Raw genomic sequence first — 62,692 nt, forward strand, 5'->3', positions numbered from 1 at the left:
TAACGGTTATGGCTTAGAAAGAAATATTACCTTTTGCATCTTCAATCTACCTCAAAGTGATTAAAGTCAGAAAATTACTACTAGATTCTGGAAAGAATAATAATTCTGTTCAGAATGTGGCCAGCTCAATCTAGTGCTGTAACTACCACAAATCAAGTCCAAATGTTACGCTGGCCTACTCAGAGGCATGAAAGCAGAGGACACAAAAAAGATGAAAAATATTAAATGCTTAAGAGAAAGCAGTCACTAATGGATGCCTAATATGATATAAAATAAGCTCTTTGACTAAATATGGATGTAGAGATAAATATACCTTTAGAATAGATGTTATCTATTTATAGCAAGAGCAGTATTATTTGCAGTTAATGCCCTGCTTCCCCAGAAGTGCGACTGACTGCATGAAGGCCACGTCCTTTCCTCCACACAACAGTACAAACGGATCAGCGACTCTTGCCCCCGACGTGCGAGGCGAACCCCGCGGCACTGTCCGCGGCCCCGGGCTGGCCCCGAAGAAAGGGGGCGACCATGGGCCCCCACGAGGCCCCGCGGACGCGGGTGGGAGGCGAGGGCGCGGCTCCCCGCGGGCTGCGGAGCGCGGTCCGCCTCCGCAGCGCGGAGTGGGCGCGGCGCTGTCCGCGGTGCTGAAGGGGGGCGAGGCGCTGTCCGCGGTGCTGAAGGGGGGCGAGGCGCCTTGAGGGTGCCGCTCGCCGCCGCCCCGGGGCGCGACCTGCGCGGCCGCGCTGGCAGCACCGCTGCGCGGGTGGGCGGGCGGGCGGGGGCAGCGCGGACACGCCAAGGCTCCTCGCCGTCCGAGGGATTTAGCCAGCGGCTGCGGGGCGCGGGGTGCTCCTCAGCCGTCTGCTCACGGCGGCGAATCGCACCCCTCCCCCGCCGGCCCTACAGCCGGGGACACCGCCAGCGACAAACCGAGATTGCTTTGAAACGCTTCCGCAAAAGGGATCTCCATCCCCTCCCAGGCGGGCATGGCACTGCCTCCACCCGCCACCACGGAACCCTGCAAGGCTGAGAAGAATTTCTGACCGTGCCTGGCAACTCCGCGCTGCCGGGAAACCCGGGGGCTGCCTGCAGCGCTCTCAGACTCCCCGCTCGCTGCCGCACACAGGCGCGCTCCCTCGCCCTCGCCCCTCTCCCCCCCCCCCGGCTCCGCACGCCGGCGCTCCCTCTCTCTCACACACACACGCACACACGCTTTCTCTCACTCTCCCTTTACCCGAAGGTGCACTGATAGCCATTTAATGAGGGGGAAAAGTTAGGAGATTAAAGCAATATGAACCATCGTTGCTCGTAGCAGTGCCCTTTCCAGAGCAGAGCAGAATCCACCGAGCATCCCTGCAGGAATGGAGTCGGTAAAACAAAGGATTTTGACCCCTGGCAAGGAGGGATTGAAGAATTTTGCTGGAAAATCGCTTGGTCAGCTCTACAGGTAAGACTGAGATCTCTTCCAGGACTCCACTTCCTAGAAATATTTGGAAGCTTTTCTTAACCGCCAGCTGCTGAAGGAGGTCGAATTGCTTTGGGGAGGTTAGCGGTGGAGGGGGTCGGAAATGTTGAGATACTGCTGATACAATCTGGATCCTGGAAACTAGTGCTGAAGCTTCTCAATATGGCACCCTCGTAACTTCTCTATCTGATTCGTAGATAGTGTGAGTAAATACGTAGTGAAAGATTGCCCCATCTTTCTCCCACAAAACCAGGATCCCATCTTGAAATCATAATTAGGAGAGAGCAGATCCTTGTATTTTTTTGCTGTGTTAATTTTGCAATGCAGTTACAGGATCTTTCCCCCTGCCCTTACCAATCATTAAATAATAATAATAATAATCTTTCCTGGTTTCGATTAGTCTTGTCCCTTGTGTAATTCGTCGTCAGAGGAAGATAAACATGGAGATGTATAAATAATTGATATCCGAACGATTTTTTTTTTTCTCTTGAAGCTGAAACATATAGAGGGATGTGTTTAATTATTTATCCTTCTGCCTTGAGAAGCATCCACTTGTCTTATAGGTAATGCAGAACTGCAATTTCTAAACTCAAAAGCATCACTCAACAGTATATTTCTGTGTGTACAGAACATTTCTACCGTCTTCGAGCCCTGTACACACAGATAAATAAGCCCAAAATTCTCGCATACCTAAAAAGTGTATGCGCTGAAGTTGACACATCGTGCTCTACCCAATCTGGCGACTTTAGTGACCTCTAGGACGTCTGAGAATAGGCTGTGAAATTCCAATGTATTTTCGATTGTCCCCTCTGCTAGAAATTACCCCGAAGTGGATTTTTTTCGAATTTCAGATTAAAGGTAACTGCGGATTTATCTGCCTAGGGTAGGTCACGTAAAAGTCTTTTTTCCATACCTATGCGGCAGTGTTGGGCACAGGCACAAGGCTGTTCCACAGCATGAGTCACAACTTCTGCTGCCATTTTCAGGAAAGGGGACATATCAGTGAAGTGATAAAGACAAAATTAGGATTTCATTTTTAGTAGGAAGGGTACAATTTTGAAAAGCCAAAAGCCAAACCAAAGCCATCAACAACGCAGTGAATATCCTACAGTTTTTGGTCATATTTAAGTAATTTTCAATGGTCAGAAAAAGAAATATTGATGATCCCGAATAACTGCTTAAAATATAATTAAGGAAATAAACCTCTTTTTTTGCACTAAAAAATTCTACAATATAAAACGAATACTATCATATCTCCATTATTGACATGGTGAATAGTGGAGAAACGGTGTTTGTATTTTCCAGCAAAACTCCGTGTGAACTCCCCCCTTGAATAACAAATGCGCGAATTCCTAACCTTTTATCAACGCACGGGACGGAAGTATTTTGTTTCCGATTTTTAGAATTAAAATAGCTTTCCTGTCCCTTACACATTGATTTCTAGTGTCTTCACGAAGACAAGAAGTCCATTCAGGGAGAAAACACTTCTACACCGTCCTTTATTCGCACGAACGAATTTTGAACATAAACCCGCGGTGTTTTATTTTTTTCACAACTTTAAGACATTCCTTAACGCGGCGGTCCTTAAGCATGGAAATAATTCTCCCAACAAAGGAAAATCGGGAGAATTTCAACGGAGTAATTATTGGAGAAAATCCCTGTATTTTCTCCAAAACACGGAGAACCTTTTGAGCCTGATTCCGCTAATTGTTACTGCCCCATTAGCCGGATGAGTTAACCTCAAAGAGATGCTCCGAGGAGAATTTCTGACGTGAGAAAACACTCCTAGAGCAGGGGTGAGGGCAGCGGTAGGACAGTCCAGAGTGTGGGGTAATGGCCAGATATTCTCTCCTCAAAAGGATGGAGCTTGGATGGAAGCGGTTAGTTTTTCCTGTCTTTTAAATATCTCAGGGACTGCAAAAGAAGATTAAGAGATTCAGCATGGGACACTTGTTCGATAAACCCCGTCTTTCCTACTACCGACATGGCATTTTTAAAGCTTTACCAGCAAAGAAGAAATAAACCGAAATGTTCTAAGTCACTTTTCGTGGATTGCAGGGTATTTTTTTTTTCCGGTATTTTTCTGTTGATTAGAAATAGCTGCAAACAACCGTTCCCCTTCGGATTCCTGCACATTGTTTTCTAGGAGATAGGATTCTCATGTAAAAAGAAGGGAGTGGGGGCAATGAGATCGAGTTTAAAGCCGATCTGGGGAGGTTAAACCTGCTAAAAGATCCCACGACCGCACCGTGTAGCTGAGCAGATGCGATTTTTTGGAAAGACTTCTCCGGAGCTGCTGGTTCTCTAAAGACGCTCATGTTTTCTTTCACTGCATGTGACAGCCATTTTGCAAATCTAAAATAAGTATCAATATCGCCCCCCCTCCTTTCTGTTAACATTTCTTTTGTTCCCAGACCTGAAGCGAGATGCACACCAAGATCAGCCCCCTCGGTGTTTCTAATACAGCAAAGAGGGAATAAAACCTTCTCCAAAAGACTGTTTCGGTGTCCATACTATGCCTCTTGGGCTACCCAACATGGCGCCTCTGCAGTGGTTACAGATGATGTCTTCTTAATGCGTCCTACATATTTCAGCAGAAGTCTTTAATGATAGATGAGCAATTCTCAGCTAGAGCTCCTCCCTGGGCTTCTGCGGCGGGGTGGCGGGGGGAGTTGGGGATGACTAATCGTGACTCCCACAGGTCATTGCCAAAGAACAGTTGAAGGTGAATGGAAAACAAGGAATAAATCCTCAAATCAATCCAAAGCGAGCCAAAGGGGCGGGGGGAGTGGTGAACTTAAGCCTTCAGCTACCCGAAGTGGCTGTGCGTTCAGGCGGCCAGGGCTTGACTTTCCCTTCTTCTGTCGGGCAGAGTCCTAGAGAAGAGGCAGAAGCCCGGGGACACCATCGAGCTGACGGAAGATGGAAAGCCCATGGAAATGCCCGAGAAGAAAGCCCCGCTATGCGACTGTACCTGCTTCGGGCTGCCCCGGAGATACATCATTGCCATCATGAGTGGACTGGGATTCTGCATTTCCTTCGGGATCCGATGTAACTTAGGAGTGGCCATCGTGGATATGGTCAATAACAGCACCATACACCGAGGAGGAAAAATTATTAAAGAGGTGGGAACCCTTCACTCGTAAATCCCATGTCCTCCCAGTACAACTCCCAGGTCTAGCACCTTTAGCGCAGGCGAGACAGAGTCGGACGGTTTCGCAGGGTTTCCGCCCCCCCCCACCCCGCTTCAGCCCGCGATGCTCCCCGGGGCGGGCGGCCCCCTCGCACCGCCCGGCCCCGCCGCCGCCCTTTCTAAGACGCCCCGTTCTTGAAGGAGAAACAATTTCTACCGATTACTCTTATTTTCCTTTTCGGTTCCCAGCCCCATTTTGCGGTATTAATTTGCGCGCAGATTTTTTTTTTTTCCTTTCGCACACAACCTTGAAAAAAGCAGATATGTCGTAAAATAAGGCAGAGGATGGGGGAAGGAGGGCATCGAATAAGCGACTGCCAGCGGATGCGCCGCGCTGTAACAGAGACGGGGAGGTTGTGCAGGAATGTTTGAAAACACCAGAGTGAAAGAATTTCCGTTGATAAAAGGCGTTAAAAACGATAAGACCCGTTTTAAAGCTGGTTATAGCCTAGCGATAAAGAGGTGAATGCTAAATACGGACGAGTGCTAAATGTAAATAAATATACAAGTCCGCCGACAAACGCTGATAGCTTACTCCTTGCACAGGCAAAGTGCTTACAGCATCGGCCGTGTGGGGAGGGAGGGCAGGCGACGCCTCCGACCCCACCATGATCGCGCAGGGCTGTATTTGGAAGCCCGGAGAGATGGCCCCGAGGGGATGCAGCAGCAGCTGGGTGTCCCCCCGGGGCCCTGGGGCTGCGCTGCCCCGGCCTGGCCCCGCGGAGCCGGCGCCGTCCGAGCGGCTCTGGTCACTCATGGGCGACCCTGTCCTTCTCCTGTCCCAGAGAGGCACGTAGGGTGCTGGTTTTATTGCTATTATTAATTTGGTTTGCTGCTTATTTACGCGGCGGGGAGCCGGAGAATTTGCTGTGGTGGGCTAAGGCACAGTGAGCAGCTTTGGGCACCCGGCGCGCCGTGTCCTTGTCCCCGGCCGCAAAGTGCCACCCCCTTGCTAGAAACCCCCCCCTCGACTGCCCGGTATGAAGTTACTGCGGGTGAATGCTTTAATCTGGCCCGATTACAGCCTTCCTCTTCTCTTTCTCCCCTTCTCTCCCGGTTCCTTTGCATTGGAAGAAAGCGAAGTTTAATTGGGATCCTGAAACAGTCGGCATGATCCACGGCTCTTTTTTCTGGGGATACATAATCACCCAAATCCCCGGCGGGTATATCTCGTCCCGGCTGGCAGCTAACAGGTAACGGAGTCCTAAATAGCCCCAGGGTCCGAGTGGGAGGTGCCGGGAAGCGGGGGGAGCCACTGAACTCCCCCGGAGCCGGGGGCAGGGCAGGACGGCCGGGCCCGCCGCCAACCGGGCCTCCCCTGCACCCCGGCAGCACACCCCCCCCCCCCCCCCCCGCCTCTGGTTCAATGGCGGTGGCGTTAAATAAGGAAAAAAAACCACTTGTATGAAATCCGGAAACGTGGATGTGGTGATGCACTGACCACCTATCTTCAAACTACCTGCTGGTTTTGCGGGGAATATCTCGTGTTTGTTTCTTTTCCCTTTAATAAGTCATTTAAGGAGGTTTTGGCAATGATATTCAAACAACCTGTATTCAGAGGCAAATTCAAAGATTCATTATTTCATCAATGCTTGCAAGGTTATTTTTTTTTCCATGATTGAACGAAAGAATTTTATGATTTTTGTTTTAATGAAAAGGAAAACCATCAGTAGGAATTTTCCATTAACTCACAAATGAATTTAGAATGGTCGAAAAACATGTTTCAATGAGACTTCCACAATGAAAAGAAAGTGCAGATGGTGCGGGGACTTAAGGACTCGTTTCTATGGTGTCTGGCAATTTTTCAAGCACCCTGGGTGCGATTCTACCTGTTAATTAGATCCACTGAGTATTCAAGACACATGAGGCTTTCACATCCATGCTTAACGCCATGGGCTCATCGTTTGCAGAAGCAGCGAAGGTCCTAGTGCCACTCTTCAAAACAATAGCAAACTAAGTGCAAATGGATACTAAAATCAGCAATATATACCTTTAACTCTTCTCAGGAGTGGGCAACATCAAAGGTAGGCCTGGGTAGGCAGAGAGCTTTGCCTGGCGAGGAAGCTTACTTGTGTTTATTTGAGAAAGAGGGGGAGGAGAGAGGGGAGCTACGGCGAAAATGCTCTCTCCAAGGTAAATACCTTTTTAGACAGAGACCTAGATTAAAAATAATGAGTGTTTACTAAGGGAGAGATGCTCTGTAACTGAGACAACCCTAATGTCCCTCATTTTAAAGCAAATAAAACCAAATACATTTATTATACTGGGATATCCGTTGCCTGTACGTTTACAAGTGCCATCTTTCTGATAATGGTTCAGAAATGTAAAAGGCTATTTGAAAAAACAATTAACAGCCAGTTAAAGGATTCTTTTCCTTTCCTCCCTCCTTCGAACATTTTTGCATCTTTACACAGCCTGTAAATCGTCAGGATTAATTTGAGTTTTGCTTGAGTAAAGACTGCAGAATTTGACTCGGGGAACCAAAAATCTGTCTTCATTATCCAGAGCAGCATCAGTAAAGCCATTTGAACCAATCCAGATTTAAAGTGGTGCAACTACAAAGGTTTGCAAGACAATGGCAGGGACATTCCCAGGAAAGCTAATTAGTAGAAACACACAACCTGGCATATGTGAATCAAATTTTCCTCCTTTTCACAAACATTTATCTTTATAAAGGTAAATGAAGACTAGTTCCAGTTATTAACCTGGGTGTATTTCAACTCAGCAATTTTCACAGGTTAGTGGTTAGTTATTACTCCTGTGGAAGCCTCTGAGACAACTCCAACACAAGGCAAATGACTATGTAAATCACAGATTTAATTAAGGAACTAGCTATGACATATACGCCAGTGATTGCAAATAGTAAAATAGGGATAGTGGCTGTGAGTTATATTTCATTTGTAGATAAAAATGGCAGAGAATAGAGTGCTGTGTGGTTACATGTAGTGGCTGGAATAACAGTGTATTGAGGAGGCGAAAATACAAGTTAGTTCCTGAATGCTACAAAGAGATTTTGACGTCTACACATTCAACTTGAAATTACCAGGATGACTGTAGGGTAAAGCGGCACCCAAAATAAGGTGCAAGCCTTGATAGCCGTACCCTTTCCGAGAAACTGCATAAGAAAAAGTCAGTCAAGTGAGTACGCAGGCCTAGAGGCCTACAGGACCAATAGAATATGAGCTACTATAAAAATCTCTGCTGATTTACTTGTCTCATGCTACAGCCACAAATAGTCCCTTCACACTGTGGTGGATGACAGCCAAATAACTTTTTTTTATTTTTTTTTTACAAACCTCACTGAATATCTTTGTGGCGTCAATGGTTTCCTTTGCATTCAGAGCAAGTTTGAATTTATACGGAAAAATAAAGTGTTCTACCTAAAAAACAATAGACTTCAGAATAACATCACCAGATTCAAGATGATCTGTGAGAAACTTGTCTTTGAGCTTAAGAAAAAGGGAAATTTTCAAGACAATAATTCCCTGCAAGGGAAGGAGATAATGATTACGTGGAAAAGATAGCATGAATGAGGAACCGACTCCCAGCTGCTAAGAGTGTCAAGGAAGGAAATTGGGAGGAGGGTTAAGGTGTGCTTTGCAAGCTTAATTTATTATTGACAGGGAGTTGCTGAGTGTATGGCACTGAGTTTGCTTGGCATTAAGATTCAGTCTAGCAACCAATTATAGAGATTGAGTTGACATAATTTGAAAGTTTCTCTAAGGTAAAACACACGGAAGAAATGACCCTCCTGTGGTATCAAGAAAATCTTTCTACACACAATGCATTAATTTCAAGCTGGGCTGAAACCCTTTATTTTGATTCTGCCCCTGTTTTAAAATACCTACTGCCAGTCAAGAATTAGCAGCCCTGAGCTCTGAACTCTAACATATTTTCTTCAACTGAGTCTGTCAATGGGTAACATTTTACTGAGATCCTTTGCTAATTGTAGAACTCAAGGCTGCTGCTGCAGTTATTCTCTTCTGCCTTGAGCCACTGGTCTTATCATGCATAGCTCCCCACTACTTCTGACAGATCAGATTTAGTGATTTACAGATTTACAAGTAGCAGATGGAGTTTCTCAGTAATTTGCACTTGATAGCTTGGATCTCAATTTATCTTACATTGCGTCATTGAGAATTTTCTATTATAGAGTATTTTCAGCCTAACACTAAGAAAAATGCTTTATTTAAAAGAAGTGTATTTACACTGCTGTAGTACCCAAAAGGTCAAGCAAAATTGTGTTCAAAATGTTTAGAAGAGAACATTCAGAAACAACACATCTCCAGACTACTTACCTCCCAGGTGGTCAATAGAAGTTGGGCTAGTATGTCACAAGAGTCAGTGTTCCTGAACACTTTCAACCTCTATTGACTTTTATAGGAATAGGGAACCTTCAGTACATTGCAAGTCAACATAATTTTTCAAAAGACACGTATTGGACCTCAGATGCCCCCTCCTTTGCAATCAGTGAAGCTTTAAACTTCCGTCCCTTGAGTTGTGTGTGAAAACAGAAGAGGATTCCCTTTTGCCCCAAGAGGTTAGAGACCTCCCAGAGGAGGATCTGCCTCTGGAAGATGCTGGTATGAAAGCACTATGCAACCGACCACAGCAGACTGGGGGAACAAAGGAAGAGCAATGTGGAGTCCCACGGGTAGGGTTTGTTACAGCTATACCTTTTCTCAGGGTTAAGTTCTCAATGAACAATGAACAATTAACCTTGCCATCGATAAAGCACGACCTGATGATAGCAGAGAGTATTGAGCAGGCTCTAGTAGTTTAGAGAAGGCATCTTGTTGCATGGACATCCAGGTTTGCGACTAATCTGGGTTACTTCTCCTATTTGAACATATGTACAGCCTCACACTATAAAATGTGCCCTTCTCCCCAGGCTGCAGTACACTGGGAGCAGAATTCATGGTCCCCACAGAGATGTTTACGTAACTATCTTTATCGAGAGAACATCGGCTACGATTCAGAGCTTTTGAGACTGTAGTGGCCATAATAGAGCAGCAGATTCCAGAGACAAATCCAAAATAATGTAAATGCATATTTGTTACAGCCCTTTCTGATTAGTAATAGCAAAGCTTTCTCCCCCAAGACTGAATTAAAGGAGGAGATTTATTATATTTTTTTGAGATTGTTGGGGGTTCAATGCTATGTTTTCCGCTAAATCACAGTGGATTGTGACTAGTGTGAGCAGGGCTTTCAGGAAGAAGGAAGTGAGTTGCTTCTGCATTGTTAAAAAGTATTTTTCCTTGAAAAATACAAGAAAACATGAAAATTCAAGTGTCATGCCCTAATACCATGTATCCACACTATTTAATCAGCTGAGCTATTACTCATAATGGCAGTTAATGCCATTTAAAAGCACATAAATCTCATTTGAGTGCTTTTAAAGTACAGGTTTTAATGTCAGCATTACAGAGGCTCCCGCCAGAAGGGTTGTCATTATACGATTACGATGCGATGTGAACAGAAAGGGTATGAAATGCTGACAGTCCTCCAACCCCACCTAGTCTTAGTTTCTTCTTAGTCCATGAAAATAACTTTGGCTAGGGCTAATCAGAATTCATCTCATCTTGACAAATTTTAAAAAATAATCATCATTCTCTGGCACTGAAAACTTATTAAAAGAAAGGAAGAGAAATTATGTGGTTTGGTGGTTTTCCAACTCTATCATTCAAAATTTGACTTAAATGAAATGCAATGGCCAAGGTGTTTAAATGTTCTAAACCAGGCTGAGGGATGCGATATTCTGATATGAAATTCATAAATGTCATTTAGAAATGACATTTGTTATATATATTTGTTCTTTTGTAATATCGTAACTATATTTTAAACAGATTTTGCTGTTCTGATGCTTTGAAAACAGCAAACTGGAAACTGGTGTTTTTCTTGACTCTGAGCTCTTCCCGGAAGATTTATGCTCTTTGAGCGAGTTAACAAGCACTTCAAACCTCAGGTGTATTGTGTCATTCCTGGTATCTCTGCCTGTCTACCCTGTAAGGACCCCAGGTTACTTGGGGTATTTGCACGGGTCATCACGTGCCGTGATGAAACCCCTTTTTTTTGTGTTTTTCTAAACCAATGAGTGCCTGTAACTGGGCTAGTGATATTTATCACGCTGGGACACTGGCAATTGACTGGCTAGTGTTTGTGAACCTTTCAAAGATATGATACTGCTGAATAGTCCTTAAGCAAAATCTACTGTGATCTTCACATTTCTTCAGCCATTTCAGGCATATGTATAAATGCTGAGAAGCTTGTGGGTACAAAAAGGACCAGACAATCAGCTGATATATTAAGTACCATTTGGTAAACTGGCTTCTGTTCAATATGTATGGCACTCAAGTGCAAGGTAACATCAGGGAGTGGGGACCCCCCCTGGAAATCAGTCACGCTCAGTGGGATCTTAAGCCATGCTGAACTAGAAACTCATCTTGAACCTCCAACATGATGCTCTAATAAGGAAGCTGGTGTAATCCTGGGATATTTATTTTTCTGGTTTTAGTGCAATGAGTGTATTTAGGTCAATGACACTGACCTTGGATTGTTGTGGGTAATTTGGGTACATGCATGTTAATATGTGTGGCAAAAAGCTAGAGATTGATTTAGAGATCCTTAATTACTTAAAAGATGACAGTATATAATGTCACATAGTGAAAGAAATAGCAAGGACTATGTATTCAGGATATTAGTATATGAAAAAGAATGCTAGGAGGCAATCTGACTACAAAGTGTGTGTATAACTCCGCTCCGCTCGAAAAAGTTGCCAGGTATAAATGTGTGCTCTAGTCCCAAGGAAAGATATAACAAGAATCAGCAAATGACAATCATATAAATGGAAAAAGCATAAATATTAACAATAATGACTAACCACCACTGATCCAACCAGAGAAATTATATGCTAGATTCTTCTTTAGGTACTAAATTCCTATATTGGAAGTTATATTTTAGCTATTATAAAATGCTTTCAGTACAGGGATAATTAAGCAAAATACAAGGGATAAGCGAGTGAAACATAAGAGTTAATGCCATAGTGACTGTCAGGCAGAAGGCCTTAAAACTAAGCACTTGTTTTGCTTCTAATCTAGAAATATAATAATTTTATTTGAATTAATATTTCCTATTCCACATTCATGCTATTGCAAAGCTGCAGTGCCTGTGAATAAACTACTTGCTGTGCTGTCACACGGATACAGAAAGGTGTGAAACTTTACCACCTCGTCTCAGGATATTTTAAATATCGTTATATTTTAACTTCTGATACACCCTTTAAAAAATCTTTAAAAGTCACGCTGGGAATCTATAATAAACCCCTTGCCTATGAAAAACACTACCAAAATGCTGTGGCAGTATTTTCTCACCGATTTCCGAAGTGAACAGTTCAAATACTTAGGGTAAATCAGGAGAGATTCTCTGAAATTAACGGGTCATTGTTCGATTACGCAGGATAGGGAATTAATTCCCAAGTTTGCAATTATATATTTAAAATAGAAATGCAGTTTTTGACTGTATGTGCCAAGTACTGTTTCAAAAATAGGTCTGCAATAATCACAGCCTTTTTTTTTGGTAAACCAAAGCTGAGTGACCATTTTAGTTCATTTGTGCATACTCAAACATTAGAACTTTCTTACACAAAGAAGTACAAAGGACAGAATAAAATGACAATTTTTTAAAAATTAAAGCCCCCTTATAATTCTTTGATAATGACATATATTTCTTATTATCTGTTAAACCACAAATGCTGGCACTATTCACATGAAGAATCATCACTACATAGCTATACTAAATTTCTCTACAATGCAGTTACCTCTCATCTGTATTGAACTCTTCATCATTGTCACATTCTAACCTGAATGGAAACATAGAAATCAACCTTTCACTTCAAATTCATCTTTGTTTTTAAAGTGCCATTCATCTTGTTATTAAGGGCTAAATCCTTCTTCCCAGCAAGTAATCTGATAGGATTATTTGCATGAATAAACTGAATGGTATTCCAGACAGCTGTATGTCGGTGCATCTCATCTCGGAGTCCCAGGGATTTTCACTGAAACTGTGTCATTAGCGTGTCAGTGAAATCAGGGTATTTCTCCCTAACTCAGCCTTAATGCCAGCAAACATAAAAAATGTAAAGTAAAGCATTGGTTTAGAAATACAAGTGCAGAGAGTCCCTAGAACTATACATCTTTATATTTTTCTGTTTTAAAAAGAGAAATTATTGACTCTCCTTTAGCGGGTAGACATACTGTCTGTTTTTCTGATCTGCAAACAATGTATAATTCACAGCATGACAGATGTGTGGATGGCTAGACAAGAGCCAACTTCTGAACTTCTGCAGACATAAGGTGACCTTGCGCTGTGAGAGAGACCCCCCCAAGCTGTATTTGCCAACCCCACCTTTCACGTTCGGTTCAAAATCCTGCAGATTAAACTGGGCTCCGATCCCAGGCACTGATGTTGGGTTCGCCTGTTTCTTGGCAAAGAAGCCAATACTGCACAAAACCCCCAAGATAATTTCGCCACCCTCCTGTATTGCAGGGTCTCTTAAGCACCAGTCACTGCGAGAAGGGGACTAGGGAAACATCTACGGGCGGCTGGTACCGCTGCTGCCTCTGCCATATGGCTCAGGGTCCTTCCATTTTTCTGTCATGAATGATGAAGCTGTTTTCACAATTTAATGATGCAACAAGGGATTTGGATGGGGGTTTGGGTTGGTGAAAGGGGGCCTCAGATGTGTGACAAAAATTAATAATGTATCCAAGCCCTTATTATACTAGATTAGATGGCGGGAGGTCGGCTTTTACATATTAATGCTTCATGAAGGGCTTATAATAGGATTTAGTATGAAGGGCACACAGACACATCCCCCCTCCTCCCTTGCACACATATGAATGAAAATAACCTGTTTTATCACATTTTAAAAAAGCCAAATAAAGCTGCTATACTACGGCTTCTGGCCACAGACTATTAATAAAGAGGATCGGTTTTAAGCAACTCTCTCATGAGGCATGGCCAACCTAAGACTGGCATTTGCGAATAAGTGTTCCTTTCTAATGTCAAAGGTAGCTATTCTATCTGTTTTGCTGGTCAGCTGAGTTCATCATCCACTCTGATATTCATGGCATAATCCCAGCTTTGTTAGCTCTATGTCATTTTATGCAAATTAAAGGCCTGATTCAGAAAAGATGACTACATTCTGAATAGCATTTATGAAGCCATAAACTGTCAGGGTGGACACTTCACAGGAATACGTCTACAGTAGAGGGGTCAACAGAGTCATCAGAAAATTAGCCTATACTAGAGAAAAGCCTGAATGATGATGTATGTCCCAGAATAGCTAAATGGTGTCTCCCCACACTGGATTAATTTTCACTTAGTCCATTTCAAATACATAAACAGAAATATAAATTGTCCCAAGAAGAGTAATTAGCATGATTACAAACTGAAAAGATAACTAGAATAAGATAAATATTATCAGGATTGTTTAGGTTACAAAGGTGATGCACAGGTGACATAATAGGTACATACTTAATAAAAATCAGTACAGTAATGTAAATATTCCAAATGAGTGGTTACTTACAGTTCCCAGTGGAGGAGGTAACCATGGATGCACAGGGGAAGAGCTGAAAAAAATGCAAATTGTCACCATATATTATTGAGTAAAATAATCTTTTCAGAGGTCAGTAAGAGCACTGTTTACATTTACATATATTGAAAGCAAGTAAACTGTTATTAATGGTGTTAAATTTAGAGATCCCAAGCAAACCTCAAGCAAGTACATTATAGGCTAAAATATTATTTTCTGTGTTACTGAGAAGCACCTGTATTACTGTCAGTTGACCAGTCCAAGTCCACAAACGTGGACTTTTGGAACTACTTGGATATGGAATGGCAGTGATCCTCAAGATACTAAATGCAGAGAACTACATTTACTCTTGATGAGTTTTTTCAGGACTAAATATAAAAATTTCAGAATTTGACCCTGCTTGTTCAAATAGAACTAACAAGAGTAGGATTATATCTAAAATTCGGATTTATTTTTGCATTCCATCCCTCATTGACCCAAATCCTTTGAAATTGGTATCTGCAGAAAAATTGCCACACAGTTTACATAAAATTACAGCGGACGCTTTCAGACCAAGCTTATAAAGAAACATATTACTTATTGGAATGGTATCACCCAGGTATGTCAATCCTGTCAAATAACTTTGCTCCCAGTTCTCTCCCAGGTCCTGACCCTCCATGAATCCCTACTGCATGAATCATACCTCATAACCGGAGTCCCTTTCAGAGGGGAAAATATTAATCCTCTCTGAAACAAAACCCAGGTATGCTTCTGACATAGTTGCTTCCAGGCACTCTCTCTGACAGGTATCCTTAATCACCTCTACCTGCTTTGATACTTCACCCCAATACAACGTGCACACTGGATTTCATGCAACAAAATGCTGTTTAGGTTGGTTGCATAAAGACACTAATGTCACAGTCACTTTGCCCTGAAGGAATCTGTGTTTGCTCTGAGCAGTTCAGATACGATCAGCCGTAACACATGGCCCGTATGTCAGAAAACACCCCACAAAGCAGTACAGATGTAGCTTTTCAGTCCAACACATAGCAGTTATTCTCCCAACCAGCTCCACAAAACATTTTAAAGTTAAAACCACAGACGATTTCTTTGATAAGTGTATTATATTTAAATCAACCGAGGCAGTTGAATTACAGCCTAAGCCCTGGAACCCGGTAAGGTAGTTTGAATGAGATGGTCTTGGTTTGAAACATGATCTAGCAGATTACATATTTAAAGAGCAAGCCATCCCAAAGCTAATGAGCTAGAAGCAATGAGCAAGAGTTTTATCTGGACATATATGGATATAATGAGTTGTAAAACGAAACCGCAGGTTTGAAAGATTCCCCAGCTGAATTCAAACAGGAGAGAGAGAGGGCTGGTAAGGTGATCAAATGAATGAAGAATGAAGAAGATGAGGTGAAGAGGGCCTGGCTTGCTTAGCCAGGCAAAAGAAAGAAGATAGAATTGCTATTGGGGTAAATTGCAGAAATTAAAACCGCTAAAATAAAACAGCCTGGGTACAAGATATCTATTGGATGTAAGAAGTAACAAGCTGGAAAGGACTGCCCTAAATAAGTAGGGCAAATGCTAATTACTTCTGAGATGGAACCTGATCTGCTGGTGAAAGGATGATGTAATGCACTTGCTGGTAAGAGCAACGATCGGAATTTAATGACCCAGGAGTCTTTTAAGTTCAGCATCAATTGCAATGATGCTGTCATCCGACAGTGCCCAAGTTTTTCATAAAATACACACTGACATATCAAAAATAGGTCTGCGAACAGGCAATGGAAGGCGCAGCCTGAAAACTATTTAGGGTCTTGGTTTGATCTGTGTTTGACCAGTGGCATTAGCGGGGCTTGGAGAAGGCAGAAGACAAAAGGAACTTTGTGTTACTGATACGCATTGACTTAGTCTCTGCGTGGCATTTCACCCTGGTGCTTAATCCAGGCTTTGCATGGTCCATTTTGCAAAAAGACTTGTGAATATTGTGGGATTTATTTATCATCAAAGCTGGCAGATCAGACCACAGCAAATTTAGGACCCCAAAATGTTCGTGTTCTGTATCAAAGTCTTAGGAGACCTGATAAGGGTAGAGACACACTTTGTAAGAAAGGAAGTGTTCATTGGCAGCTAAACGCCTGAAATTTATATATATTCAGTCACTGCATAACTCAAAGAAAAAAATAAGTTAAAAAGGATGATCACAAGTTGTCATTGCTAGCAAAATTTGCAGAAGGAAGGATTCTGAAAAACTGCTGCATGCCTACAGGCATTCCAGCTAGCTCCTGCCCTGTTTCTCCCTAGACATTTTGTTTTACCAAAAAAATTAAGCATTCAACCCCGCGTTCAGCCTTGCAGTTCCCCTCAGACAAGAAATTCTTTGCGTTGTATAAAAAAATAACATAATCAGGTCTATGTTGCGCTGTTGGCCTTTTGTAGGAGGAGGATGTGTGTCAAAGATTAATGATAGTAGGCAGAGTCAGAATAAAAGATAATAAATTTTAGAAATCTGGAGCTGACAGAATAGTCTAAAAAGTCACTTGGTGTGATACACATGCAGCTGCCCAGAGCTGCTCCTGCCCTGGGACTCTCCCAAACAAGCGCTGTTCGAGAAAGAACATCAAAGGATAGTAAAGACCCAGCTTATTTTTATATATGTTTGATAAAATAAGCCTTTGTTCAACATCTTTTATGTGTTATCTGTAAGGAAAAGGAATGTCAATAACCAGCTCACCAACTTGAATCCAAATAAATTTCATTTTTCCTAATGACAGAATTTTCTTCTCATTTTTAGACTAGGTTGGGAAATCTTTGCAAGGGAAACTCATGTTTTCACTCCTCTTTAGTTCCTACTCTTACCTCAGACTAGAAAAAATGTTTTACCTTTGTTTACAAACAAAGCATTTGTCCAATACAGGTACTTTACCTAATGAACATAAAGTCCTCTATAATATGATCAGTATTACTGTAAAATTGTCAGGTGCAGAGATTGTATGTCCCAGAAAAGAACCTGGGCTACATTTTCCGTAGGTTCCTGTTTACAGCCAGAATAAACCACCTTATAATATTTTGATTTAATTTATTGTAGCAGAGTGAAGTGCTCTCACAGACCTCCCTGTCTCCTGCCATGATTCCCTAGAAAACTAACAAAATAATCAAACTTTCCTATTCTGTAGGTAGGTCTTCTATGAAATGATGATCTGGCTTTTTGGAGGTGAAAACTATTCAATTACCGTCCTGAATTAATTTTCTATTAAAGCCATTGAAAACTTCTTTAGGTTATCATGAATAGTGATGTGAAACCTTTTATGCCTTCATAGTTTGCAATAAATCCACTAAAGTATCTGCAATCTTGTTTTGTAGTTGTCAGTGACCAACATTTACTATTCTTTAATTATTTTGGATTTTAATGACTTGGCATTCATTATCGATTAATATAGCATATATTTAAGCATCTTAAACCTACAGTATTTTCTCCTTTAAATAAATATTGAAAAAGGCTATTTTGAACATACGGAGTTACTCTTTGATATTTTTTTTTTCCAGGACAAACTTTAGTTAAGGTACTTCATATGCTTTAGAACAGACATATTATTTGGTTTCCATAACAGTTTAGTTTTCACAAAGTGGAACCACTTATCTGGAGAATAAAGAGACATAGCTAATTGTGGAATTTTTCAATTATATTTAAAAAATGACATGAATAGAAATACATGGGATTCAGACAGCTGAGGAACTGCCTCCTCCCCACAGACATATGAAAGGGGTTTTAGGTTTATGGAGTCTTTGTAGCAATTTTCACTCCCAGTCACCGGGGTAAAAGGATGCTTCCAACCAGGACCCCTTACTTTCAGATATCATATGTGTAACCCGTACATCACCCATCTGGCATCCAGCATTTGGCATGCATCCGTGCTCCCACTGTTCTCAGCTCACTTTTTGAGCTGGCACTTCTTCCAGCCGAGTAACAATATCTATAAAGCCCTTCCGCGCAGAATGCTCATGTAATATGAATTGCCTGGATAGTGGGGCTGCACAGATGCAGAGATTAGAAATCCAGAGATGAAAATAAATACATTTCTTTCTCTATAGTTTGTCTCCAAAGAGAAAAATGAGCCAGTTGGCTTGAAACCCAGAAAGATTAATTCCCCCTGAAACCTCATTCCATTCTAAGCATTTTTCCTGAATTGTCAGAGTCATTTCCTTCCTCTGCTCCCATCCCAAATGTCTCTTAGTCAAATATGATTTTGCTATTATTACTACTTGTATTACAGGAGGACTCAGTCACAGCTCATGACCTTCAGATAATGCCAATGTCAGTAAAACACCGAGGATCAATGTTAGATTCTGTCTTTTGGGACTGAGTCTACCAAGTCTCGAAATAGAAATGGATAAGCAAAGCATAATTTTCTGTTTCAGGGCTTCTTCTCGTCACTTCTGAGTGCCAGGCTTTACCTGTTTTTTTCCCCTCTTTGACATGCTACTACCATATTTATTAATTTCTCTTCTGTATATGGTTATTTTCTTCTTTACATGTTTATACCAACTGCTGATTTGGGGTCAGAAAGGAATTTTCCCCAAGTCTGGGGACTGCTGAAGACCTATCAGGGCATTTTACTTCCCGCCTAATGCCAGGGCCGAGAATGACGGCAATGTCATTGTCCTCTCCTGCTCTGTCTCTGTGACATATTGTAGTTTTCCCAAAGTTTACCGGCAATCTGCTAAAGCTCTTCATCTGTGCCATGGCATTAAAATATGTTTTGTGGGGTTTGGAGTGTGTCCAACATGAAATGGATGTTCAGGGACACCTCTGAATGAAAATTCAACAGCACAGCTACATGGAATTCCTAGGCTGGGCTCAACCTAAGGGATGCAGCATGACTTGGCTGACTCTGTATACAGAGACATGAACTCTAGTGGTGCTTGAGGTATAAAGCCTTCTCCAGAAGCCCATGCCACTGTAGAAAGCATGACTGAAGAAACGCACAACAGGGCATGGCAGCTTTAAGACCATAAGGGCCACACCTGTCTTTTCAAGATGCAACCGGAATATCAAGAGGACAAACAGATACATGTATGAAAAATGCAGTGGGGTGTGGGATAGGAATGAACACCCCTGAACAGGCTGAAAGTCTTATTTTAAACAGGGAACCATATCTGTCTGAGAACGAACATAATCCATCTTCATTTACAATAAATACAACTATGGAAGCCCACATACTGTCAATTCGCCATGGAAACATAAGGATCTTAAAGAAAAACATGATTTCTAACCCATGTTTGGAGTTGATGTTGCAGCAAAATTGAGCAAATGTGAATTGTTTGAGAAGCAGAAACGAAATTAAAGATCATAACAGATCATAAAATCACTAGCTTAATAAAAATATCAAAAAGGTAAGCCCAAAACAAAGAACGCAATTTTGAGGTTTGATGTGTGGGTCAGTAAAATGCCTTAGAAATGCCTTGGGAACAATCAGAATGTTCGGTTTCCCAATTAGGTATATTAGAATGTTAGCAGCATTCAAATATATTTAGATTTATTGTAGCTGAAAATCCTTATTGTTTGATCTAAATCGTAATGAATGTAGTTAGCTGAGCTATTTAAAACAATAAAACAATAAGTTTGTACAAAAAATGGAACTATATCCCAATACTCTGTTAGGAAGAAGAATTTCATATTTATGGAGGTGAAAGAAATGTAACAAGACAAAAGAGCACAAAGCAGAAATACTGATGATATTTATGGATGTGCATGGAGAGATGCAGAGCAAATGCAGGAAGATGTATTTGCTCTTGGCTGAGAGTTACACAGGAAACCGATGCTCTAAAATAGGCGTGCACTAAATTCATAGCGCCACTTTAAATATGCAGTCAAGAAAAAGGATAAAAAAGCCATTTCTGACAAGAATCATAATTTAACTCTAATTTATTCTCCCCTTAAATCCATAGATTTTTGGGTGAAAAATTGATCTGTTTTTGAGAAGGCTGTTCCAACAGCATAGTTCTGAGAGAGAATTGACTTACAAGTGACATTGTGGAATTATGCTCCTCGGTGTAACTAAATATTCACTGGTACTTGTGTGCCTAAATACAGGCAAGATTTTCATTTGGAAGATGCAGGTCTCTGATACATTTTCCTTTCTCTTCTAGAAGGAACAGACTCAAGGAAACAGCTTCTCTTTAGTGAACATGAGAACAAAGGCAATTCTGGGAAACACAGCTTTCAGCTGTGGCAAACAAAAGCTGATTTCACATACAGAATTGAAAAACTGAAGTAAATTACCTCGACAAAACAGTTACATACCATAACAATTTTGCAAATCTCAGCCTTAGGAAAAGATGGCATTTTTTAATATTCTAACTTAGCATGATTTTAGCAGGAATAGTGATTTAGAAAGAGTTGCACTGATTCACACGAGCTAAGAATCTGCTCCAGCAAGCATACACACAATCACAAAATTTAAAACTGTATTGCTGCATTAGGCATTTAGCTAAATATCTATTCAGAAAAGAAACCGGAAAGGTAACAAACCAAATAGTCCTTTCTTCCTGCTTACAAGCAAATACAGATTTTCTCGACGAACCTTTCAAACAGTTACAGTCTACTGCTCTTCACAATTTGCTAACAGGAACATCTAACTTTTTAAAAGGATCTGTAAAGATCACAAGCAAATCTCCTATGAGTCCCAAACTCTTCTCATTAATAAATAAAGAAAAAAAGCAAATGAAAACCAAGGCACCATTGTGCTTTTTGTGAACATATGGGGGGTATTAAAAATAAGGAAATGAACTGCATGTGCTTTTGGAGTAAAAACTTACACATAAAGAAATTAAGAGTAAAGACAGAATTCAGGCCAAAATAGTTCACGCAGTGCAACACAAACACATGCACCAGTCAGTCCCAGTAAATGTACTGAACATGCTGCCAAACAAAGCCAGAGATGTTCTGCACAGCCAGCTAGATCTTGTTTAACACGAGGTGGGGATCACAGGGAACACAATGAGGAGACCAGATTTAGAGCTATTTAACAAAGCTTCCTTACTGTGCCAAGAAGCTTTTTTTTTTCTGCTGCCCTTTAATATTTGTCAAATAGAAGTGGAGTATACTCAGTCTGCTATTTAAAGATTTGTGTCAGGCTGTAATTTTAAATAGAGGATGTGAAATATAGATGTCTTTGAGGAGACTTTTTTGTCTTGAAACTTATCCCTGCATCCTGCTTCTTTAGTCCAAGGTCTGTTTCTCACTAACTTATGGCACTGTACCAATTTCTGAAGAACACATGCTAAGGTTAAAGGTTTCTGTCAAATCAGTTCCACATCAGATACCATGATGCCATATGTTAAGACATCTCCAGGATTTATCTTAGCATTACACAGTTTTGTATAAAGAAAGTGGCCAGTCATTGCTACTGGCTTCATCCCTTTGCATAGTTCCACTGAAAGGAAAATGGGGGAAAAAAGAATATTTCCACAATAAAGGAATGAATATAAAAAAAATGATTTAATAATGCTGGAGAAAAGGCTTCCTCCTACAAGGGGTAGATATTAATTGAATCAAATTAAAATTCAGTCAAAGAAGTGGAATTTTGAAATGAATCATCACTTCACACGGTTATTTAGACCTCGTAATGTGCTTTATTTGAAGCAATTCCTAGGATGCTGTTGGAATCAAAATCAGCAATATTCAATGAGTAGCCTCTGAAAAACCAGCAGAAAGAATGATCTGTTTTCTATGGATATGTGTTTCCAGATTGATTAACTCTTGTGTCTAGGAAAATCCCAGCTCTGTTTGAAATTCTTCCTGCTGCTTTGGCATTTATAAAAGTGAATTCTCTTCTGCTTTGTAAGTAGTGAATGCATGGTGCCACTTTCTTACAATTAAAGCACTAATGAGAATCTCTCTTTTACTTGGCCACCTGTTTTAGCAAACCATTTGGAGACCTGATTTCTAATTTCTCTCGAGGGTGGTGAATTCAGTCAGATTTGGTTGAAATAGATGTGAAAATTGACTAAAGGAAAGAGTAGGGATATATGGGGAGAGTAAGATCTTTACCTCTGACTGCATAAGATGTATCTCCTTAGGAAATGATGCTAAATAGATGTCTATGTCCATGTTTGGTCTGGGTCTTATCAAACAGGTTATTACACTAGATGGAAGTAGACACTAATCCATTCCAGCAGTTAGGATATTCCCTACATAAAGAACATATGTTTAAATACATCTAGATTGATATGTGAGCATATGTGGAACAAGTCAATTGGAACAACACTGAAGTTACTTCCTTTCCTTTTTATTTTTTTCCACCTTTTCAGAGTATTTGGTGCTGCTATACTGCTGACATCCTCCCTCAACATGTTAATACCGTCCGCAGCCAGGGTGCACTATGGGTGTGTCATCTTCGTTAGGATCTTGCAGGGCCTTGTAGAGGTATGGAAAAATTATAAAATAACCAGTAAATGTGGTAGATGCTTTTTAGCTTTTGATTAATAATTGCAACATTTCAGGGGAAAATAAAAATTGCTTCCAGTTTATTATTGATTTTTCACGTAATGGATTTCAATGTATGAATTGCAGCTATTTGATTTTCCTTCATCTAAAGTTTGATTTTTCTTTATCAAAAATACATAGCAAAGTTTTCCCACTGAGATATGTATTTAACACTGAAGTTTCACTGAAATCCTGTACATCATATATATTTATAATGCAACAACTCAATAGTTGTTTGCTGTCCAGCCTCAGATGTTAAATCTATAATAAAGAGTTAAGCTTCTATCATAGGCCCTGCCCATGCTCTTGTTGGTATGAATGAGAGATTTACCGTGATTTAAGAGAGAAAAAATTTGAGCCTGCCTTCTAAATTTATTTGTTTTCTTGTTTCTTTACTGAAAGACAGATGTTTAAGCCTGTGATCACTGGTTTTGTTCCTCAAGGCTATGTACTTCTGTTTTTTGCGTGGGCTGATTTTAACTCATGCGCCTTATTGTATAAAAAAATTCCAAAAGAGGGTACAGAATGTGCCTGAAAGTTAGGCAACTGTCAATCAAGTTCTTAAAGTATACATGTATAAATATGGATCCATTCCTGAAAAGTGATCTGCGTGTACAAAGGTGTGCTTGACTGCAAAGGGGAGAGGAACAGGAGCAAGTGGGTAATTACAAAATAAAATGGCTATTTTAGACCCACTCACTTCTGTGATACTGTTCAAAGGAATTGTGAATGCAAACCACCTCAAACAGGACCGTTTGAAGAAGGTTTACAATATATCTTTAAACAATTAAGGCTTTATATTTTTTTGCAAAATTAGCAAAAGACCGAAATGAACAAGAAATTGGTTATAAGATCTTCTTTCGAAACAGAAGAGTGTATTTTACAACCTTTTTTATATTATTGAGATTGATAATTTCAACATTTATGATAATATCAACATTTGCCAAAAGCTATTAATTTTTTCTACTTTTTGCATAAGAAACAAAACATCAAATTAAGAGAAAAGTGACTCTGTATAACTATGCTTACACCATAATTTTTAAGGATGAACTTTGTGAAAAATTAATGTATATTTCATGTTAAATTTTCTAAAATTTCAAAACTGCAAGATGCTGTGATTTCTGTGTAGTTTTCCTATCATTAAGTTAAAGGCTGGTTTTGAAGAGGGACCTAAAAATAACTGGTTTAAAATCAAACCAACTAATATCAGTCAATTATTTGCTTCAAGTGCTCAAGAAGGTTCATTAAAGACAAAGGTAGTGAAAAATTTCTCTCCTAACATTATATTTTTAAGCTCTTATTGATTTTATTTTCTAGTTTTAGAGCAGTGGAACAGTAATCTGTATTTCCTAAATTCTATTTTAAATGTTAGAAGGCCACCAAGACTGAGGGTTGGAGGAATGAGCCCAGCATTAGAAAGACTCCAGAGTGTCTGTGTTTTCATCCTTCCTTTGACTCTGCTACTTGTGCATTAAGATTCTTTCTTTTTAATTCTTTGCAATTCTTTCCTGGAAGGGGGAGCAAAAGGAAATAATTATGTTTTATATCTGGTTCATAATGCCTCTTTAATGATTTGGAGTGATACACAAAACCCATTTCAACTTTAATAGAACCGGAAGTTTTTCTACGGCTGTGCTCAGACTTGACTATAGAAATGCAAAGCATTCTCAACTTCTTGTTTGTGGCACTTAAAAAAAATAATAAATCATGCAAAGACAATGAACTGAGTGATTGATCAGCATTAGCTAACTTGTGGCACACCCATTCCCCAGGGGGTCACCTACCCTGCCTGCCACGGTATTTGGAGCAAGTGGGCCCCCCCATTAGAAAGAAGTAGGTTAGCAACCACTTCCTTTTGTGGTAAGTAACTTCCTATTTTTGTCTCTCTCTCATTTGTAACATAAAAGTGTTTTGAGACTGAATTTTTCTCCCTTTTCATCCACACATGTCTTGTTTTGTAGGTTCCTATGCAGGAGCTGTTATTGCAATGCCTTTAGCTGGAATTCTAGTGCAATATACTGGCTGGTCTTCTGTGTTCTATGTGTATGGTATGCATTTTTTGCTCCTCTCACTCCAATATTGTATGACCTTTCTCTAGCCTTTCTAAAAATGTAAAAGCTATTGTTAGGCCAAAAAAAAAAAAGAGAAGTGGGGCCGTAAAGATAAAAATACAGTCTAGAGAAAAGGACAATGGAAGAACAGAATTTAAAAGAGAGAGTAGGAAAGCAGCATTATTAAATAAGAAAAGAAGGTAGTTCACGGTGAAACCTTAATCACTTCTAGTACAAGTAGTGCAAACTGCTATGCAGATCTATAGAATCTCAGATCATGTAACGTGGCTCTTTCATTTATAGAACTGTAAGTTTGGAGTACCTGTTCTGACTGAAATGTCCTGATTTTTATCTGAAGACCTACATAGCTTCATTCACACTAGTTGTGCTACCTTAACTTACACTGATGGAAAAAAAGTGCCCCAAAGGAGTTTATTCTGCAGTGTAAAATTGGTGTGAATGAGGAGGAAACCTTATAGAAATTTGATAAATTACTCAGGAAACACATTGCTATGTTAAACAATGCCACAATCTTGTATTTTACAGGTAAAAAAATAGTGCAGTAAGCAAACAACAGTGGCTTAAAGCAGAATGGAACTTCATTTACAGTCTGGTGAAATGAAACAGAAGCTGTTTCATTGCATTGCATTGCACAAATAGATGTTAAAATATACGTGATTATTCACTTACAGTGAAATCATTCTGTAAATGAAACAAAGAAGATTTCACTGTGGTCCAGCTCTGCATGTATTTTGCACAAATATTGTTTGCAGGATCCAACTCTCTGTTAGAATGACTCAGTAGAAGAGCAGTAACAAGAAGTGCCATTTAAATTTGTTCTAATTATTCACAGCTTTTTTTCGTTGATTGCTGCTTTACTGTGCACCTTTTTAAAGTCTTTCTTTCCATTCCAAAGGGAGTTTTGGTATAGTCTGGTACATGTTTTGGCTTTTGGTTTCATATGAGAGTCCTGCAAAACATCCTACAATCACAGATGAAGAAAGGAGATACATAGAAGAAAGCATTGGAGAGAGTGCCAACCTCCTAGGTGCAATGGAAGTAAGAATATTACTCATACACTTGTTTCCTGTGAGATAGTAGTAAAACTCAAAAAACCCAAATAGAAACAAACAAAAAAAACCCCCAAACATCCTTCTCCTTTAAGACAGAAATGCGTGTTTCATACAATTGCATTTTTTAGGGGGTAGGGAGATCTGAAAACCACTGATGGATTTCTGAGTCGATATTGCTTCTGTACAAAGACAATCATAAAATCATAGAATGGTTTGGGTAGGAAGAGACCTTTAAAGGTCAGCTAGTCCAACCCCCCGGCAATGAGCAGGGACATCATCAACTGGATCAGGCTGCTCAGAGCCCCGTCCAACCTGGCCTTGAATGTTTCCAGGGATGGGGCATCTACCACCTCTTGGAGCAACCTGGGCCAGTGTTTCACCACTCTCAGCATAAAAAATTTCTTCCTTCTATCTATCTAGTCTAAATCTACCCTCCTTTAGTTTAAAACCATTACCCCCTGTCCTATCGCAACAGGCCCTACTAAAACATTTGTCCCTATCCTTTCTATAAACCCACTTTAAGTACTGAAAGGCCACAAAAGATCACTCATGGAATTTATGCCTCTTTTTCTACTCTAAAGTATAAAAAAACCCCGACAGCTACATTTGAAATTGTGGCTTTATTGAGACTTTCATAGTAGCTTGAGTTCAAGTGGTTAATTTCCTTCCTATATAATCCCTTCTGGAAGGTTTTCCTCTTCGTAAAAGTAAACTGGAAGAAAAGCAGTACTCAGTGTCTCTTGAGGTCCTCAAAATATCAGAAAAAAAAAGCAAATCCTGACTATTCTACATTTCATTTGCAAGAAATACTGTAAGTTGCAACAGAGCATGCTAGGAGAGCCATAGGAACATTCCCTATTATTGTGGTAACTTTGCTGGAAATGTGCTATCAAGCCTCTCATAATCTGACTTAGTTCTGTACTGGATTAATTCTCAAGAACTCCCAAAAACCAGCTATGATCTCAGCGCATTTTCTAGGCACTTAGTAATCCTATCATGCTAAATAATAATTTTCTTATTTCTCTCACTATTGAAAAGCTTTAAAGAAACTATCACCATGCTTACAAACTCAAGAAAGTAAAAAAAAACTTGGTTTTTAAGCCTCACTTCATCTGCTCAAATTTTTACACCGTCCATTCCCAGTAGACCCTCACTACCACTCTTCAGTATGTTTCTAATTGGTCAGAATATTGGTTCTTGATTAACTCAGGAATAAACCATTTTTCTCTTAGTAAAAAACTATGATACAGATTAAATAGGGAACTGGAAATACTATAGATTCATTTCTTTGATAGCTGATATTTTTAAGTGTTCTTGAGGTAGCGTCTGGGTTGATGTTTAATAGAAGTCAGCAGAGTTCATGGTTTCTTATGTAAGTGCTTTTGAAAATCTTACATGGTATGAGATCCTTCAGAGGATGTCCATACAATTCTAACTTGGACTGAATAATTTCTGTCTGTTTCTTATTGTTGCTTTTTAATTAAACATTTTTTTGGAAGTCATTAGTTTGTATCAATAGTTCAGTTGCTTCTAAAATATTTAGACTGAAATTCTTCCCATAGTATCAAGTTGGCTTTTCTAGCTGGCTTCTCATTAATTAAGTCATGCTCTCTCTTAAGTGTCATTTAATAGGCATATGAGGTATTGCATATATCCATCTATGGGCTGGTTTTCTTTGAAGAAAAGCCAGTATTCAAATCAACAGTAGACTAAATTCAGCCTGAAACCTTTCTCAAGCGATTTTCAAACACTCATCTTGGTCTGGATCCTGTATTTGGATCAACACAGATGGGCAGAACCCTGGGTTCATGGAGAGGCGCTGGGACTCAGCAGGATTGTAGTTCTGTCCATCTGTCATTTTTTTTTCATTATGCAATTCATTTTAAAAATAAAATAAAATAAGCAGAAAATCTATTGACCGAGCAGTTTCAGCAGTTTTGATTAAAAAAAAAACCTATTTAGAATGCTGGGATTAAGATTTAAATGCTAAAATACATGCTTAAAATAAACAAGGATGAAATTGTGTACTTACAGTGTAAAATCTGACTGTTGCCTTAGATACAAACCCATTGTGTTTTAAAGACGTGTTATAATTTTGGACTTAGTATATTCATGTTTAAATGATTGAGATAATGGCACTTGTACAGGAGTGTTGTGATCCAGCTAAGTATCACCGAGTTTCTCCACTTGAGCATTTTATAGTAATTTTTACTTGCTTATGTTTTTAAATTAAATCTTGATCATTCAAACACGGATGCATGTACTTTATGATAATTGAAGTCATTGGAATTCAGATACATAAAGCTGTGCATATATGAGCTTGTTGGACTATAGGTAAAAATAACAGGTAGGAAAAGGGAAGACAGATAGTTGATAATGATCAAAATGGTGACTGGATCCCCCTTTCTATGTTTCAGAAATACAAAACGCCATGGAGAAAATTTTTTACATCTATGCCAGTCTATGCAATAATTGTTGCAAACTTCTGTAGAAGCTGGACTTTTTACTTGCTGCTTATTAGTCAGCCTGCTTACTTTGAGGAAGTCTTTGGATTTGAAATAAGCAAGGTATGTGAAAATAGTGTAAAGCTTTTGTCTTAGCTAAGTAAACATCAGAGCTACATTTGTGGTATTTATTAGGAGGAGGAAAGAAAAGTGTTCTGCATCTTTATCATGGGTTTAAGTCTTAAATCTTATCCCTCCCAGTTACTGTTCCCTTGACCAGCACACAAAAGTGAAGTAACAGCAACGACAAAGGATTGGATAGGGGAAGGTGAAGGCAGGATGAGATCTAGTGATGATCTACTTGGGGCCATATTGCAAAAAGTCCTTCAGTTAAGTGCTTGAAACCAGACCATGCGTGGTATCAGAAGGGTATCGAGAAACCCATTACACTTCTGTCCCTGACGCCCAGGGGATGCAGGATCCCACCAAAGCTGTAAAGAAAGCATTGACAAGTGGTTCCATTTTTCCAGGTGCCTTTTACAAAGCAGGACTGCCTAGTTTTAGGAAGGATAGTACAATTTATCACCTTTCTATATCCCCCTTTACTGTGGTAAGAACTGCTCCCCCCTTTTCGCCTAGGAAGCGAAAGAGATGGTGGCAAAATACGACACATAGGGATGATCTGAAGTTCCACGTAATTCTTAAGAATTTTGGATCAGACCTGTAATGTCAACATGGATACATGCAAACAAGCCTTCAGGGTGTAGAGTAAGCTTTCTACTAATATGCATTTCCTTCTTGTGAAAGTGACAGAGGCTTGTGCTTTTGAGAGACCTGTATTCTTTTGATACTGTTCCATGAGGTGTTATCACCCTAAATTGTGGTGTAAGTAACAACTGGATGAGCAGCGTCCAAAGTGTTGCCATATTATGGAGTATTTTCGAAATTATGTAATGCCATCCTGCATCTAAAGATGGGCTTCCATCTTTAGCTGGAGTTATTTTAAGAAGCTTAATCTGATCATTTTGCTCTGGAAGATTTTTCTTAGAGTGTATTCAGAGCAATGCAGAGCTTTGTAAACAATGACAGAGAAGTCAGTTTTCATCTGCTGGGCATGTGAATAAATGAATAGTTATCATTTAGTCAGGAACACCTCAAAGTAGTAACTGCAATACTATAGTTACCCCATAGTTAATATCTGGCTTATTGGGAGAAACATCTATTAACATGAAGCTAGCTGTCACAACAGAGTTGCCACATATACAAACTGCAGTGAAATGCACAATTTCACAACTTTAATTGAAGAGTAAAGAAAACTTGTTTTCTTTTTTTTCTCATGAAGTCTGGCTGCTCTGCACACTGATGTAACCCAAGGCAGACATCAGGCCAGCTGATACGCCGTTCAGACAGGAATTATGCAAAAACCTCTGTGCTTAAGCACTTTTTCAGATAAACACAATAATCAGAATTCCCTATTAGAACAAAATGCCAGGTGTACTAAACAAAGCTATCCGCAAGGCAGTTATGTTGGCAGGAGGTAGGAGCCGGCAGTTCATGCCATGCTCACAGATACCCTATCCTGCTTTGAAGGAATGGTCTTCAAACGTACTGTAATATCTTGGAACAGCCATCACAAAATTACTATGTCTTACTTTGCTAGTATGTATAGTAATTTGACTGTTGTCATACTACATACAGTTTCTCAGACACATCTTTTGCGCACATGAAATTCGAAGCTTGAGGGATGGTCAGAAATCAAAGGCAACTGGCCGTTGTGCAGGTGAGGAGAATCCACAGGGAATCTGGCTGGACATGTTAGGTTTGCTGGGCAATGCTGCACCAAACACATCACCAGCAGAAATGTAGCAATTCAGTTCAACACACTTGATCATAGATTTTCGGAAAAGAAAGGGCAGAGGGGCTGTAAGTCAGGGGAAAAAAAAACACATTAGCTTAACTATAAACTGTGAAAACAATCTATAAACAAAAAGTGTCACGGCATCAGAGGTTGTTAAAAACTCTGGCTGTCCTTCATAAAATGCAATGACAACATCACCAGTTTTGTCCGTTTAATAACCAGCAACCAAATCTAACCAAGTTAAGATTTTTGGGTTTAGCACGTAGCCTGAAATTGAAGAGACACAATTAATTAGTTGCTGAATACTGCAGAAAACGAAGAATCAATGGTTTCTTACGGTTTATACACTGCTAATTCGAATGATTATTTTAGGTGGGTATCTTATCTGCTGTGCCGCATTTAGTGATGACAATTATTGTTCCCATTGGGGGACAAATTGCAGACTTTTTAAGAAGCAAGCAGATTCTTTCAACCACTACTGTGAGAAAGATAATGAACTGTGGAGGTAAGTCTTCCTATTTTATTAAAAAGCTTCTTTTCAATATTAAGGATAATATTGAATTCAGATTCAATCTCCATACAGTATGCTGTATACCATAAACTAACAAACTACATGGTTTTATGTACTTACGAAATACTTTGTGCATTTTTTGTATATTACAGATGTGGTTACTAACACAGTTGTTCCTATTCCCAGTTTCAATATAGATGTTTGTTATTTGAAAAGGCATTTAGACTGTTAAAGACATAGATGAGCTTTCTGGGGGTAATTTGCCTGCCCTTAGCTACTTACTGAATCTTAGCTCATCTAAAGAGAGCCCAGAAAACTACCTGAGGTTGCGTATCTGCCTTCTGAGAGCTTAACGTCACGTAAGCTGGATCCTGGCTGTGATAAGGGCTGCAAAATTCATAAGCAGGTTTAGTGTATATTCCCATTAGGGTTGGCTGGAATGACCTAACCAAATCACAGATATTTATTTTCATCTTAAAATCGAGAGGAAGTAACAATAAATTAGCATACAAAGAATAAAATAAGGATTATTTGAGATCGCAGGAAGTGGGTTTTAGGGATGAAAGAAATACCTGATTATATTCCAGTCTGAGGTACTGTTTTGCCTCTGTCTTCCTATGGAATATTACCATATCCTAAAGCCTGCAATATTTGAGAGGGAATGAAATCTGATGCCTGGTTTTCTTTATGATTTCCCCAGGTTTTGGTATGGAAGCAACTCTTCTTCTCGTGGTGGGATATTCTCACAGTAAAGGAGTGGCTATTTCATTCCTAGTGCTTGCTGTAGGCTTTAGTGGGTTTGCCATTTCTGGTAAGATTATATTACTGGTATTAGTAAATTGTTTTATCTTAAGAGATAGAACTTCTCATTTGGTTTTTATTCATTGATAGTAATTTAAACAAACCTCATAATTCTAAATAACATTATTTATGATCATTACAAAGGAAAGTACAATCAGTACCACATCTTTTATATTAGATTATTTTTGATCAAATACTTCAGTCTTTTCCACGTTCATTGCAGAAAATTAGACTTTCTTTTCAGTGAGGTGCTGATGTACACCATAGATTTTTCTTGAAATCAAACATATAACAAAAATGGACTGATATTATACAATGATACCTAAATTTACATGTCTTTGTTTAAATATAGGCATTTAACTATTTTTTTTCCACTCTATATTAGTTAATGCTTTGTTAGTGTGGCATTTTTTTATTACTTTGGGGTCTAATTACCAGCAATTTTTTTCTGATTTAAAATTCAGCTCTTCCCCTTTCCTGCTGATATATCACCCCTTTGCCTTTGCCTTTCCCAAAGACAAGTCACCTGGCCTTCCCTTGTTTTCCCACTGTGATCTTCGTATCCTCTCCCATGCTGGTTCCTTATGTCTAAAACAGGCTCTCTCTTCTTTTGTGCCAAACGTCTAAACTCTCCTTAACCAAATCTGTCCTTAATCCCACATATTCTGCAAGGTGTCATACCTGTTTTGTACCACTTGAAATGTGCATTGCACTTTCTCTGATGGTTATCCATCTCATACTGCCTGCCTTTTCCCTTCTATTATCTTTCTGTAGCCAAAGATTTGGCTTCTGTTTTCACTTACTCAAGTCCTTATTTTGAGGACAATGTGTTCTGTCACTTCAGAGAAGCACGTGTTTTTTCTAAGATTATTTAAATTGTTACTGCATTAATTTCAACAGAATTAAGCTGCTGGAAATGCAAGAGAACAAACAAATATTTATAACAATAATTAATAAATCAATTATAGATACTGTTTGTTTAATCCCTTCATTTTACCATTCGAGAACAGAAGGGAACTCCCTTCTGCTGGACTGTGTGGCAAAAGGAAAAAGGTGGGCAATAGGAAAGGAAAGTGGTACGAGCTGGAAGAATGTTATTTACAGCATGAAATGGTCATGAATGACATCGCAAAATGCGAACTTCCTCCCTGCCTAAATATCTTCTAGATTCTCCACTCCACCCAGTCACTACTGAGATTTTTTAAAAAAACTGTAGTTTTAGGAAGAAAATACACTTGGTATCATTTTATAACACATTTTAAAAAGAAAATGAAAACCCAGAGTCTCTGTAGGAATATTTAAGCATTATAAGCCTTTTAGAGAAAAAGAAATGCAATTAAGCAGCCCAAATGCGTCATAGTAAAATTGTCAGGTGATAGCATTACTTTTCAGAACTGAAGTAATGCTCTGCCTTCGGTATGAATGTCTGCTGACCTTTGTATTGCAGGATTCAATGTCAACCATTTAGACATTGCCCCAAGGTATGCCAGCATCTTAATGGGGATTTCTAATGGAGTCGGGACCTTGTCTGGAATGGTGTGCCCTATAATTGTCGGAGCAATGACAAAGAACAAGGTAAACGGCAATACAGTTTTCAAATCTTTCGGTTTAATACTATGATTTTCAAGAAAAAGACCTTCCCATAGTGCAACTTGCCAGGCTATCTGTATTAGAATCTAGGACCTCCAGGGAATAGCATCCAGGAACTTGCAAATTTGAAGCATGCTTCACTATACGCTCACCAGGTCAATGCTTTTGTAGGCTAATGAATAGTGATTTTTCAAAGGAAGATGGACATAAATAATTGGAAACTGGACACTTAAACATTTTAGCTGTGCTGACTATCTCAGCTCAACCCCTAATTTAAATCTTGCAGCTCAGAAGAGCTAGATAAGTCCGTGCACTGCTCTGATTTAGCAAATTTCTTCTTTACAGACACGTGAAGAGTGGCAGTATGTCTTCCTCATTGCTGCTTTAGTTCATTACGGAGGTGTTATCTTCTATGGCATATTTGCTTCAGGAGAGAAACAACCCTGGGCAGACCCTGAACAGACAAGTGAAGAGAAATGTGGCTTTATCCATGAAGATGAACTTGCTGAAGAGACGGGGGACATTACTCAGAATTATGTAAATTATGGTACCACCAAGTCTTACGGTGCTACAACCCAGGTCAACGGTGGCTGGCCTAATGGTTGGGAGAAAAAAGAGGAATTTGTACAAGAGGAAGTACAAGACTCATACAACTACAAGGAAGGAGATTATTCATAACAAACCTAAATATTGGTTATATTTTGTAGTGTTTGTGATTAAATTCATTGTGATTGTTTGCACACAGAAATAAAATGTGGTATAAACATGTAAACACATATCAAACAGGAAGGTCTTACTGTAAAAAAAATACATCAAAGTGCAATCTGTATGAGTTGTGACATGTCATCACTTTCATTAGGTTATATTTGTTCTATAAACATTAGAGTTTTAAGGGTTTACTGGTCAAAACTATAGAGGCAATTAGATACTTACAGTATACAAGAGCTAAAACTCATAACTAACGATTAAAGCACAACTAAGCAACCAAGTTGGCACATCTAATGCTCTTTTTAGAAAGCCAAAATTACTTGATCATTAAAAATGCACTTATATATTTGTTACACTGTATTGAAAGAGATTGTGTTAAATACACGCGTTTACTCAGTGCAATGTAGGAATTGTGTGTTAAGTCTAAGACAAGAACTTTCTTAAAGAAGAAAGGTTGAGTCTTAGGCATTTACAGAGGGTTGATCCAGTTCCTTTAATGGCAATTGTATCAAGCCTAAAGAACAAATAGGGCATATTGTATGTTTATCGTGATTACATGCTGCAGGCTACTCTGTGATGAATAAAGGAATTATTTAGGAGTTTTATACTGAATGTTTGGGCACAAATTCTTATTTCTGTTCTTTACAGAATCTTATGAAATTATAGGCATTGTCATGTTCTTCCCTGCATTTATTAACTAATAGAAAAACAATATATAACGTTAAGTCTGACTTTTCATGCAGACTGTCAAATCCCTTTATCAAAAAACAAGCTTTATTATTCTATTCTTTACAGTATATACCAACTTTCTACTGGTGTCTTTAGAGAGAGAGAAAAACCCAATATAACATAGAAAAAGATATAGTCTTTTACAAAATTCCAAAGAGAAATTTACTATGAGCAAGTAGCCCTATGAAAAAGGATGTATTTGTTTTGCAGAATATTTTGAAACCAATAGAAGAAACAGAGAATAATTTAACCCTTATTCTTCCCTTAATAGCTTTCATATTTTTACACATCGTGCCACAGTTGTATACATAGATATAAGTTTATTGAAGATACTGTAATTATAGAAAATGTTGCTATTTTAGAAATCCCTGAAATAAAAAAAATGTATTTGTCTTTCGATTAAACCTAATAATAATGGACACTGAATAAGAGAAACATATAAACTCACAATAAACCAAAGTGGTAAATAACTAGTGTTGGGTTAAAAGAAGCCAACAAGCATCACGCTTGTCTTTTTAGCATAACTCAACAGTGAATGCAACATTAGTGTACCAAGCAATAAGTGCAATGCATTACGAAGTGCATAATCTTCTAGACTATATATTAACCTTCATTTAGCTTGTTGTATATATTCGGGGTTGTTGGGATTAAACCAAACTGAACCAACTGAAGTTAGCAACACCAGACCACTTCTTAATACTCTAAAATGACAACAATGATCCATTTCTTAATTCAATCAAATGATTATTATTGTATGTAATAATCCATTCTGGATTCTTGGTCTGTTCATTGTATTGTGCTAGTGATTGGAAACCCTGCTACCGCAATATACAACTTGAGGATTGTTTCTTCTTCTCCTCCTTTTTTTTTTTTAATGCAAATCATACCTTGACCTTAAGAAAAAAGTATTTTGCTTTGTGCCTCAAAGTGATGTAAAATGTGACCATAGCTTTTGCTGTGTTTAATGAAAAAAGATGTGGACTGTGTCACTTTTGTTGCTGCAAAAAGTGTTAATAAAATGCTCTATTTATCCTTTTATATAAAAAAAAGGACCATTACAGTTTCTTGTAATTTTCTTTTAGATGTGCTCTGATATAGGTGACTAAAATTATAGTCGCTGCAGAACAAATTCTGCTATCAACATGGAGATAATATCTCATGTCGCAGCTGGGAGCTGTGCTGAATACCCACCCAGTATCCTGCATTGTCTACTCTCTCCTCCAACCATCCACAGATGTGTGGTGGGAGAGTCACCTAACTCTAAATTGCTGTTCCTCCTCTCATAAGGATGCCTGGAGTAGGCGTGGAAGAGAAGGGAGCAGGAGGATCAATGTGCCAGCCAATGCAGCATGGTGGGAAAAAAACCAGACTAATCTGTGTTAGCTAAAGAGCTGGCATGAATTAGCATTCTCTAAAGAAAATGAAAAGCATCATGGACTGCTCTTCTTGGAATTTTTTTCCTTTCTTGCTCCTTAACTGAAACTGAAATAATGTTACTTTCTGCCCATCTTTCGATAGACCCTAGAGGAATCAGTAAATCCAACAAATCCTATATTAAAAGTAAGTCTTTTTCTAAAAAAAGTTTTACTCTTCCATAATTTTCGTGCACAAAGTAGAAGAATGTAGAAACACCAACCTGAACAAAAGGCTGCAAGACACCAGATAGAACAGTAATGGGCCCAGTGTTTCTCACCAATAGACTGTTTGTCAGGAGATGCTGAGTCAGGTAACACACAAAGTTACTGCTAATTGTTTTGATGGACTGGTGTGATGTTGCCATGGAAACTTCCTGAAAGATTCGAAAGTGGGATAAATAGGGGCTGTAACGCTACGGTTGTATTTAGCATGGTAAGTGGACAGCTCGGAAAATGAAAACTAATTAACAAAATCAAAATCAATTCTTCTCAGTTTTGAGTCTAATCTTAGAGATTCTCCATCTTTTGAAATTGTTTCAATAATTTTCTTTTGTTAAATACAGGTGTTTTTTTTTCTTATTAGCTTGACACCTTTTAATTACTTAGAACAAAGGAGAGACTTTAACCCAGGCATTAGACATTGCACGGTTCAGCCATGCACAACTTGGTGGGAACTCAGCAATTGCCTTTAAGCACCACACCACTCTAAGGTCCTCCACAATTCTCTTTCTAGCCCTCTGCTTCTGCTCTGACTCCTTTACTTCCTCTTCAAATGGCAGTGCAGAAAAACCCGTTCTCCTGGGAAGGAAGAGCATGACAGGTTTTAAGATTTTTACCTCTTCACAGACCCCTATTCACAGAAAACTATAAGAACCAAATGTCAGGAACATAACTGAGAAAGAAGAGGTGAAATGGAGAAAATAATAAGGTTCTTGAAAGGGATGATAAAGTGAAGACAAGCAGGAACAGCTGGATCCGTTTTTGGGAAAAGGAGAGAAGGAGAGTTGAGGGGACATGATCCTTCATCTAAACTCTGATATTTCTTCTCAGTAAATTTGTTTATATTTCTCCCTTTCATTTGTATAAAGTAGCACCTTGAAAACATACCTCTTAAACCACTTCTGAACGGTGCCCTGTTTTCCCAGAGGTTTCTCTTCTGCACTCAGACTCCAAGAGGAGCTTTGCAGATGCGTGGCACTTGTGTGGCACAGTGTTCCTCTGTTGGAACTCTTAGCAGCTCAAATCATCCCCCTTTATCATCAGACTGTGTTCACAGTCACTTGTTCGTTTTGGCCTGTCACCTATTTCTGTTCTGTTCCCCTATCTGGTACTCTCTGCTCACTTGCTATGTTGAAAAAAAGGAAAGGAATTGTTACTTACGTTTTTCTGTATGAGTTAGTTATCTTTTAAGTGAAGAAAAATAAGTAAAAGGAAAAGGCAGAATCCAGACTCCACAAAATCGTTAGAACAGCTTTGAGTTTACGTGGGCTAGAATATCACCTCAAATGTTCACCTTTATGTCCTCAAATGATTTCACATAGATGGTATCACTCAAGCAGTGACAACTTTTTAAATATTTGAATCAGCATTGGTCAGATCCCTTCTGTTAACACGTACTCTTTGTTGCAGAGATAAAGCTATCATAAAGTGCTCTTTGCTCTCAGAAGTGATCGTGAAATTCAATGGACCAAATTTCATAAAACCACTTTTCTATGGGGGAAAAGAAAGCCTCAAGGTAAAGGTTGAATAACAGTGACAAAAGAATATCTGCAAATATGAATGAAGTCCTCTTTCAGCATGAAGCTAGGAATAGGAATGAATATGGAAGTCAGAATAAATGTCACAGTTCAAAGCCGTACTGTTAGAAAGATAACATCACAGTCTTAGTTGCTGCCTCTGAAAGACGAAATGTTTTGTTCCCTTTAGGATAAGCTGTGGAGTTTGAAGGCTAGTCTAAGTCTAGATTAACTATTGACAGCAGCTGCTTTTGTACTTATTTTGAATTTGCCTGTGTTTTTTGCTTGAACAATTTTCATTTCACTGGGAGATTTAAGAATAAATAATCAAAGGACCTAGAACTACTGTCAGATATTTTAATTTAATTTAATTATCCACGTATATCCTCTCTGATCCGGCTAATGTGTGTGATGTTGCTATTCCGGCTTTGCTTCAGAGTTTTTCACTCTGTTGTAACCCAAAGCATGTCAAAGAGTGAAATGTGTTACATGTTCACATACATACAACTACTGAAGCCAATGTACTTACACTCAGGTCAAGTGCTTAGACGGTATCTTCCATATTTGAGAATTAATATTACAAAATGATTGTTGGCAAATGCCTCCCTGGTAACGCTTTTAACATTAGAAACATATCATCCTTGCAATTTTTGTTTTAGGTGAAGCCACGTTCTCTCAAATGCCACGGGTGAGGCATCAGAAAACAATATGAGATTTTGAGTGACAGTCCAACCTCTGGCAGGCTCTTATCTATAAGAAAGTAAGTAGAGAATAAATATGAAACAGAAACATTATGTCCCCCTTTCTCAATTAGAGAAACAGTATGAAAGGCAGATATGATGTTAACCATAAAATATAAAGAAAAGTTAGAAATTACAGGAAATAAAGTGTTGTAGGAAATTGAAGAAAAGGCTTATAGAAGAGCTGCCAAAATTCCTTGCTTTTGCTCATGGCCGTAGTGGGAGAAAAAAACTGAATATGAAGTCCTAAATATCTGGTCCCTATTCTGAGTCTCAGGTATGATCAAAAGTTGGCTCAGAAGCTGATTATCACATTTTGGCTGTACCTACTTTGTCTTAACATTGTTTCTAACACAATTCTCTGTCAAGGCCACAAGGGCACTTATAGGCCTTAATTGCCCTGAGCATCCTGCCCTGGCAACCCCACCTGCACCCCCAGCCATGGCTCAGGAGCCCCATTTCAGCTCAGGCCTGGGCTTCCCTGTCTCTAGTCTGTCTGCTGATTGTAAGTTGGATCTATGTTGTACCCTTGTCTCCAGTCCTGCCTTTGGCCCACCTCCTGTTGCTCCTGAGAGGGCTCTCTGGATGGACGCTGGACCTGAATCCTTCCTTGCTGTCTCTGGGACCGTCGGTGGCACCCTGATCTACCCATGTTGCTCAGACCCTGTGGGACTGCACCCTGGCCAATAACGGCACAGCCAGCAGCTGGGTCACCCTTAGATATGGCTTATTTCCCTCAACCCTTCCTGCTCTCCCTGCTCCCTGCTGGATGCTTTCCATGATGCACCAGTGACAGTCCAAGGAGACTTGAGAAACTTCACGCCATGAAAGTGCATATGGTCAATTCTCACTCCTGAAACTAAGCACCGTTGCTGGTAGCCGAAGAAGCATAACAGTGCATAATGATCCCACCATTATTATCTTAAAATACAATGAAACATACTGACAGGTTGGGCAGGACATTAAACCTATCGGAGCATACTGCTTCATTAGTAGTAGGTTTTGCATTCCTACTTAAAGTCTGTCTCTCTCACAGATGTACTCTGCCATCATGGATATACCCATTGTGCCAGTTTCCTTTTCCAGGAGGAGCTATGTTTCGTTTGTCAGTGTGTCTTGATGGAACTGTATCCAGTTTTCATCCTTGCACCCACCACAGATTGTCTTCGCTGTGTGATGGAAGCTGGTATTACTGTCCTCAGTCCTTCTGCTGGAGATGATCAGTTTTTAGTTGCACTTAAACTAGCTTTTCAGAACTGACATATCTTTACACTACTTCTGGCTGGGCACTGTTGCACAATGGCAATACTGTCTGCTCACAAAAGCATGCAAGCAAATGATGTTCTTGACCTTTAGGCTAACCAGGGTCAGCGGTGAAAACTGATGGTTTGCAAAACTGGCGATCAAGGCGTTGTAAAGAGTAACACAACCTTGTACGACTGACAAGGAGCTGATGACAAGGTGTTGCTTGTACCCTGAGGATCAAATGGCACGTTCTGTGCACAAAGAATAGCGAATGGGATGACATGGACAAACAGTACAGCTGTATTTGATTTAGAAAGATCCCAATTCATACTAAGTAGTACGAATTCAATCACATCTACTCTGACTGTGACACCTTGAATGAAATACATGATTTATACATGTCCAAGTTTACATTCTCTACTGCTTTTCTTTCAGAATATACAGATATTACACGTCATTAGCAACCTAACAAAATAAACTGGCTAACTTAATCAGTAAGAGGAACAATTTTATTTCAAATGGTAAACATATCTTATATGAGAAAGACAGCAGCCACCCACATAAAAGATGGTTATTAAAATTAATCCAATTGTAAAACTTCACTTAAAATTTAACATGAACCATATTAGAGTATTCTTCTAGGTTTGCATATACATACACATACATGTACATAAAATATGCACATATATATGTGTACATAATATACAGATATTTGGAGCACAGAAAGATTTTACTTCTCTTTTGACCTGATCAAAATCCTAATATATCCTCAGCAAGTTCCAATAGCACCTACGTAAGCCTCCTCTCAAAACCATTAAACTCTGCAATAAGCATGGTCATCAGCAACAAGTAACAAAAATTTTAACTCATACATAAGAGGTTTGGTTGTTTTTGTTCTCTCTGAGAAGATGTTGAAGTCCGGTAGTTTGAGGGAAATTCAGAACAGCAACCTAAAAAAGCTCTGTAAAACTGGATGGGGATATTGGCAGGAAACACTTGGTGTTGTATTGCTTATCTTGACACTTCCAGCATTACATTTTCCAGGTCACATATGTAGAATAAACTAATATTTATTTTCCCCATAGCAGGAACTTAGTATTTAGTACTTAAGTTGACATAAATATTTCTAGAGGTATGAATAGCCTAATAGAATTTCCCAATTTAAGGGATCTCCTTGAATTCAGAATGTACTTTTTCAGACCATCTCTGTTCTCTCTTGAAAAAGAAGTATGAAAAAGAGCATTCCTTAAAGAATGGAATTTCTTTCACTTATTTGAATGGTTGCAGTCCTCCTGGCAGGGTTTTCAAGCTTCCTGATTGTCACACTTACTGAAAAATCTGAACTGATTGCGTAGGACATCCACAGTAAAAATGATACCAGGAAATGTTGGACTTACTATTTCCACGCCATGCAGATGAATAGCACGTGCACTGTAAAAATGTGTCAAGGTCCACACAAACAGTGTCTGGTTTAAATCAATGTTCAGAAGATGAGAGTGGACGGCTGGATGTCCAAGTATCCAGAGAGAGGAAAAAATTCCTCATATTTTGGAAAATATTTCTATGTGATACAAGGAGTTGGGTGTAGAAGAATCCAGACACAGGTACAGTAGCCCTATTCATTGACTTCTCTCCACCCTTCTGTAGCATCTGGGAAGGTCAGTAAATGAAAGAGAAAGGCCACTATTATGCCAAACACTGATGTAAACAAAAAGCAAAAGTGATGCTTGGAAGCAGGAAATGAACGAGATGAGAAAGCATTTCAAAAATAAAGGATAGCGTTGTTAAAATTGGAAGATTGCCATTTAATTAGCATTTGTCTTGATAATCAATTAAATGTGTCAACACTGGATAATTGCCATAGATGGCCATGAACTAAATAAATTTATGAGGAGGCTATGATAATTTCCTTCAAGGTAAATATCAGAACAATCAAAAGAACTGCTTTCTGTTTTAATCTGGAAAGATACAACATTCTTTTACATTTTGTAAATGTTGCTTTCTGGAATTAAAATGGAATCAAATAAAGACAAGGTCAAGCAAAGCTCAACTTTTTTCTCAGCTGTTTTTTTTTTCTGTGCAGTTATGTCTGATCATAGGATCAATAAAGCACAAACTGTTTACCCTGTATAGATGAAGCGCCAAATTAAATGTGATGTATGGAAAGATGCCTCTCAGCATGTACAAGCCTTACGCAGAAAATCAGAAGGCAGCACTGAAGGTGAAGACTGACCATCTAGCTCTGCTTTAGGACTCCTGGAGACAATGGTCCACAGTTATTCCCTGACTGGCACTGGGATGGTGTATAATAGGATGGGACTATGAAGAGTGGACTGACCATGCTCTCTGAGTTAGTATTCTCCATTGCACAAACATGCAAATCCCAATGAATGTCGACATATGGCACTGAACAATAAAAATATAATAATAATAATCTCAGCCAAAAGTACAAAAGAGGAGCTAATTCATATAGCAAGCATGTATGCATCCTCCAAAAGAATTTTAGCTCTAACATGAAAATTAAAATATGTTAAAATTCTGAAAATTAAATATTTTTAAAATGCAATTAAATAAATTAAATGTTTTAAACAAAAGTTGTGTTCCAGGAAATATATTTTTGATCTTTTCCCCTATTTCTCTTACATCTCTATTTCTTTTTCAGATATTGTCTGGGTCATGCTGAGAAGCTTAAAATTTGACTTTTTCATAAATCAATACACCTTTCTTGTCAAATCAAATAATCTTTTTTATATACTGAACACATTTCAGTAATGAATGAGACAGAAATGAAAATGTAGGAAGCCAGAATTACCTCTTTAGGCCAATTATTTCAAAGGGCAATTTTTTTGTGTCTGTGTTTCACATGAGTAAAAAGAACAGGCAGATGTTTAAAAAGCATTTTCTAGTTCATTTATTTTCCTGCCTTAGAATGTCTTTATTAGCCTAGAAACTTGTTCATTCAATGCCAGCCTTATTGTAACTGTAATTTACTGTTTATATTACTAAATGTAAATACTCCATGTTTTATTTAGAATACAATCCTTTGGGCCATGAGTGGTTTATTTGTTCTTGTGCATTAATTTGACACGAGAGGACACAAAAACTGCTTAGCAGAAAACCTACAAGCTGAAATAATTGCTGTAGAGCGGGAATACCAGCACTATTTAACATTTAATTATTGGCACTCATGTAAGATCTATTCTCTAACTGATACTTTAATGCACAGATTGTGAAACTTTGGAGAACTGGGCCCTATCCTCTAGCAAAATACCCAGTTCTGCTCCCTAGGGAGGCAATGTGATTTGAAGACATTGACTTCAATACAAGGAGGATAAACCAAGTTTCTCAAAGTTGCCATTGTCAGGCCGACGTAACAGCCACACTGCGCGTGCTGAAATTTTGTTCTGGAACAGCCACCGCCAGGCAGGAGATTATCTGCAGTGCTGCTTCTCACGAGATTTCAGTCTATTTTCCCATATAGAAATGTTCTTTCTATTCTTTAATAGAATAGAATTCTATTCCATAATAGAAATATTCTTTCTATATAGAAATATTCTTTCTATATGGGAAAATCTATGGGTTTTATATATAGAAAAATCTATATTTCCCATATTCTTCCATAACAGAATGGAAGAACTGGAACAGAGAGAAAGCCCTAGCTGTATTTTCCTCAAATTCAAAACTTTTGACATCTGTTGGTTCTCTGTCAGAATGAAAGGTTTATCTTCACAGGACTTCACAATAAAAGCCCAGAGTAGTCCTGGGCTATGGCTGCTGCTGCTGCAGAGAGTCAGAGCCTCAAATGGAAGCCTCTCATATGCCGGGTAAATGTTCAAATCCTTCCGTCAGGGCATTGATCTTCCGTAATCTCCTGACCACTTCTGTTTACTTAGCATGAGTTGGTAAGAGTATTTGAAGCAAAGAGAAATGATGTCCCTGACACAGAGTAGAACCGGGGAAGGTATAGCTCCTGGTCACCGAGTGATGTGTCCGTGTCCGTCTTCCACGGCGCCCAAATGGCAGATGTTCCAGATGTTCTGATTCCAGCATCAGTTAGGTAATACACCTTAACACACACCTAAGTTTCTGTCAGTAGTGACAATGGTAAGTCACACAAGAAAGACAACCCCATAAAATAACAAAGGATACAACCTAGAGGCATTATGTCATCAGAAAAAATACCCTCTTTGACTAATAAGTGAACCTGGAGGCATTGCTTGGAAATGCTTATTTTCTCTTTTGTTATTGATTCATATGGTCTTGTGAATCTATCACTTTCTATTATGTTATAAAAATGAAATAGTCGATCACATGTAAATTGATTAACAGCAACATGTTAGCGGCATGGCTTAATCAGTCCCTGTGGGATTACTATTTCCTTGCTTGTTTCTTTCATTTCAAGCAAGTTTGGCTTCTTTTTCTGCAGTGAAATCACAAATCACATGATTCATCCTGGAATAATCTCATAAAAATAGTCAAAAAGGCATACAGAAACAGGAAAGTGTGAGAAAGATTGAGTCAGAAAAGAATCCTCCAGCTGACTAAGGGGAGAGATTTAAAGGTCACCATCAAAACAGGCTGGAAACCCAAACATCAGAAAAGACAAAAAAATCAATTAGCAAAACCGTATTGTTGATGTTTGCAAGTTAACTGTCTTAATAACAGAGTATAGACACGTTATGCATTCAAACACTTTTGGGACACCTCAATCCCTTCCAAAATAAAAGGTCTATGTAATTTTTATTAGGAGCTAAAGTTTCTTTTAAAAATGCTTTTCACATGCATATGTTAGAGTTTATACGGACAAAAAGTATTTATAGAGTAGCTTGAAGCCTGACATGGTGTTAAGTGTGACTTTGCTTCTGTTGCCTGAATGAGCGGTGTTAGGACCCGCTGAGACCCTGTGCAGTGAAACGGTGTTGATCTCCCAGGGAAAAATGCTGGAGTCCCTCATTTCATTTGTTGTGTGTGGCCACTAATTTAATTTGTGATTACTAGCAAAGTACAGGAAGATATATACAGATGAATTATTGATCCGTTTTTGGGCACTAATTAGAACAGGTTTGCAGTTAATCTCTAAAGCACTCTTTATCTTGTATGCAATAAAAAGAAAAACAAATTTAATTTGTCCTCTGTTGTTCTTGTGATTAATTGAACGTATGAAAACAAATCGGCATTATATTCCTAATAAGGCATTTGCAAATGAACACTTCGGTTTGCAGAAATCATTCTCATTCTGTATCTGTAGAAAGAACTGAGATTGCCAGTAACAACTCTGACAGAAGGCAGGGCCTGGGCTAAATTTAGCTATATGTTAATATTTGATTTACAGCAGATAAAATGCTTTACTACGAAAGTATAGTAAAAATGAAAAAGCCTGACATTTTATGGTAGTAAAATAGTAATTTAGCATATGATTATATACTGACAATGCCTTTCTGCTTTTCCTTTCTCCTCCCTCACCTCCCTGAGCCTGTGATATGACATTTCCTATCGTATGGCAGCAGAACTGTAGCTCCGTTGAAAGCTTCCTCCGAGACGGTGCCACTGCAGCTGTGTGGGCAGCGCTGCTGCAGTCCTGCTCCTTTCTTCCCTTCGGCATGAGAAAATAACACTTCCAAAGAACAGCTTTGGCCATAAACTGTTTAAAATAAGGAGCCTGATCGTCTCTGCTGCCAGCACAGATTTCATGTCACACTTTATCATTAGGTATCGCTTCCAGGTAAGCAAAACCAGACTTTACCAAGCATCATCTTTCCGCAGGATCCTCTCTTACTAATTAATTTTTGTACTGTTTTTAAAGGCAACATGTTTTAGATGACCCTCCATTTTGATACGACACAAAAAAACATGATATAATGTGCATATTAAACGGGAGAAATGAAGATGTCTATATGAAATAACAGTTCTAATTTGTTCATCTTTGCCACTAAAAAAACTCTATTAATGCTAATTAAATTCTCGTTATGATTTTTGCATTAACATTGACAATTACCTCACTACTTAGTACTGTTAGATTTATTATACCTTAAAGAACAGAAAATCAGAAAATCCTCTGTCCTTTTTCTCTTGAGGCTTAAGCAGGTTTAAGTTCACAGACAGAAGAATAAACCCTCCTTGTCATTCCTCCTGCCTTCTACCGCCGCCAGACGATGCTCAGACACCAAACTGAGCATGTGCAACATACACTCACTAAAAATTCTGGTTGCTGCACTGTATGTTTATATGGATATACCTATGTATGTGTGTATAAAGATTTAAGATTGCAAAGACAAGTATTAACAGTTAGGAGACATCAGAATTAAAATCTGCAGTTACAACCCTAATCAGCTCCTTTTCCACGTACATTCTCAAGCAATGTACAACGAACTAATGTATTTTTCTACGAGACCTCCGTGTCACTCAGTACACAAATGGATAACATAAACTAATGAGCAGCTATTGAATATGTTGTTTTCTCCTCCTTGTTCAATGTTATCACCCCATTTAAATCCTGATTTGGAGACAGAATGATTAATTTCCTTGTTTATTCTTTGGTAATACTCATGACTACAGTGTCCTAGTGCTTCTGACATTGATCCACATTTCCTCAGCCCCTAAGTAATATAAGAGGGCCTTGACTGCATGCTTAGGTAGAGAACTAGATCAAAAAATGAAAATTATAACTAATTTATAGGGCACTAATTTGAGAGTTTTTAATCCTGATTTTTCAGAACAATTGGTGATAAAAAAACCTACCTAAGTTTATAATACAGCCTCCCATATCAGCTGCAGTTAGAAATGCTCTAATGGCACCAAATAAGGAAAAAAGAAAATCGGTTGATTGGGTTGGCATTCAACAACCTCAAATAAAACGTCATCTCCTTTTGCTAGTAATTTGCTAGCAGTCTTCTGCCTCAGTCATCGCACATTTTTCAACTAATGTGACAAGTCACTTTTATTCATCTGTAGAAACTGTTTTCTGTGTAATGAGTTAGTCAACTTCTCATGAGAACTGTAGTGGCCCATCCCCAGCCCATGTTCCTTGCCTCACTCTCCATCAACCCAAATCTGCAACCTGCAATTACTAGTCGTGACCTATAATCTCAATTTCATTTGATTCCTTAGTCCAGAGGACCATTTGGATAGTAAAATTCTTGTACCTCATCTACTCATATGCCAGCCCTTTTATGAGGTCAATAAGAGCAGCCACACCACCCATGGAATCTTTTTCACAGGGATTCTCCATGAGCTGGAACCCAATAGGGAATTACAGAATCACAGAATCTTCATGGTTGGAAAGGACCCTTAAGATCATCGAGTCCAACCAAACAACCTACAATCTCTGCCACTAGAGCATGCCCTGAAGGGCCACATCTAGACGTTTCTTAAACACCTCTAGGGATGGTGACTCAACCCCCTCCCTGGGCAGGCTGTCCCAGTGCCTGACCACTCTTTCAGTAAAGTAATTCTTCCTAATATCTAACCTAAACCTCCCCTGCCGCAACTTCAGACCATTTCCTTTGGTCCTGTCATTATTCACCTGGGAGAAGAGGCCAACACCCACCTCTCTCCAGCCTCCTTTCAGGTAGTTGTAGAGGGCAATGAGGTCTCCCCTCAGCCTCCTCTTCTCCAGGCTAAACATGCCCAGCTCCCTCAGCCTCTCCTCATATGACCTGGTCTCCAGACCCCTCACCAGCCTGGTTGCTCTCCTCTGGCCACGCTCCAGCACCTCAATGTCCCTCTTGTACAGAGGGGCCCAGAACTGGACACAGCACTCGAGGTGCAGTGCCGAGTACAGAGGCACCATCACTTCCCTGCTCCTGCTGGCCACTATTTCAGTGCATGCAGCTACATACTTGTGCATTTGAGTACCATGAAGTGGTGCATACGAGTTTCAGTGGACAAATACAATGATTGTCCATGGTACTCTAGAGCCCAAATCTTTGAAAGCATGCTTTCAAAAATTTCAAAGTTTAAATTATTGCATATTGATTTAATTGTCTAAGTAACTAATTATCAATTTCTGTACGGTTTGCTTCTTACTGTGTGAAAGAATGTTTTCATTTTGTCATGTGTATTGCAGAAATGGACAGAAGTGGATGGGATACGTTGATAGTAACAAAGCAACAGGGTTGCAAAGAGACAGTTGGCCAACTTTGGTAGAGTAGCCCTACTGTCTTCAGACGATTCAGGCCAGTTCAATAAGAGTAAGAGCACCCCCCATACATCTGCCATTTAAATTTTGGAAGATTTCTTTATGTGCATTTCTTATGAGTTAACACACGTTGAAAAAAAATGTCAGGCAAAATTCCCAGAAACAAATCGGTTTGAAAGTGAAAATAATGATACTGCTGAACTACCTTATAAAGGACTTCTGTCTTCAAATATCTGTGTTATCTTTCATAGCTATTTGCTTAAGAATCAAAACCTGTATGTGCATTAAAGCAAATGTAGAAAAAGCCCTTCAACAAACAGTGAATGATGTGCAGGAGTTCAGTCTAAAAAAGGCAACTCCACAAGGAGCCACTAGAGTATAAGAAATTTCGCTTATTTCTAAATTCATGAGAAATATAGTTAGTCAAATCCAGACACTGAATTATGAATGGTTCTGAGCAAAGGGGGAAAATTGTACATACTGTACAACTGACAAAGAACGGTTTGGCATCCAAATACTGCGGAAAATACTGAATATAAAATAAATACCAACTGACAATATGAAAACATTTTTCTGTCTCAAAGCTGCCAATCTAATGGTGAAGAATATAGTTTGAAGATGTTGTTCTTTATTTACATAAAGAATGAAATGCTAGAGGCATGAATTATGTCATCTCTTTGTCTCTGGTGTTTCTGAGTTGCCCCTCCATCTTTTAGATAGTAATATCTCTTTCTCTAAACAGCTATTTTTGAAGAGAAAAATTTGCCATTAGCTACATTTTTGTAAGTAAACAAAACCCAGCAGTGTGGCTACTGTATTAGATAACAGCAATAAAGAGCTGGCAACACGACGTGCCATGGGTCAAACTCTGAAAGTGTAGTTGCATACTTGTAGCTACTCCTACTTTTGCATAGTTCTGTGACTTGTGTCTCACGTCCTTCATTTGGGATGCCTGGAAGCTGCCAGTCTGCCCACTCTGTGTCAAGTTGATTAGATATAGAATCATATACGAGCTTGATGTGACAGCTATTATGATTTTGCTTTCGGCTAGCTGAATTCCTTTCAAGATTTTCAGATAGACTACATTGGTATGAAGAGAAATAATTGCTTGATCTAAAGATTTAACACAATTCAACATCAAATATGGTAAATGTGTGGAGTTTCGCTTGTATTCTCTCACAAGCACAGGTTTTCCCTATACTGTAAAAGCTGCTTAAACCAAATCTTTCTCCCTTTTCCCTGTTTCAAAGTCTTACTGTCAGGACTCTGGCATAAAAAGATCTTGCAAATCCATAGCAACCTAATTTTTAATCTGCACCACCAAAAATAAGTGCGCACGCGTGGCTTCCTCCCCCTCCCCCCGGTCATATGCTCCATGACAAATTCAGCCTTGGGGGGATGAGGGATTAGTCACTGGAGCAGGAAGAGAGGACTAAGGATTCCTTACAAAAGAAGTGCCTTCAAACCGGGTGTCTGCTACTCATCACTCCCTTCACGTGAGAATTCAAAAATACTTGGCATGTTTTATGGCAAGTTGCCTTTTTAAAACTAAAATGATAATAATGGGACCTCTCTGACAGCTGCTCCGTGGTTTGGAATATGAATACTAGTCCCAGTGGAGGCAGATTAGAGGCCAAAGTGCAGATGAAATGGGGAGAGGTGAAAGGTTGTTAGCTTCAGACTTGTGTCTCCAAAACGTATCTTACAGATCTTCACCACATAGCAATGCTGTGATATTTACAGCACTTCTTTAGCTTTGGTTGAGTGCTCTTTAAAAAAGAGTATATATAAAAATATAGATTACTTAGTCATTATACACATGATATACCTGAAATAGCATTTAGCGATCTTTAGAAAAGACTATGAATCATAATCAGAAAGAAAACTTTATGAATATTATGTATTATAATTAGGCAGTGCATTAATTACACGAAGAGGAAAATCTTTAGACCTTTTTTTTTTTCTTGCGTTTATAAATGATCTTCACATTTCCCCAAAGCGTGCATTGTTACCAAATCTTAGTTTTTCTGTTGTAGTGTTTGCTATTGAGGAACAAATACTGACAGCTACCAGTAATAATTAGCCAACACGGACAGTCTGGGAACAGATATGCACTATCGCCCCAGCAGCATCAGATATTGCACAGAGAACCTGTGGAAACTACTGGGAGTAGCTCTCAAGACTGGGAAATAGGATATGCTATGAGATCATCCAGAAACATTTCTATTGTTTCATCGCTGATGTAGCACATACGCAGAGCAGCCCGTTTCTTACCTAGCCTCGCAGAACACAGTTCCGTTACTAAGAGAAAAAGCAAGCTGAGCACCTCTTTGTTTGGGCTGAGCCCCTTTCAGGATGCCAACATACAGTATATGCGACCGTAGAATTTTTAGTGGCAGCTCTGTACTGCCTAAGGATTTACAGACCATTGACACTGTACATGAGAGGTCTGCTAAAATCTCACACAATATAATGTAGTTTTACTTTTTCCTTTTAAAGGCACCTGATACCAAGGAAATATATACAAATTTATCCTTAAAAGAACATTTTAATTAAGCACGTGACATTTGGGAAATACTTGAGTTATAGATGCTTCTGAAATGTCAATTTGTGTGTCTTTCTGTACATATACGATAACATTTTTCGAGCACCTTTTGACACGTTTTGGACTCATTTTTCACACACTATGTACACAAGGACAATATCGCTAAGAGTTTGAAAGCTGTTTTAAATTTTCCTTTTTCAAATATTTGAAGTCCTAACTTATTTGTTACTTAAATGGAATTTTTTAATACTTTTTTGCATGAGTTTTTGCAGTATTTTATACCGATATTCAGTAAAAGCTTTTACATCCAGAGAAACATTCTTTTATCACTCTGAACTTGCCAAGAGGTCCCTGCAGCACTCAGAGAACGATCAATACTGTAGAAAACATCAGACACATCCAACTTCCTTTCTCTCCTTAAAGCATTAGCACGTAGCATATGTAACTCGATGCTCAGAAACTTCGCATAAAGTCACGACCCCTGACAAGTCAGTGTCGTATCTGGCAACTTTCAAAAGCTATATGAAAGGCTGCTTGAGTGGGAGGAGATGATGACAAATATTAGTAGATTAATAGTAATATCTTTAAATAGAATTCAATGCAAGTTTGGAAAAAGAAACAGACGTTGGTAAGTACTAGGGACACTTGAGTAGAGCCAGTTACTGCGTGCAGCAGGCACTGTCAATGCAACTAATTTAATCACTGGAACTAACTCAAGAAAAAACTCAGTTAATTGTGGTCTTATATAAGGAGTGACGTCAGTCCATGTCTCGGTACTGGAAAATAATGCAGCCTTGTGGGGCTTTTAAATCTAGCAGCTGGCAGACTGTGATGTTGACAAGGAGAAAGACTAGAAGCAAGGGCTATTGCATTTTTAAAGTCAGAAATCTCTGTTCAAAGTCAGGAGAGATCTAATATTTTTTCTTTGTCCTTTTCTTTACCCTCTGCAGGTTTGGAATTTACACAGAGGCAATTGTTCTAGGTTCAGGTGTGTCAACTCTGGAACCCGGGCAATTTAAATTTTATTATTATAATTTCTTTCAAGTTGCAGATATGAAATTGTGATAATCCTGATACAAAACACTTATACAAGCACACATCACTGTGAATGCAGCATTTATCATAAAGTTTTTCCTCAAAGGAATATTCAAGAAAAATGTTAAGTAGTCCTTATTTTTTTATACTGCTTTTGGAAAATGTTCCTTGGGGATCTTTTCCATTACGCAAGTTGCTCTGTTATGTGAAATGGCCGGTCATTTGGCAGGCATTTTGGAGACAGGATGTGGAATGTGACGGGGTGAGAGATCAGCAAAGGTACTGGTCCAGCGACCTCACTTCTGTGATCACGCAGAGTGGCTGATTCACTTGTCTGGGTCCATGATGGTGGGAAGAAGAGCTGATGACAAAGAAGAAAGATGTGGCTGCTGATCTAATATTTTGTTTCTTGATGATGACAGCCCAGCTACCCGTTGTTTATATGTCACCTGAGTGTTCTTAAAGAGATCTTCACAGAGAAAGGAAAGCATTAGGCTCTCTTAGAGGTGGGAAAATCCAAGCACAGCAAACTGGAAGGACAGGACACGTTTACCCAGTAGGCTACTGGCAAAGCTAGCAAGAGAACCCAGTCTCCAGCTCCAACGTACTGTTGAACTAAGCTACCTTTTTCAGGGAAGAAGAAAAAAATAGACACAGATATACTTGGACCAATTGGATTGGACTTCGATTAATTTCAGCACATTTTATTCTTGATTCCGACAGAGCACTGACTCATCAGAGTCTGGAAATTGTGGCTGAACTGCTGGGAGTGACACTTCACAATTCCTCACTCTCATTTCCGTAAACAGGACTTCTGTAACATCAGGCTGTGGGCACTGAAGACGTTCAGCAACTCACAGGACTCAAAACTAAGCCATCATGTTGAGCTCTAAATAATTTGATGGGAAAAAATATTTCTCTATCTCATTTCGGAGGCTCCCTTCAAGGGCACAGACTTGTTTTTCCACTTATAAAAATTCTATTGTTCTCTTTTCAGCAGTGAATTGCAAGAAACAAAATTTTACTGGGCACTTCAATAAACCACTTTGAGCTTCTTGGCTTTGCAGACATGCAATGAGTGAGTAATAAATGCTCCTTGAAGGATCAGAGCAATTGCCAGTGAATGAGATTACATGGCACATCCTGCTGCTGTCTGCCTTGGCAGCACTCACACATAGGAACTCCAGATGAGGATATTAGAATTATATTATTAGGGAACTATACATTTCTAATTACAAGTATTATCTCCTAAAAAACATCATCTGCATTTCAGGTTCTACACCTCTCCAAATGTAGCATTTCAAAGAGAAGTGCATGAGCAAGCGCAGTAATCCTACATAAGGAAATTAAATTTTACTGAATTTTCTGCATTCATATTTCTGAAAAAAGATTTAACACTGCTTATATATTTTCCTCAAGGAATATCAGTCCATGAATTCCTTTCCTTGAGAAATATGTTCATTTCTGCACGAACGTTACAGAAGGATCCAAAATGCCTAATAGTTTATCATTAAGATAAATGAGCAAACGAGCTCTTTCCTTTCTCATTCCTAAGCGTAAGCAAGTATATTCCTCTGTGCCATAAATCACAAATATACAAGAAGTCCAACCAATTTTCCAATAAAATATGCCTCCTTTGGATCTAATGTATAAGACATAAGCATTCTATCCTAAGACAACGACAATGTTTTTATCACAGTGAGTGACTGAGCTACCCAAACCAAGGGCAGCTGTAACTTGTGTTGCCAACAACTTAAGCGGGTTTTCTTACCTTCCCATTGTGCTGTTCAGTAAAAAATGCATACAGGTAGTTACCATGGTAATTCCTGCATCACATGATAATCATAAGCTGTTGCAGAGATATAGAGCATCTTCTTAAAGAAGCATGCATAGATGCACATAGATAACAGATAATATATTTTAGATAAACTTCCTTGTTCAGTACATCTTAAATTAGATCGGGTGTGAAAATGTTAGGACAGAAAAGACCACGTCAAGACTTCCCAAGCTAGACAACGGTAACACTGAAAACACATTTGCTTGTAACTAGTTCAGTGGGCACAAATGATTGATTAGATTTTAAAATCTTAGGACAGAAGTTGCATTACTTGTACAGTGCAAACAGTATTGCATATACTTTGCAAATAATCATAAGAAAATAACTGATTATTTCCTTTGTAAAATAGTCCTGAAAGCACTTGGTAGATATACTAAGAAGGTAACTGTATGCATTAAATTAAACTTATGCAATCACACAAAAACTGCAGAATGAACCTGATTTTGAAATTCTGGGGTTTTCTTCAAATATGGAAGTAACAACTTCCATTAATTAAGTACGTGTTTTAGTCTTTGGTCACAACCTAAACACCAATGGCTGAAGAAAATATTCCAGTTATTCACAGAAAAAAAAAGCATTTCAAGCTTAGGAGTATGCTCTTGCCTTATCTTCTACATCTGAGAACAGAGCTCTTTTTGCTTTTGAAGCAGCCTGTCTTTAACTGCAAAGCAATCTCTTCTCTAGTCAGAAAACTCTCTCTCTAAAGTTCCCATTTAGGTTGATCTAAAGCAAAGCCTGGTGTGTGATTAAGGAAGGACATGAAAGGATGGAAGAAATCTAAAAATGCTTCATTAAAAGATGTTTGCTTACATATGTGGGGGGAGCAAGGAGAGGAGATGGAGGTGGTAGCGTGTCTGTCTCATCACTTTTCCTGTTTCGATAATGCAGCTACTGAGTTTTTGTGTGGCTCGCAACACGTAGAGCAGCGAAGCCCATTAGGCAGCCTTGTTGCTGTTCTCTGCACAATAGAGGCAAACAGGGCTGCTTCTTTTTCTATTTCATATCAATTACAACCTGTGGCAGTGATTTTTCACAGAATCTTTCTGCACATTGGGCAAGACATAAAATAAAGGGTAGGAAGTTGGGCTTGGTACAAAAGCTTGGCCTCTTCTCCCTTACCAGCCATACAGAAACAATTCAATACAAAAAAGCTACAGTTATTACCACTACTGCCTACTATTACCACTACCATCAGGATTTATCACAAATGTAAAAGTACTGAAAATGGAAGCAATCATCTGGTGGATTTCTCCTAATGATCCAGTGGTTGCCTTCTAGTCCCAAAGATGGTGAGACACTGGCCCAGGTTGCCCAGAGAGGTGGTGGAGGCCCCATCCCTGGAGACATTCAAGGCCAGGCTGGATGGGGCTCTGAGCAACCTGATCTAGTTGAAGATGTCCCTGCTCACTGCAGGGGGGTTGGACTAGATGGCCTTTAGCGGTCCCTTCCAACCCAACACATTCTATGATTCTATGATATTTAAATCCATCTTGAAATCTGCATCCAAACCTCTCAAGGTCTAGTAGCATCTCTATAGCAATTCCGAATGTATTTTAAAAAGGGAAACTATTAAAATTATTTCAAAGCTACTAAAATCTTACACAGCCAGTCACAATGCTATGCACTGCATTTATGCCTTCCACATGAATCTACCACTACTGTCAGTACTTACCCCCACCATCACCTGGTTAAGAACAGGGGTGATGAGATCCCGTCTCATCCAGATGAGATCCAGATACTCATCTGGATTTCAGATGAGTAATCCAGATTACTAATCTGGAGTAATCTGGCTTTAAAACAGCATGTGTGATGAACAAAGTTCTAATGGGTTTAGTGTGAAAGCACTACTGAGTAACTCATTTTTCCACTTTTCCTCAATTTTTATTTGGATTGTAGAGACAGTGGTCGAGTCCAACTGAGAGAGTGTGGGTGATTTCTAACTTGAAAGCCAAGACTGGTACCATTTGTCAAGTGAAGGTAGAGACAGAAAAATAAAACAGCTCTAATTAGGGATAGAAATTAATGACATTTGATTCTGTGTATAAGCAATTGTGCAAGGAACGGAGAACTTCAGCTTCTACCAGCATCTGAGGGAGGGGTAATAAGCACTTCACAAATGCCTTTTCCAACTTTTGAAAGGGGCTCTTTTTGCATATTGTCTTTGTCTACTTTCTGTATCAGAGCAGACCCTATTTCTCCTGTTCATTGCCATAAGCTTCTTACAGTTAACAAAACTTAGTCTAAGGAAAATGTCAAATATAATGAAAAAGAAAGATGAAAAGTTATAAAAGAGAGAAAGTTGGCAACAAGTTCCCCTATGGGTCACATTCTCACAGGTTCAGCAAGTTCTTCTGTTTCATCCACTAAAAAATACGCTACCACCTCAGCTGCTTCTGCTGCTGCCATTGCTGCTCTGGTTTGTGTCACCAGGGTATTGTCCATAAAAAGAACACCTCCTAAAGCACTGCATAATGTCACTGCTGGTTGACAAGGTGGAAAAACAGTTTTATTCTTGAAAAACACCAAAAATGAACCACTGGGATTTTACCCTTTTTCTTTCTTTACCATGAAGCAGATTGTGAAAGAAATAGCGTACAATGACATCGATGAAGAAAGAATAAACTATTCATTATCACACTGTGATGTTTAAGGATGATTTTGAGAATATTAGAATATATGATGGATCCATAACCTGAGTAGAGTCTAGAAAAGAAGGTTTTGACATCTTCTAATATGAACTCCAACACTGAGAACACTGAAGAAAGAAGAAATGTCACTGATTTGTCAGTTAGATATAATCAGTATGGCGGACTTTGTTCTAGCGCTTGGAAAGATAGAGCACCACAATTTGCCCGAATAAAAACTAAGGTTATGATTAAACTAAGAGCTAGCAGGCAAGTGGTAAAACATAACAGAAGGCATGTCAGAAAGTTTAAAATACATTTTGATAAATTGCCTCTTGATTCTGTATGTTGACAGGAACTGGTTTACACCTAGAGCAAAATTAATTCCTAAAGGAATGCAGAAAATCGCCTGTCAGCTAGACCCCTACACAGATATATCCAAGGATCTCCACAGAGATTCCAAAGACATTTCAGATTATAACTATCATACTGAGACTTTAAAATGAGTCACAGTGAATATTAAGGTACTAATGTCTGTGGGGAGAAAGTGATGAAATATTTCTGTTAAAAATGAGGGTAAATGGGACCCTCCATCCATCACTTACTGATGTTTATGAATATATTCTATAGTTGTAGAAAACTGCAAAGCTGACTTATCTCAATATCCTCCAGTGGTAACAGGAATCTGGAGAGTGGCTGAAGTCTGGGAAAGTGTAATGTAAGGACTAAAGTACAAACTCATTCATAATTTAGAAAAGTTAGACTATCAACCGCCTAATCATCTGACCAATGAGATCCTGGAAAACCTTTCTGCATGGATGTCGAGAAGAAGAAAACCTAATATTTTTAGATGATGCATGATCATTTTTTGGAAATATGTATACAGCCTGGTTGTCTGAAGAGCAGCAGACTACTTATGAGAATTCACAAGTTTATCTCTAGTCCTTGCAACATGTAGGGTTATTTTTAAAGGACCAAAAAGTACCTATGGGAAATATTCTTAATGCAGGCCTCTGAACACCACTTCACATCCACAACATGATGTTATTATTTTTATTTATTTTTTAGTAAGCTGGATTCTGTTCCAGAGATAATAGTCTTTGCTTTTCTTTTACAGTGAATTCCTGAGGCAGAACTGCTGAGAATTTATCATTAGGCTGAATAAGGGTTGCTCTAAATGCTACTGACCAAGTGACTATTATAATGCTGTTAATTGAGCCCCTAGTGCTTTAGAGCTAACATATATGTCTCTATTTGGCTTTCAGGCCTAGACCAAGTATGGCGACACCAGGAAGTTTTCCATAACTGCTCTTTCAGACTGACAGGTACAACATTGTCTGTTCTCTTTTTTCCTGTATGTTTTCTGGTCATAAAAAAAAACGTTTTTTATTCTCTAAATAACCAAATGCATCTTCTAACTTTCAAGAATATCAAAAAGTCTGTGAGGATCAAGATGAATCATTTGACACACACATATTTCAATGAACATGTGGGTGGACACCAGAATGTTTTACCCTTACTGCTGTTAACTTTCAGGCTACAAAATTATCAGGTATCAAAATTATGTCATTTATTCTACAGAATCTTCACTAACAAAATCTGCCAGGCGATGACTAAAGAATTATCCTGAGATTTGGAAGATTTAAATTGAGCTCCGTATTAGGATATAGGCTTCCTGTGTGATCTCGTGCATGTGACTAAGGTCATTTAAACATGATGCAGAAAATTTATGCTTTCTCCTCCTTATGATGGGATTCGTTTCCAGTTCTCAAAACGGTTGTCTAGTCATCAGGGAATAAGGTTTGGTTTGGGCACAAACTTTTAACTTTTAACTGCTGAAGGAGTTCTATGTGCAAGGAAGGATTACGGGGGAACGCAAGAATAGCCATACTTGTTCAGACCACAGCTTACTGCTTCGACTCCAACAATAAACACAAGTGAGCACCTGTGGAAGAGTACAAACAATTTTTCCCCTGTTAATAATCTCCCAGGCACCCACAATTTTCAGCGTGGAAAATTCCCAAAGTCTGCTGGTATTTGTCCACTAACTTATCCTCAGAAAATCTCTCTTCTAAATACTTATTAGCCACCTCTTGACAGAATACATTTTGTCATACAAAATTTCCTAAAGCAAAGAATTTCACAGGTCCTACACAACTTCTTTCTTATTTTGTTTTTTTTATTGTTGTTGGTGTGGTGTTTGGGGTTTTTTTGTTTGTTTGTGTTTTTTCTGTTTGTTTGTTTTGTCAGCCCCTACTGCTCTAATTTGATGGTCCTGATTTCTTGTGCTGGAAAAGACAAATGACAGCTCACCATGCTACTCATGATTTTGAAGACTTCTGTCTTGATTAAGTTGTCTTTATTTCCACGTTGAAGATCGCTAGCCTACACAATCATCCTCTGTGTGGAAGTCATTCTTTTGAATTTTGAACTTTTCTGGTTCTAGAATACATTTTGGGGGCATGAAGGGATTCAGAGCAGCCCTGCTGAGAAGGACTTGGGAGTAATGGTGAATGAAAAGCTCAACATGAGCCGACAATGTGCGCTCACAGCCCAGAACATATACCACATCCTGGGCTGCATCAAAAGAAGTGTGGCCAGTAGATTGAGGGAGGTAATTCTGGCCCTCTACTCCACTCTGTTGAGACCCCACCTGGAGTACTGTGTGCCGTTCTGGAGCCCTCAGCACAGGAAAGACAAGGACCTGTTGGAGCAGGTCCAGAGGAGGCCACGAAGATGATCAGAGGGCTGGAGCACCTCTTCTATCAGGAGGGGCTGAGAGAGTTGGGACTGTTCAGCCTGGAGAAGAGAAGGCTCTAGGGAGAGCTTACTGTGGCCTTTCAATACGTAAAGGGGGCTTATGACAAAGAAGGGGACAAACTTTTTATCAGGGCCTGTTGCGATAGGACAAGGGGTAATGGCTTTAAACTAAAAGAGGGTAGATTTAGACTAGATATAAGGAAGAAATTTTTTATGCTGAGGATGGTGACACACTGTCACAGGTTGCCCAGAGAGGTGGTAGATGCCCCATCCCTGGAAACATTCAAGGTCAGATTGGATGGGTCTTTGAGCAACCTGATCTAGTTGAAGATGTGCCTGCTTATTGCAGGGGAATTGGACTAGATGACCTTTAAATGTCCATGATATTTCTGGTGTCAGCAAATTATGGATGTATTCCACAGTTTAATGCAGTTTTCTCTTCATTATCTTTTACTATTCTAGTAATTCCTAATGTTTGATTTTCTTTTTGACCTTTGCTGAGCACTGGGCATAGAATGTGTCTCTATATTATGATTCCAATGTCTTGTTGCTAAATGGTAATGGTCATCTCAGAGCCCATCATACTACATATGAAGTTAGGACAATCTTCCCCATGTGGAACACTTTACACACAAACTCAAATTCTCATACATAACTTATATATATATATGTATATATATATAAAATTTACTCCAGAAATGAGAACCAGAAATAGTAACACAATCAGTGTCACATGAAAAAGAGAGATCAGATTCCTAATACCTACTCCACTAAATAATTTAATTTTTATATTACTTACTGATTGGAAATATGAAGCATATCTCACCCTTCCCAACTTAATGCTATCACTAGGCTGTAGGCTATTTCCCTTGTCTCAAACATGCCTTCTCTCTCTTGCAGACCTCCATAAATATTTCATTGTTCAACTCGGTGTGGGACAGCTTCATGCAAGAGGGACTGACGATGTATTATTCTACAGTATTTTGCTGGATGATGACTAAAACCAGAAGGAAGGGAGGGAGAGAGAAATGGAAGGAAGGAAGGCAGGGAAAAGGAAAGGGAAGTGGGGCGGGAGGAAGGGAAAAGGAACAGAAGGGAGAGGGAGAAGGAAGGAGGGAAGAAGTTAACATCTGTCAGACAAAAGAGGGAACTGAATTCAAGTATGTAGTCCACATTAGTCCTTCTATTACTGAGTTGTTAGATAAATTCTGAAGCATCTGCTTCTGCTACCTTTTGAAAGAAGGTTGGTTTCACCTCAGAAAAAAGCTGAAACGCTTGATTCCCAGGGAGAGTTTGGGACTGAACTGAGAAAAGTAACTGAGCAGAATGCCTGACAGGCTTTTAATTCCTGGAAAGGAGATGAGTTCAAGCTATGTCTTTCTCATTATGGCTTCCTCTTGGCATTTCACAGTTCCTTGGTCAGCACTCGAGCCTTTGCACAGCCTATTACACTAACCCTGACTTTTCTTGTGTTGTGCTAGGCCTGAGGGACTTTGGCTGTGGTCTCCACACAGTGGCAAAGCAAACGAGTTAGGATCTGCCAGGGGTGACATTATAACACCCAAGGTCCCCTTGCCACTGTAGGCTCTAAGTCTAACTGAAAATCAAATGGATTTAGGTTCAACAGTCTGAAGTCCGATCTTCAAAGTTACTAGACTCCTATTAAATAGAACTAAAATGGGGAATTATTTTTTAAGATCTTGGAGTAACTAAATTTTTAACACGATACTTAAATTCACAAGTGAAGTAGATATTGAAACAAATGATGAAGCCATGCTAAGGTATATTTTATATATAGCACTTTAAGACTCTCCGCATCAGTTCATTTGGTTTCCCACATCTAAGGTTACTATGGTAATGCTTTCATTCATGCTTCATTTCCATGTGGATTTTACTCTTTTATGGGGATACAGATTATTTTATACTGTATGTATGTAGTGTAGTGGGGTCCTAATCACAGTTATGGGTTATAGTAACTTTGGCAATATTGTGACCACCTGTTTCATTTATATCTGAGCCTCTTTAGTCACCACTATCTACTTTTATGATGTCTTTCTCTCTCACAGAGAGAAAAATACTTTCAAAATGGTGGTATTTGTGGACATCACTGCTGACATACTCACTTAAAATATTTTCATTCCCAAATGTGAAGAGGAAACCTGAATAAAATCAGCAGTCCCTCAAGGTGCTTTGAAAATCCAGGCCTATGCGATTTATATGTTCATTTCCCATTGAAATAAAAAGAAAATAGCCAAATACCCTGTGCAACTCTGAAAACCGTATCTTAAGATTTATGGCAATGTCTAAAAAGCTAATAAGGAAATTCTTTCCCTAGCAATAATATATACTATTGATCTCGGTATTTAGCTGTATTTTCATTCTTCAGCGCAGAAGAAAATAACGGTAAGCCTACTGATTTTACTTTTCAGTACTCCTGGCAAATATAGGATTGTTTTCATTAGTGGCAAAACTACTTTTGCTCAGCTATGCACTGTGCATTCTCTGCTAAGCTGTAATGCAAGCTAAAATCTTTCCTTGGGTATGCAAAATAGTTTATTATTTCTAACAGTTACACGCAACCAGGTTTAGTTAAAGAAATATGGACGGATTTAAAGGGCACAAACCCTCCAAAGACCTAAAAATAATCAATTCTTTAGGGGATTCTGGTGCTTTTAAGTGTGTTTCTGCAGTACAGAAATCTGATGTGAATTATAAAAAGAAAGCAGTGCCCTAATAGCTTGCAGTATTATTTTATATCCCAAAATTGTAAAAGTCAATGTGTACACTCCATAACACAGGGCCAAAATCTGCCCTTCTATCTATCCCCATTGATTTTAACATTATTTAAATTGTTCAGAACAGAAAGAAAGCTATTGTAAAAATTTTTAGGCTGTAACACACTTGACTGTAATAACATGTATACTATAAGCATATTCTGTGCAACACAGCGGAGTTTTCGCATCGGCCAAGACTACCTCCAGCTCCAAAGGTGCAGTAGCCTCCTGGCAGTGAACCAGGGCAGTTCTCCTAAACGAGGGATTACTACATTTGAGCACCCCCACCAAATTAAGGATCACTATATTTTAGTGCAACATTTGAGCATATGGAATCTGCAGATCCAGAATTTAATACCTAATACCTACACAAAGTATTAGTCAGGGCTTAAAACCTAAGAGTTTAGGGGAAAAAAAAATCATTTTAATGAGTTAAAATTTAGTTTAATCAGCTGTTTGTCTGTGCTGTGGTTTTTTGCTTTTAGCTTTCTAGATCATAACGATGTCACTACATTATGCTGTCCAGCTTTCTTCCATATCTATGAGGACTTGAAATTGGCTTCTTTTTTAAAAGAAAGTGCATGATTCTCACTGAACTGTCTGAATTAGGACCCTAGTGCTTGAGCAAAACTGCTAAGCATGGTTTCATCTTTGCTAAAATGCTGACAGTTCTATTAAAGATAGTTACCTCAGTGGTGCCTTCTCTGGTTTCCCAAGGAAGACGTGCTCAGGGCATATTGGCTGCGTACATTAGGGTTCCACCTCTTCTTATTTACCCTGAGAACAGAGCTGAACCCCATCCAGTTTAGTTGTTCAAAGAGCTGAGTCTAAAGCCTGTGATGTATTACCAAGTCTGCCACCAGTGTGGATGTCTGATATACTGTAATCTGCAGAAATGCTAGGACTGGAAAAATATTTTTACAAAGGAAAAGTTCATTATTTGCAAAGAGTTGCTTTGTGTATGCAGAGAAGCAGAAACTACACAGCAGAAACAATACAGAGAAATTAACGTTGTCCATTGAAGACACCTTCCATGGAGCCTTTCTATGAAGTCAGAGCCAAAGGTTTTTCAGCTTGTTTCCAATAGCAGAGTCCTGACAGTAAAGAGAAGGGAATTTTTGGCAAGGAGAACTAAACTGAATCAAAATGAAACTGTTGTTTAGAAAATATTTAATTGAAATGTTTTGCATATACAGTGCACTTTGCCGCCAAAAGCTGAGATACTCCGATTTCATTGAAGTACCATTTAGTTGAAAAATTAAAAAAGGTATCAAGAATAAAGCACCCTGTTTTGGCACTTCTGAACTGGAAGTCTGTAGTTTTTTCTTACACACAGAGTGGAAGCAAAATAGAATGTTT

The 62,692-nt window shown here is 39.0% G+C and overlaps 1 protein-coding gene across 1 annotated transcript; it reads left to right on the forward strand.

Annotated features, from left to right (window-relative positions):
• Nucleotides 1–1,358: 1,358 nt before the first annotated feature.
• SLC17A6 (solute carrier family 17 member 6) lies at nucleotides 1,359–33,726 on the forward strand. The gene is made up of 12 exons (XM_054199794.1): nucleotides 1,359–1,444; nucleotides 4,335–4,587; nucleotides 5,730–5,848; nucleotides 22,546–22,660; nucleotides 24,493–24,580; nucleotides 24,682–24,768; nucleotides 25,688–25,830; nucleotides 28,262–28,411; nucleotides 30,519–30,651; nucleotides 31,358–31,468; nucleotides 32,906–33,033; nucleotides 33,394–33,726. Exons 1-12 carry the CDS (start codon nucleotides 1,359–1,361, stop codon nucleotides 33,724–33,726), a joined length of 1,746 nt encoding a protein of 581 aa, XP_054055769.1.
• The last annotated feature ends 28,966 nt before the right edge of the window (nucleotides 33,727–62,692 follow it).

Source organism: Rissa tridactyla, chromosome 4, assembly GCF_028500815.1.
Source record: "Rissa tridactyla isolate bRisTri1 chromosome 4, bRisTri1.patW.cur.20221130, whole genome shotgun sequence".
Taxonomy (NCBI): domain Eukaryota; kingdom Metazoa; phylum Chordata; class Aves; order Charadriiformes; family Laridae; genus Rissa; species Rissa tridactyla.

What these genes read in the sequence shown, in the direction of transcription:
- SLC17A6 (XM_054199794.1), top strand. Translation starts at nt 1,359, where the DNA reads ATGGAGTCGGTAAAACAAAGGATTTTGACCCCTGGCAAGGAGGGATTG. An exon ending in TTGGATTTGAAATAAGCAAG is followed by an intron (nt 28,412 to 30,518) that starts GTATGTGAAAAT and finishes TGATTATTTTAG; the next exon opens with GTGGGTATCTTATCTGCTGT. An exon ending in AAAGATAATGAACTGTGGAG is followed by an intron (nt 30,652 to 31,357) that starts GTAAGTCTTCCT and finishes TGATTTCCCCAG; the next exon opens with GTTTTGGTATGGAAGCAACT.